At 49.1% G+C, this 72089-nt stretch overlaps 2 protein-coding genes, 1 non-coding gene and 1 pseudogene across 3 annotated transcripts; 2 read left to right on the top strand and 2 right to left on the bottom strand.

Moving 5' to 3' along the window:
- Window positions 1–827, bottom strand: part of LOC109759371 (strigolactones hydrolase CXE15-like) — a 1014-nt pseudogene extending 187 nt beyond the window's left edge.
- Window positions 828–18989: 18162 nt separating this feature from the next.
- On the top strand, window positions 18990–20112 carry LOC141026160 (uncharacterized). Its single transcript, XM_073502141.1, has 2 exons — window positions 18990–19653; window positions 19910–20112. The coding sequence occupies exons 1-2, from the start codon at window positions 18990–18992 to the stop codon at window positions 20110–20112; spliced, it is 867 nt and encodes a 288-aa protein (XP_073358242.1).
- Window positions 20113–30653: 10541 nt separating this feature from the next.
- Window positions 30654–30741, top strand: TRNAS-GCU (transfer RNA serine (anticodon GCU)). The gene has a single exon. It is a non-coding gene; the product is annotated as a tRNA-Ser (tRNA).
- A 1924-nt stretch (window positions 30742–32665) lies between these two features.
- On the bottom strand, window positions 32666–33296 carry LOC109759370 (strigolactones hydrolase CXE15-like). The gene has a single exon (XM_020318197.2). It carries the CDS (start codon window positions 33257–33259, stop codon window positions 32666–32668), a length of 594 nt encoding a protein of 197 aa, XP_020173786.2. The 5' UTR covers window positions 33260–33296.
- Window positions 33297–72089: the final 38793 nt, after the last annotated feature.

Here is a 72089-nt window from a genome sequence, read left to right as displayed (position 1 = left end):
GTCGTGCGCGGCGGCCACCACGAGCATCGGCGGCAGCGCGACACCGTCGAGCGCCGGGCTGTCCGCGCCGAACAGGTTGGCCAGCGGGTGGTCCCTCGTGGACCCAGGCGGCAGCACCAGGCGCCACGCCTGGTCGACCACCGGCAGCGACAGGAACGGGCCCGGCGGGAACTCCACCTCCGACGCCGTCCTCCCCTCCCCTCCGAACAGCGGGCAGAGCATCGCGCACCCGGCGATGCAAACGGGGTCGAGGGGGCCGAGCCGGCCTGACGCGAGGCGGACGGCCGTGTGGTGAACGACGCCTCCGCCGGCTGAGTCCCTGGCGACGAACACCCGGCCGAAGTTCGCCGTCTCCGAGAGCCAGGGGTCGGCACTGTCCTCTGCCGCTGCCGCCTGGGTACGCGACGTTCGCTGCGTCGTCGAGGCCCGCGGGGAAATGGTGCTCGGGGGCGAGGCGGTAGTCTGCAGAGAGCACCACATCCGGGAGCTCGCCGGCGAGGTGGACGCAGCATGCGTGGAAGTTGGGCATGTCGAAGCTGCCAATGCTGTACCCGCCGCCGTGGAAGTAGACGATCACCGGGAGCTTGTTCCCGGAGGAGGAGGCCGCCGCCATCCCGTAGATGCGGAGCATGAGGCCGTGGCTGGCGTCGTACAGGACGTCCTTCCAGTCGACGACGGGCTGGCCGGGCGGCGGTGACGGGATGGGCCGGGAGCGGGTAGCCGTCAGTGAAGCGGATCACCGTGCCGTCGCTGAGGAGCTGCAGGAACGGGGGCACGTCCTCCACGACGTGCGGCGGTTTGGAGGATGCCATGGGAGAGGTGCGGCCGTGCGGTGGCGACGAGGAAGTTGACTGGAGCGGTTCACGTTTTGGCTAGCGATGGTACTGCTCGCAGCTAGTGTGTGTGGTAGGCAGCTGGGAGGCTTCTTTGCTGCGTCGCCATTTTATTTATATACCAACGGAGTGAGCTGTTGAGCATGACATATTTTTCTAGAAACTCGATGAGCACGGATCAAGCCTCGGTTAGCCGGTCTCTGTAGTAGTAATAACATAGATAGATACTGTTGGGAAACCGGGCCACCCGGAGGGGTGGCGGCGGCCGCGTGCAAAACGCACGGGCTGGCCCCTCCCGTTTCCCCCACTTTACGTTAAGTGGGTACTTATCCCTTGACCCCTACGCCTATATAAAGCAACGCGGAGCCATCATTGTAATCCCTGATCATTGATTAATAAAGCTGGTCTCCTCCATCTCTCTGTGTCTATTTTACTTTCACATACTTCGACTACTTCGTCTACGACGCTCGCTCTCGCTCCGCAACCTCGGACCGGACTCGCCGGCAGAGTTGCGGAACACGTTATCAGCACGCTTCGCTCCATCAACTCTCCGTCAAGCCTGCGTCAAGCCTGCATCACGCAGGCTTTCGTCGATCCCGCGGAGGTATAAGATCCGATCCCCATTTTTTTTGCAAAAATGGATTCCTCTCGTTACTACGATTCCGTTTTTGCGATTAGATTATTATTCGGATTTGATCTACCTATGGTGCGGATTTTCCTCCCAAGAACCGAGCGGACGAACACGTCGCCGACCAATGTCGATGTTCTTGGACTACGAGGGACTTGTTGACTGCACTATAGGGAGTCGGTACAGATCGCGACCCAGATGGTCGCGGTACCGCCGCCAATGCACCAGATGTGCCATGCGCCGTCGGAGTTCCGGACGAACACGACGAAGATCCGCATCCCGAGGCCGGCGTCCAGATGACGCCGTACCAAGCACGCCGCGCCGCGTCCTGCTGACGCCGCCTCCGCCGTCTCGATGGCCGGCTCGACGCCGCGCCGTAGTCGCGGTCGTCGCCGTCGCGTGGCGTGGCCGCCGCAGTCGCGCCGGTCGTCGCCCCGGCCGAGCCCGTGCACGGCCGGCTGCCGTCGCCGGGGCTCGAGCTGGCCGCGCCGTGCCCTGCCTCTGGTCGCACCGCGCCGAGCCTCTCGCCGCGCCGGGGCCGAGCCGCGCCGCCGGGCCATGGCCGCGCGCCCCGATGGCCGCCGCGTCCGGCCTCCGCGTGCTGTGGCTGCAGCCGCCGCAGCCGCGTGCCGTGCCGGCCGCCGTCGCCGCGTGCCGGGGGCCGCACCCGCCGCCGCCACGCACCGTGGCCTGCCGCCGCCTCGCGCGCGCTGGCCTGGTCGCGGTCGCCGCGCGCCGTACCCTCGCGTCGCGGCTCGCCGCCGCGCCGTTGACCGCTGGCCCCTTTCCCCCTGTCGTCGCGCCCCGCTGGCCTGCTTGGCTGCCGCCGCCACGGCGTTGCTCGGGCGCTAGGGCAACCCTAGCGTCGCCCCCCTGGTGGGCAGTGCAACGCCCTGGGCCGGCCTGCTGGGCCTGGCTGGACCGGCCCCCTGGTGGGTTTTTCCTAAAAAGAAGGGGGAAGGCGCTGGCTGCTGGGCCTAGATGGGCTGCGCGCCGTGGGGATCCAAACAAAAAAAAGGGTGGCGCCGGCTGCAGCGCGGCGAATTGCGTTTTAGCCCCTGGAGTTTCCTGTTTTTCCGCGTAGTTTATTCCTGCTGTAATATTTCGCGTAGAAACCCCTGGAACTGTCTGTTTTCGTTGAAAATGCGTATTTAGGCTTATAAATGCCTCGGGAATTCAATTTTTGGGCTAGTTTTCACATACTAGAGGCGCTTAACATGCTATCTTTTGTAACATGATATTATTGTATGATTTTACTACTGTAGATTAATTGTTTAGCACTCTTAATCATTTAGTAAGTCATATAATAGCATGTTTTAAATATTGGAACGTCATTTTATTGAATAAGTTTATCAACATCGCTTTGTGCAAAAGATTACCTGCTGTAATCTCATGATTTTTGCATAAATCGCAGATGGCCGGAATTGTCCACAAGGAGTTTCCTGAGTTGGCCCAGACAGGGCTGAACTACCTGTCATGGTCCTCGGACTGCGAGATCTTTCTCGAGGGCAAAACCTTCCTGAGGGCGATCGGTAAGGGGGCCCAGCTGGCCGTCACTGATCCCAAGTTCGAGACTGAGAATGCGCAGGCTGTGCACTTTCTCCGTCATCACCTGTCACCTACTCTGAAAGATGAGTATATGGCTGAGCGCAGTGCTTCTGGCCTTTGGACCGCTCTTAAGCAGCGGTTTGAGCGGCTGAAGTACACTGTGAAGCCACGTGCAGAGGCAGAGTGGATCCGTCTGAGGTTTGCGGACTTCAAGACGGTTGGGGAGTACAATTCGGCTCTGCACCGGATTTGTACGACTCTTCGTTTGTGTGGTACTTAGATTACCGACTCCCAGAAGATTGAGAAAACCCTATCCACTTTCCACCCCGACGCGGTCCAGTCCTCACGGAACTACCGCCAGGGGAACTACACGAGGTATTTGTTGGGAAACCGGGTCATCGTGGGGTGGCGGCGCGCCTCGTGCATGCAGCGCGGGGTATCCCCTCCCGTTTCCCCCACTTTAAGTTAAGTGGGTACTTATCCCTTGACCACCTACCCCCTATATAAAGCAACGAGGAGCCATCATTGTAACACCTGATCATTGATTAATAAAGCTGGTCTCCTCCATCTCTCTGTGTCATTTTACTTTCGACTACTTCGACTACTTTGTCTACGACGCTCGCTCTCGCTCCGCAACCTCGGACCGGACTCGCCGGCGGAGTTGCGGAACACGTTATCAGCACGCTTCGCTCCATCAACTCTCCGTCAAGCCTGCATCACGCAGGCTTTCGTCGATCCCGCGGAGGTATAAAATCCAATCCCCACTTTTTGCAAAAATGGATTCCTCTCCTTACTACGATTCCGTTTTTGCGATTAGATTATTATTCGGATTTGATCTACCTATGGTGCGGATTTTTGTCGGAGTGAATGGCCACGGGTAGCCTAACCGACTACCCCTGGCTCTTCAGAAAATTTACCAGGCCTTTGGGCCTTCAAGCACTCCAAGCATTTGGGCCGCCTTCCCCGGCCGGCTACCACCAAAGCCGACTCTCGGAAGGCGACCCAGCCTCACCGACTCCCCCCCAGGACGACTACGGGGTAGCCGACTCCAAGAAGCCGGCCAAGAAGGACGCCGACTCCTAGGAGCCGGCCAAGACCACAACCACTCCTACATAACGGCGACCTGACGGGGTATGGCCACAGTGCGGCCCACGACCCCCGAAGCCCGAGGCGGGCATGGCTACAGGAGGCCGTACGGGAGGGATGTCTCCCGTGCGGCTCGGCACTGTAGCCACGCTAGCTTCGACGTCATCCACGACCCACTCCTGTACGGCCCAAGGACTGCGGGCCCCTCCAGCCAGAGAGAGGCGTGAAGGCGGCCTGGCTCTTCCTAGTCGGCCAAGAGCATAGCCGGCCTCCAGAAGCCGGCCACTCCCTTCCTCGAAGCAGGAGCCCCATTAAGGAGACAAGACGGGGTGAGGCTACAGTGATAGCCCCCGAGGCGGCCCACTGTAGCCACGCTCACCTCGACAAAGCCCTCATCATCAGAGGCGCGGCTACAGTAAGCAGCCGCCGACAAAACCCTAGGCGGTGGGACCCGCCTGTCGACCAAGTAGCTGGCAGCCGGCGGGACCCAGCAGCCGGCGGGACCCAACAGCCGGCGGAGAAGCCGGCGAGCGTAGACACTGACGGCTGGGACCAGATCCCAGTCGGATTACCATTGTACCCCCGGGGGGTAGGCCTATATAAACCCCCCGGAGCACCCATGCAAAGGGTTCGCTTCGAAGCATAGCACGCACACACACCATAGATAGAGAGAAGCAAGAGCAAGCCTTGTTCTTCTTCTCCCTTGAACCCAACAGCTCTAGGAGCGATTGTAGCTACCCTTTATCGATCTAGTGATCATGCGGAGACCCCGCAGAGCAGGACTAGGGGTGTTATCTCCTCGGAGAGCCCCGAACCTGGGTAAGATCCGCCGGCGTACATGTCTTCGCCTCATCCCGTTTCCAGGCACCGGCGACGTTTTATTGGCTCCACAATGATAAGCCATCCCTTGGCATATGTCGCACCAACCACCCGACATTTGGCGCCCACCGTGGGGCCAGGTGCACCGTCGTCCGGAGACCTGTTCTGGACGGGAACCCTCTTCCTTCCCCACGAGCGCAGCCAGCCTGCTGCGCCCGATGGCGTTTTCCCCGACGCGCTGCAAGGCGTCGACGACGCCTGCGCAGCGAGCCGCCTCGCCGATCTGCTCGGCGAGACTCGCATCTCCGACGAGCCTGCGTCCGATGCAGGCACCGACTACCCCGAGAGCCGCCTCGTCAGCCTCCTCGACCAACTTCACGTCTCCAGCGAGCCTGCCGCGGACATGGAGTCGGTCGGCTCCACCGACCCGATGCTCATCGACTCCGACACCGCGTTGCTCGACGCCTACCCCTCCGACGTGGTGGTCTTCGACGACCCCCTCCCTCGAGCTGACAGCGGCAGCAGCGCTGTCACCGAAGTGCTCGTCATCAGCCACGTCTCCAACTCGGGCTAGAACGCCCGCGACGCTCAGCAAGCGGCGATGCACGACCTCTCCGTCCCCATTCCGGCCGACGCCGACGCCGAGACCCTGGAGGCGCGCCGCCTTGCCCTCATCGCGGAGACCAAGAAGATAGCCTCGATGAGACGCCTCACCGAGGCCCACCAGCGCGAAGTCGACCGCGCCGCCTTCGGGACGCCGCCGCCTAGCGGCCCGAGCCGAGCCGGCTTCGTCCAGAAGCGCGGCGTGGCCGTTGCCAGCATGCTGGGCGCAGATCGCCCCGTCTACGCCACCCCGCTCGAGAATCTGCGAGCCGCTCAGGCGGCTGCAGAGGAGCTCAATGGGCTGGGAGCCGATGAGCTCCCTTACATGACAAGACGGATCCAGCAGCTGATCGACGCGGCTGCAGAACGGCACGAAGCCGGCGCCCGAGCTGATAGCCATCCCCCGCGCCGGGAGCACGCTGCGACGTCCCGCTCGCCGACTGCAAGCGGCGCGCACCAGAAGAAAGACAAGGAGCCGGCTGCCAGCCGCAGCCGGACTCGCATTACCATCGAGCGCGACGCGGATGGCCGCCCTCGAGCTGTAGAGCACCAGGGAAACCTGCCTCCTCCCCCGCCTCGAAGAGAAAGACGCCTCACTCCACCGCCTGTCACCCATCCGACTCTTGGCGACCGACTCGGCCGCCGAGAAGGAGTCGGCGAGAACGACGCCCGCCACAGGATCGACCGCCTGGCTCGATCCTTGGCGTTAGAAGAAGAAGACGATGTCGGCCCGCCATGCTTTGGCCCCCGCATCCGCGACGAGCCCTTTCCCAAAGGGTTCTCGCTCCCCAGAGACACACCCAAGTACAACGGCTCAGTGAAGCCGGAAGATTGGCTCATCGACTACTCCACAGCCGTCAGCATCGCCAACGGCAATCGGCACGTCGCCGTGAAGTATGTCCCTTTGATGCTGCAAGGCACGGCGCGCACATGGCTCAACAGCCTCAAGCCCTACAGCATCAACAGCTGGCTGGACTTCACCGAAGTTTTCGTCCGCAACTTCACCAGCACCTACAAGCGGCCTCCCAAGCCTCGCCAGCTCTCCCTCTGCGTCCAGGGGCCCAACGAGTCGACCCGCGACTACCTCACGCGATGGGCCGAGCTCCGCAACTCCTGCGAGGGAGTGCACGAGGTCCAGGCCATCGAGTATTTCACCGCCGGGTGCCGAGAGGGCACCCTCCTCAAGCACCGACTCCTCTGCGACGAGCCGGCTACCCTCGATGAGTTGCTGATCACCGCCGACAAGTATGCCACTGCCGACTCCTCCATGAAGACCGAGCTCCGAGTGGACGCCTCGGGGAAAGTAGTTGCTCCGGCTCCCAAGACGCCGGCTGGCGACCCTAACCGGCGCCCCTACCAGAACAACCACAAGCGCAAGGGCTCCATGCCGACTTCCTCCAGTCGGCAGGTGGCCACCATTGAAGACGAGCAGCCCGAGGAGCGGCCCGCTCCCAAGAAGAAGGGTGGCCGGCCGCCTTGGCAGCCGTCTTTCTCCTACGAACAAGCACTCGATGCTCCCTGCAAGTTCCACAGCGGCGCGAAGCCGTCCAACCATACGACACGGAAATGCCACTGGCTCACCCGCATCACCAAGGGCGAAGGGATGGTGCCGCCTCCGCCTCCCGGCCCGCCCCCTCCAGCTCCCCAGCAGCCGGCGGCCCGGCCGGCAGTCGGCGCCATCCAAGACGAGTTCCCCGAAGCGCACGACGCCTACGTCGTCTTCACAAGTCAAGTCGACGACAAGCGCAGCCGACGTCGGCAGCACCAAGAAGTAAACGCAGTCGCCTCTAGCACCGCCGAGTTCATGCACTGGTCGGAAAAGCCCATCATCTGGAGCCAGGCCGACCACCCAGAGGTGATGCCTTCGCCTGGCTCCTATGCTATGGTCTTGGACGTCACCCTTGCGACGGAGAGGCGAGCTGCCAGATTTTCCCGCGTCCTCATAGACGGCGGAAGCAGTATCAACATACTGTACCGCGACACCATGGACAAGCTGAACATCAAAGCAAAGCAGCTCACGCCGAGCCGCACCGTCTTCCATGGCATCGTACCCGGCCTATCTTGCTCTCCAATCGGCAAGATCAAAATGGATGTTCTCTTCGGAGACAAAGATCACTTTCGCCGGGAAGCAATATGGTTCGAGGTGGTGGATTTGGAGAGCCCCTACCATGCTCTACTTGGCCGACCTGCTTTGGCCAAGTTCATGGCTGTGCCCCACTATGCCTACCTGAAGATGAAGATGCCGAGCTCGAAGGGGATCATCACGGTAGCCGGCGACTACAAGAAGTCCATCGAGTGTGCCATGGCCAGCAGCCGGCTGGCCGAGTCCCTCGTGGTGGCCGAAGAGAAGAAGATGTTGGAGCGGGTTGTGGCCATGGCCGGCAAGCAGCCGGCCTTGTCCCCCAACCCCAAGGACTGTGATGCGCAGGGCTCCTTCCAGCCTGCGAAAGAGACGAAGAAGATACCTCTGGACCCGGAGCACCCGGAGAGGTTCGTCGTGATTGGGGCGAACTCGGACAGTAAATAGGAAGGCGAGCTCGCCGACTTCCTCCATGAGAATCGAGACATCTTTGCATGGTCCCCAAAGGACATGCCGGGTGTCCCGAAGGATTTCGCCGAGCACAAATTACATGTCCGAGCTGATGCGAAGCCGGTCAAGCAACCCCTCCGCCGACTATCAGAAGAGAAGCGAAGAATCGTGGGAGAAGAGATAGCCCGGCTCCTTGCAGCCGGCTTCATCATGGAAGTGTTCTTTCTAGAATGGCTTGCCAATCCAGTTCTGGTTTTGAAGAAGAATAACAAGTGGCGCATGTGTATAGACTACACGAGTTTGAACAAGGCCTGCCCAAAGGATCCGTTTGCTTTGCCACGGATTGACCAAGTGATAGACTCCACAGCCGGATGCGAGCTGTTAAGTTTTTTGGATGCATACTCAGGGTATCATCAGATCAAGTTGGACCCGGCTGACCGCCTGAAGACTGCCTTCATCACACCCTTTGGAGCTTTCTGCTACCTGACAATGACATTCGGCTTGAGAAACGCCGGTGCCACCTTTCAGCGTTGCATGCAGAAATGTCTCTTGAAACAACTCGGCAGAAATGCCCACGTCTACGTAGACGACATTGTGGTGAAGACAGAGAAGCGCGGTACCTTGCTGGAAGACCTGAAGGAAACATTTGCCAACTTGCGCCGATTCCAGATCAAGCTCAACCCCGAGAAGTGCGTGTTCGGAGTGCCAGCCGGCCAGCTGCTAGGCTTCCTGGTCTCCGAACGCGGCATTGAGTGCAACCCTGTCAAGATCAAAGCCATCGAGAGGATGGAGATTCCCACCAAGCTGCAAGATGTGCAGAAGTTCACTGGCTGCTTAGCCTCCCTGAATCGTTTTATCAGCCGACTAGGAGAGAAGGCCCTCCCCCTGTACCGACTCATGAAGAAGTCCACTCACTTTGAGTGGAATGATCAAGCCGACCAAGCCTTCCATGAGTTGAAGAAAATGTTGACCACTCCGCCTGTCCTGGCTGCGCCGACTGAGAAGGAGCCCATGCTCCTCTACGTCGCCGCGACAAGCCGAGTCGTTAGCACTGTTGTTGTGGTCCAGCGCCCGGAGGAAGGCCGAGCCCAGCTGGTCCAGAGGCCGGTCTACTATCTCAGCGAAGTACTGTCCAGCTCAAAGCAAAACTACCCGCACTACCAGAAGATGTGCTATGGGGTGTACTTCGCTGCCAAGAAATTGAAGCCCTACTTCCAAGAGCACCCCATCACGGTCGTGTGCACTGTCCCGCTCGCCGAGATCATAGGCAGCCGGGATGCATCCGGCCGGGTGGCCAAATGGGCCATTGCCTTGGCGCCCTACACGATCTTCTATCAACCCCGCACCGCCATCAAGTCGCAAGCATTGGCCGACTTCCTCGTCGACTGGGCCGAGACCCAGTACTTACCGCTGGCTCCTGACTCTACCCATTGGCGGATGCACTTTGACGGGTCCAAGATGCGCACCGGCTTGGGAGCCGGCATCGTCCTCACCTCTCCCAAAGGCGACAAGCTCAAGTACACGCTGCAGATCCACTTCGCCGCCTCCAACAACGTGGCCGAGTACGAGGCGCTCGTACATGGGCTCCGGCTAGCCAAAGAACTCGGCATACGCCGGATCCTGTGCTACGGCGACTCAGACTTGGTGGTCCAGCAATCATCTGGCGACTGGGACGCCAAGGACGCAAACATGGCAAGCTACCGTTTCCTCGTCCAGCAGATGAGCGGATACTTCGAAGGGTGCGAGTTCCTTCACGTGCCAAGGGCCGACAACGACCAAGCAGATGCCCTAGCACGGATCGGCTCCACCCGACAAGCCATACCGACTGGCGTCTCCCTCCAGCGCCTCCTCAAGCCATCCATCAAGCCGTCTCCAGAGTCGGATTCCATCTTTGTACCACCTGCGCCAGAAACAGCCGGATCCGGCTCAAGAAATCCCGCAGGCGGCACGGGGACTTCGACGACTGCCCCGGGGACTGACGTAGTCGCACCCGGCCCAGGGACTTCAGAACCCGGCCCGGGGACTGCAGCAGTCGGCCCGGGGACTGCAACGACACAAGAAGCGGTGGTCGACTCCAATGCAACACCCAACCCACCCACCCAAGTCATGGTGGCCACATTAACAGCAGAAGAAGTCACAGCTCCCTCATGGGCCCAGCCCATCCTCAAGTTCCTAGTCAGCAGAGAGCTGCCGGCTGATGAGATCGCAGCAAGACTAGTGCAACGATGAGCCGCAGCATACACAATAATCAATAGGGAGCTTGTGAAGCGCAGCGTCACTGGAGTCTTCCAGCGTTGCGTTGAGCCAGAAAAAGGAGTGGCAATCCTCAAAGACATCCACCAAGGCGAATGCGGCCATCACGCCGCTTCAAGATCCCTCGTGGCCAAGGCTTTCCGCCATGGTTTCTTCTGGCCGACTGCCTTGGAGGATGCTAAAGAAATAGTCAAGAGCTGCAAAGGATCTCAAGTCTTCAGTTCCAAACAACACCTGCCGGCTTCTGCCCTCAAGACCATTCCCCTCACCTGGCCTTTTGCCGTCTGGGGACTGGACATGGTGGGCCCTTTCAAGACAGCCCGCGGTGGCTTGACACATCTACTCGTTGCTGTGGACAAGTTCACAAAGTGGATTGAAGCCAAGCCGATTAAGAAGCTGAACGGGCCGACTGCCGTGACATTCATCACCGACATCACTACTCGGTACGGCGTGCCGCACAGCATCATCACCGACAACGGCAAGAACTTCGCCAAAGGCGCACTGGCACGTTTCTGCACGACACAGGGCATCCGACTGGACCTAGCGTCCGTTGCCCACCCGCAGTCAAACGGCCAGGTCGAGCGAGCAAATGGACTTATCCTCTCCGGCATCAAGCCCCGACTGGTTGTACCACTGGAGCGATCGACCGGCTGCTGGCTCGAAGAGTTGCCGGCTGTCCTCTGGAGTCTGCGCACTACACCCAACAAGTCAACCGGCTTCACTCCATTCTTCCTTGTGTACGGTGCCGAGGCTGTCATCCCAACAGACATCGAGTTCGACTCGCCTCGGATCACCATGTACACGGAGGAGGAAGCCAAAGAAGCAAGAGAAGACGGCGTCGACCTACTGGAAGAAGGCCGGCTGTTAGCCCTCAGCCGGTCCGCCATCTACCAGCAAGGCCTGCGCCGCTACTACAACCGCAAGGTCAAGCCAAGATCCTTCCAAGAGGGCGACCTTGTGCTCCGGCTGATCCAGCGAACAGCCGGCCAGCACAAGCTCTCGGCCCCTTGGGAAGGCCCCTTCGTCGTCAGCAAGGCACTCGGCAACGACTCCTACTACTTGATCGACGCGCAAAAGCCAAGAGCACGCAAGAGAGACGACTCCGGCAAGGAGTCGGAGCGACCATGGAACGCAAACCTCCTAAGACGATTTTACAGCTGAGAAGCAGTATGTATCACGCTACCCCTTTTGTATTAAGTTACAAACCAACAGGCCCCCCGAACAGTACTCGGGGACTGCCTTTTATTTATCTATGGATGACGAGTGTCATATCCATGAATGTATTATTACATTTTGAATTCTTGTCCGGCACCGGGTCCGACTAATCGGCCCGGGGACTGGCCGCCTTGAGCTATATTCTAAGTTCTTCCCGAAGTCAGCAAAGTAGGGCGCCGGCTCCCAAGTCCTCTCTTGTTGAAAGTCGCAGCTCAAAGAACTGACTGTCCGACTAGCAAGAGAGAAGACAGAAAGGACGCCCACACGAAAAACGGCTAAGGAACAACTAACCTATATAGCAAAAAGACGGCCTCCATATATGCCTGCCGGCTGTCACAGCAGCCGGCTGGCCGGCTTCCTAAAAAACTTAGCTTAAGTCCGGGAGAGCTGAAAGTACTTCCCCCTCCCCAACCGGCCAGGCACTCCCCGGCTACAGATTGCAGAGCAACTGTTTGACTAGGGAGGCGACAACCAAGGGAGGGCGGCAAAGGAAAAAAGCAGAAGGACAAAAAGCGAAAGAACAAGGAAAGACCGATTGCATAACTTATATACATAAAGCCGCCCACAGGTCGGCAACAGACTTAAGTTTGAATACACCCAGTGGGTGGAATTGTGCAGACTTAACCAAACATTGTTCAAAAGTAACAAGACAGGAAAACAAAAGAAAGAAGACTAAGGCGCGACTTGGAGGCCGAGCTGGTCGGTGAAGGCAGCTCGCCGGCTGAAGGAGTGGCCGCCTAGCTGGTCCCGGCTTGACCACCTCCCGCGGCAGGAGACGCACTCGCACGCGACATAGTGCTGGAGGCGCGGTCAGGCTGGCCGGCTACTCCACCAGCCGGCTCGGCGTCTTCACCTTCCTCCTCCTCCTCTTCGCCCTCGTCGCTGGAGTCGATCTCCTCCGCCGAGTCCTCGCCGTACGCCGGGTCCAGCCCGAACCAATCTTCCGGCTGGGCGACTCCATTGTCGTCCACCTCGGGGGCGAAGACGTTGGTGTCGGTGTAGTCGGCGATCGCTGAAGCCCGCCGAATGATGGCCGGCCGCGCCGGCTCCAGCTCCGTGTCGGCTTGCTGCCGCCAGGTCGACAGCTGGTCCAGGTTCAGGCCGGGATACCAGGCCTTGACGAACTCCAGCGCCCGCCTGGCGCCGGAGCGAGCCGCTGGCGCCTTCCAAGCCTCGAAGCGGCCGACTGCCACCTCCAGCCAGTCGGCGGTCCGACTGGGGGTGCGAGGGACCACTTGGCCGGGCCAGAGGGCGGCCAAGACCTGAGATCCCGTGCGCTGAAGCCGGCGGAGCAGCCTGTGAGCCGGCTGGATGCGAGCCTGGATCGCCAGGAGCTGTTCTTCTAGCGAGCGGCCGGCGGTTGGCGAGATCTCGAAGCCGGCTTGCCTCTTCGCCTGGCGACGAGCTTCGATGGCCTGGTTGGCAGCAGTTGAGTAGCCAGGGAAGTACTCTGCGCGAAGGAGAAAATAAAAGAAGAGCACCAAAATCAGAAAAACAAGCCGAAGTGGCAGATGGCAAGAAAGGATGAAGGGGTAGACGACTTACCGTCAACCAGGTCCTCAATCTGGCCATAGCCGGAGACCAGAGTCTGCCTGGCCTCTGCCCAGCCGGCCGCCTCCGTCTCGAACTCGGCCTGGAGGGTGGCTTCGCGATCCTGCGCGGCCTTCAGCGCCGCCTGGTGGCCCTCCTCCTGGTCGGCCAACTTCTTGACCAGGCGGTCGCGCTCCTGCACCAAGGCGGCGAGCTCCGCGTCCTTGGCACGAAGAGCAGTCTGGGACTCCCCCAGCTGTGCCCTCAGACTGGCGTTGGCCGCTGCAGAGATAGAAGAAGAAGAAGAGCAATGAGAAATCATCAAGGAAGATCCGAGCCGACTACTCAGCAGTCGGCCCGAATCTCGGGGACTACACCCAGTGGGTGCGCTGACGCGCCCCCACATGAGATAAAGATCAAGTCACATACCTCGGCTTTCAGTGAGATCGGCGGTCTTCTGAGCCAGCTCCCGAGCCTGGGAGTTGAAGGCGGCCGCTCGGAGGTTGTGGTAGTCCTGCAAGACAGACAGAAGACCGAAGTGAGAACAAAAGCAGCAAAAACAAAATCTCCAAGAAGTTCCAAGCCGCCTGCTCAGCAGCCGACTTGGAACTCGGGGACTACACCCAGTGGGTGCGCTGACGCGCCCCCACGAGAGAAATCAAGATCAAGAAAGAACAAGATGAGAATACTAACCCGGATGGCTGCCCGCGTGGCGAGGAATTCGTCGGTGAACTGCCTCAGCGCCGCAGCCGGGTCCGGACGTCTTGTGCGGCGACATTCACCACGGCTGTCCCTCCGCCCGGGGTCCACCCCGAGGTAGCGCTGGCCGCCTCCGCGTCTCGGGCCGACGAGCTGGAGCCCACGGCCGGCTGTGGCTCCGACGCAGCCTTCTGCGGGTCAGACGCGGCCCTCCCTGCACGCCGGCTTGGCGGAACCCGGACCGCCACCTCAGCCCCCGCGGCCGGCTCGCCCTCCGCCGACTGTGCGGGCGCAGGCTCAGGCTGGCAGCCTTGGGTCGCCCTAGTCGGAGGAGTCGGCCCCGGCGCCTCCCCCAAGATGACGACGTCGTCGCCGCTTCCTCCCAGCCCCGGCTGGGAACCGCTGGCTCCCCCTGGCGAGGGATCCACGTCCCCGGGCACCATGGTGCGCAGGGGGGTGACCATCAAGGCCTCCCCTGCCGCCGCTTCGGCCTCAGCCTCTGCCTGGGCCTTGGCTGCGGCCTCGGCGAGCGCCTTCGCCGCCTCCTCCTCCCGAGCTGCCTGCGCGGCGGCTGCCCTCCGTGCCTCCGCCTCCCGCGCTTCCTGCTCCTCCCGCGCCTCCCGCGCGTTCCTTTCCGTCGCCTCCAGGAGGGTGGCGCGGGGATCTACGCGGCTGGTGGTGCTCCCTGAGCCCCCTGGCGACTCGATGATGGAGCCGGCGGCCGCTCGCTCAAGTGATAGCGGAGCTCTGACCATTGAAAAAGAAGACGAAGATTCAAGAACCACCAAAGGAAAGAAAGAAGGACAGTACATGGAAAGAGAGAACTTACGCCGACACAGTCTGCGGCTGCTTCACCACTTTGCGGAAGCGAGCCGCCTTCGCGGCCGCCTCTTCCCGCCTGGTGGCCGCCGCCCCACCCCTGGGCTTCTTCGTCCGGCTACCGAACATGCCCTGGGTGGCGCGACGTTTCTGGCCTCTGCCCCGAGCAGGCTACGCGCCGGAGGAGCCCGCGCCGCGTCCGGATGCCGGCTGGCGATGCGGGACAGCTTCGGCTTCGTCCTCGTCCGGCCAGTCGTCGAAGGTAGCGGTGAACCCGGAGCCGCCTGCTTCGCCGCCGGCTTGGCCGCCGGCCGGCTCGGCGGCATCCTCCATATGGACCGCCCCCAGGTCGGGGTCCTCCTGGTCGTGTTCGGTCCGGTCGGGGACGAAGCGGCGCTCCACGTCTGCCCCGCCAGCCGGCCGGAGCAGAGGACTCTGTCAAAAGAGCAAGCTGACTGAGTTAGAGTCGGCCTAGAGGAACTCGGCGACAAAGCTGAGAGAGAGAGAGAAAAAGAGACGAGGGGAGCGTACTGTAGGCGGAGGATTGGCGCGGCTGTATGGCTCCTTGCCGAATTGCCAGTCTTCAGAAAGCTGGCAGTTGGCGAGGTAATTCACCATGTCGGCGGCGTCGGGCTGCGGCATCTCCTTGGTACACATCCCGCTCGGATCGAGCTGGCCACTCATCTGACAGATCAGATGAGGCCGGCTCTGGAGCGGAAGGACCCGGCGCGTGACGAACGCGGCCAGGAGGTCGGGCCCCGTCAGGCCCTCCGACTGGACCATCACCCGCAGGCGGGCGATGGCGGCGTTTCCTCCCTGCGACAGCGTCACCGCCCGGAAGGACCACTGGGGCAGCCTCCCCGCCGGTGGGCCGGCTACGTAAGCCGGCAGGTTGATGTAGTCGCCCCGTGGAGCGATGTTCCGCACGTAGAAGTACGACTTCTGCCATTTCTTCACCGATTGGATCAGCGTGATGACGGGGAAGGGGTTGTCGGCGCCCGATCTCCGCGACGCGATGAAGGCGCCAGTATGAGCCGGCACGCCTTTGCTGCGCGTACCCAGCTTCGACTGGAAGAACTCCCCCCAGAGCTCAAGGGTGGGGAGGACGCCGAGATAGCCCTCGCATAGGGTGACGAAGGCCGACAGCAGCACCACCGCGTTGGGGGTGAGGTGGTGCGGCTGGAGCTGATAGAATTCCAGCCAGGAGCGGAAGAAGGCGCTCACTGGCAGGCCGAAGCCGCGCAGGAAGTGCGAGCGGAAGACCACCCGCTCGCCATCCCGCGGCGCCGGCCTGATTTCCTTCTCCGGCGCGAGGCGGAACTCCACTTTGTCCGCGCTGGGCAGACGCCGGGTGTCGCGGAGGAAGTCGATGTGGTCGTTATGGACGATGGAGCCATCCCAATCCCCGCCAAGCTTCTCTACGTGGGGAGGCATAGCGGAAGCTATCACGGCGGTGGAGGAGCGTGCGGAGGAAGAGCGTGGCGGCGAGGCGCTGTCGCAAGAACGAGCAAGGCAAGAAGACGGAGGAAGTAGGAGGAGCGTGCGAGGGCCTGCCGCCCTCCACCTCCCCCTACTTATAGCCTCGCGCGGCCGAAGAGGCCGGACGTGGGGGGGAGACGTGGGATTAACTGCGCCCACTCCCCCACGTCTCGCGTTTATTACGCATGAGTGCGAGCCGAAACTGCCGCACGGAACGTGCGGGCGGTTTCGGGATACAAAGGATTCGCGCCTGGGCCGGGGCGCGGACGTGGCGGGCCCCCTCCCTGCGGCGACGTCCCATCACGCGCGTGGGCTGGCAGGCTTTCCGGCCACGTCGCGCGCCAACGGCTCGAGGCGGGCCCGCGGCCTGGTGCACGTCCCTGCGGGTTCCCGCCCCCCGACTCCAGAAGAATTCGACTAAGGCGGCGCGCCTGATCAAGGCCGGCTCCCAGCTGCCGGCTCGTCACGATAGGAAGCTGATCGAGCTTCTTGAACCCTACTCCACCTCGAAGCCCAATCAGCTTCGGGGACTACTGTCGGAGTGAATGGCCACGGGTAGCCTAACCGACTACCCCTGGCTCTTCAGAAAATTTACCAGGCCTTTGGGCCTTCAAGCACTCCAAGCATTTGGGCCGCCTTCCCCGGCCGGCTACCACCAAAGCCGACTCTCGGAAGGCGACCCAGCCTCACCGACTCCCCCCCAGGACGACTACGGGGTAGCCGACTCCAAGAAGCCGGCCAAGAAGGACGCCGACTCCTAGGAGCCGGCCAAGACCACAACCACTCCTACATAACGGCGACCTGACGGGGTATGGCCATAGTGCGGCCCACGACCCCCGAAGCCCGAGGCGGGCATGGCTACAGGAGGCCGTACGGGAGGGATGTCTCCCGTGCGGCTCGGCACTGTAGCCACGCTAGCTTCGACGTCATCCACGACCCACTCCTGTACGGCCCAAGGACTGTGGGCCCCTCCAGCCAGAGAGAGGCGTGAAGGCGGCCTGGCTCTTCCTAGTCGGCCAAGAGCATAGCCGGCCTCCAGAAGCCGGCCACTCCCTTCCTCGAAGCAGGAGCCCCATTAAGGAGACAAGACGGGGTGAGGCTACAGTGATAGCCCCCGAGGCGGCCCACTGTAGCCACGCTCACCTCGACAAAGCCCTCATCATCAGAGGCGCGGCTACAGTAAGCAGCCGCCGACAAAACCCTAGGCGGTGGGACCCGCCTGCCGACCAAGTAGCCGGCAGCCGGCGGGACCCAGCAGCCGGCGGGACCCAGCAGCCGGCGGAGAAGCCGGCGAGCGTAGACACTGACGGCTGGGACCAGATCCCAGTCGGATTACCATTGTACCCCCGGGGGGTAGGCCTATATAAACCCCCCGGAGCACCCATGCAAAGGGTTCGCTTCGAAGCATAGCACGCACACACACCATAGATAGAGAGAAGCAAGAGCAAGCCTTGTTCTTCTTCTCCCTTGAACCCAACAGCTCTAGGAGCGATTGTAGCTACCCTTTATCGATCTAGTGATCATGCGGAGACCCCGCAGAGCAGGACTAGGGGTGTTATCTCCTCGGAGAGCCCCGAACCTGGGTAAGATCCGCCGGCGTGCATGTCTTCGCCTCATCCGGTTTCCAGGCACCGGCGACGTTTTATTGGCTCCCACAATGATAAGCCATCCCTTGGCATATGTCGCACCAACCACCCGACAATTTTCCTCCCCAGAACCGAGCGGACGAACACGTCGCCGACCAATGTGGATGTTCTTGGACCACGAGGGACTTGTTGACTGCACTATAGGGAGTCGGTACAGATCGCGACCCAGATGATCGCGGTACCGCCGCAAAAGCACCAGATGTGCCATGCGCCGTCGGAGTTCCGGACGAACACGACGAAGATCCGCATCCCGAGGCCGGCGTCCAGATGACGCTGTGCTGTCTGCGACCCAGCTGGTCGCGCGCGCCCTCCTGCCGCGTACTCGCGCGCAGCCCACCCGCAGCCGCTGGCACGTGCCCGCTGCACGCCCGCGCCGCCGCGTGCCCAGCTGGCCGCGGCTCCGCTGGTCGCCGCCCGGCTGTAGGTCGCCGCCGCGTTCGCGCCGTGGCCGTGCTGCCCGCCGTGGATGTCGATGTAGCCGCGCGCCGCGCGCCGTGGCCGCGCCGTCCCGTGGCCGTGCCGCGCGCCGTGGCCGCACCGCGCCACTGGCCATCGCCTTGCCCGGCCGTGCCCGCTGCAGGTCGCCGCTCCCGCGAGCGCGCGCGCCTGGCCAGCCCCGGCCGCGCCCGCGTGCGAGCCGCGCCGCGCCACTGGCCATCGCCTCACCAGGCCCCGCCGCGCGAGCTGGCCGGCCCTAGGCTGCCGCCGGCGCGTGCCTTGGCCGCCGTCGGGTGGCGCCAGCCCCCGCCGCGCGAACTGGCCGGTCCCAGGCCGCTGCCGCCCCTGGGCGCTAGGGGAAACCCTAGCGTCGCTGCGGGCAGGAGCCGAGCGCAGCGCCTGGGCCGGCCCGCTGGCTGTTGGGCCGGATGGGCCGCGGCCGTGGGATCCCTCCAATAAAAAAAAAGAGGGGCGCCGGCTTTCGTGTAAAAAATTGCGGTTTAGCCCCTGTAGTTTTCAGTTTTTGCGCGATTTTTATTCCTGCAGCAATATTTCGCGTAGAACCCCCTGGAACTGTCTGTTTTCACTGAAAATGCGTATTTGGGCTTAAAAATACCTCGGGAATTCAATTTTTGGTCTAGTTTTCACATACTAGATGCGCTTAACATGCTATCTTTTGTAACATGATATTATTGTATGATTTTACTACTGTAGATTAATTGTTTAGCACTCTTAATCATTTAGTAAGTCATATAATAGCATGTTTTAAATATTGGAACGTCATTTTATTGAATAAGTTTATCAACATCGCTTTGTGCAAAAGATTACCTGCTGTAATCTCATGATTTTTGCATAAATCGCAGATGGCCGGAATTGTCCACAAGGAGTTTCCTGAGTTGGCCCAGACAGGGCTGAACTACCTGTCATGGTCCTCGGACTGCGAGATCTTTCTCCAGGGCAAAACCCTCCTGAGGGCGATCGGTAAGGGGGCCCAGCTGGCCATCACTGATCCCAAGTTTGAGACTGAGAATGCGCAGGCTCTGCACTTTCTCCGTCATCACCTGTCACCTACTCTGAAAGACGAGTATATGGCTGAGCGCAGTGCTTCTGGCCTTTGGATCGCTCTTAAGCAGCGGTTTGAGCGGCTGAAGTACACTGTGAAGCCACGTGCAGAGGCAGAGTGGATCCGTCTGAGGTTTGCGGACTTCAAGATGGTTGGGGAGTACAATTCGGCTCTGCACCGGATTTGTACGACTCTTCGGTTGTGTGGTACTGAGATTACCGACTCCCAGAAGATTGAGAAAACCCTATGCACTTTCCACCCCGACGCGGTCCAGTCCTCACGGAACTACCGCCAGGGGAACTACACGAGGTATTCAGAGTTGATTGACGTCCTCCAGGTGGCGGAGGCGCAAGACGAGGTTCTCAAAAAGAACTTTGTCGCGCAACCACTTGGGGGGAGTTCTCGCCAGGAGGTGAACGCTCTCAAAGTCCGCAAGCCTCAACAGAAGAAGAGGGGCCGAAAGGGCAAGAAGAAGGGCCCTCACCCCCCGCCCCGGCTAAGCAGAACAAGCCGGGCAAGGGAGGGCAAAGGCCTCAGGACTGCTTCCGTTGTGGCTCGGTGGAGCATTTCTCCCGCCAGTGTCGCACACCACAGGAGGTCGTTGATGCATATAAGGCTCGGAAGGCACGTGAGACGCACCTCGCCTTGGTTCAGGAGGGAGCTCCACCGGCGCCCATGGCGGCACCCGTGATGATTGCTACCCCCCTGCTGCGCCTATAGAGGCGACCCCCGTGGTGCCCATCGCGGCAGCTTTGGCGGTCTCTACCGACGCCCACGTCGCCATGGAGGTTGACCACATGGCCGCCTCGGCGGCGCCGCCACTAGACATTGATGCTGCCTCCAAGATAATTTCTGAGGAGGATCAGCTCACTAGTATGGAGATTGCGGCGGAAGTGAATGGCTTCTTCACCGAGTCCACTTAGCATACCTCTTTGGTTATCATGATTCCGTGCTTTGATACAATAAAAAAATTGAATAAATTCGATTTGGTTGTAAGCTCTATGAGAGCATAAACTTATTCTTTACTTTAGCGATTGGATGACATTTATTCATTTATTCCATTATTTATACATGATAGCATGTTATGTTCTGAGATGTGTGCATTTATTTTTAATGTATTTTTCTTCCTCATTACATTAATTAGATGTCATATTTTAGAACGCGTGTGGCGCCCGAATGGAGGAAACATGCCTTGCCGATAGCGCCACCACTCATACCATTTTACGAGAAACTAAGTACTTTGAGTCCATTAAAAAAATCTCTGGGAAGTATTATGACAATCGCCGGCTGCGGTTCTCACATAGTTGGCTCCGGACGAGCCACTATTATACTCCCCATGGGAACAACTTTGATCATTAATGATGCGTTGTTGTACCCGGAGTTGACTCATACTCTTTTGAGCTTTAGAGACATCCGCGCTAATGGTTTCCATGTTGAGACCGATGATGAAAACGGCAAGGAGTGCCTACTCATCACAAAGCGGGATGCAGGTGGTAAACATGTTATCGAAAGGCTTCCTTCGTTTGACACAGGTCTATACTACACTAAGATAGTAGCACCGCCCGTGTACACTACCCTCAAGACCGTCTTTAGAAGCTCTGAACTCTTCTGCCTCTGGCACGATAGGTTAGGCCACCCCGGACTTAGGATGTTGAGAAATATAATTAACAACTCGCATGGCCATAATGTTAACGTGAAGAACTTCCCGAATCCTGATGATTTCGTGTGCTCCGCATGCGCTAAGGGGAAGTTAGTCATTAGACCATCACCCCTCAGGGTGAGGGATGAAATCCCCGCGTTCTTGGAACGTATCCAAGGGGACATATGCGGTCCAATTCAGCCCCTCACGGGGCCATTTCGGTACTTCATGGTGCTCATTGATGCTTCCTCTAAATGGTCCAATGTTTGCCTGCTGTCAACAAAGAACCATGCCTTTGCAAAATTGATCTCACAGATCATACAAATGCGGAATAATTTCCCGGATTATCGTATAAAGTCTATTCGAATGGACAACGCCGGAGAATTTACTTCAAAGGCGTTCGATGATTATTGCATGGCAATGGGAATCAAAGTTGAGCACTCGGTACCACATGTTCATACACAAAATGGACTTGCCGAGGCATTGATTAAAAGAATTAAATTCATTGCCCGACCGCTCCTTCAGGGTTGTAATTTACCAACTACATGTTGGGGCCACGCGGTGTTACACGCGGCTAATCTCATCAACTTTCGACCGTCGGCCTACAACATCCACTCTCCTGTTCAACTTGCGCAAGGGTCGGCACCGAAAATTTCCCACCTTCGTAGGTTCGGTTGCCAGGTATATGTACCAATACCACCCCCTCAGCGATCGGCGATGGGCCCGCTCCGTAAGTCGGGGATATACGTTGGTTATGAGACTGTGTCCATAATCAGGTATCTGGACCCCATGATAGGAGACTGTCACACGGCTCGTTTTGCTGATTGCATTTTTGACGAGGATCTTTTCCCGACTTTAGGGGGAGAGAATCAACCCCTTGATGCTAAAAGTCGAGAAATCATGTGGCAAGCCACGGGGATCCACGCTCATGACCCGCGCACTGCTGAGACTGAGAGAGAAGTCCAAAAGATAATAGATTTGCAGTCTTTAGCAAATCAACTGCCCGACCACTTTAGTGACTTAAAGACTGTGACAAAATCGCATGTGCACGCGCCAATGCACCGGAAAGGGTTGAAATACCGAAGAAAAATGATGGTATGCCCGCTCCCGTCCAAAGGCCTAAAAGGACGAGAAATCCGGCTTCTCAAATCCCAAGTACTCGGGGACGCCCGACGAAAAAGGATAAGATAGATTTATCACAGCCTGTCGCCAAAGTACCCCAAATTGAAACGGGGAGCCAGTCGAGACCTGGCAAAAGTACGGAAAATTCAGTGCACGAAATTCCGGACTTAAACTTTCCCATAGGGGAAACACCCAGCGGAGATGTGAGCGCACACATCGGCGCGGGAAATCTAAAGGACCTTGCTCCCATAATGGGAAATTTGGTAGAGCAAGTGTTTGCGCCTGATGCGCTCCATGACGAAATGGCCAGAAATTATATTTATACGGGGGAGTCCCTGAACCGAGCAACGGTGATTGTCGACATCAACTTTGCTACGAAAATTGCCTCAATCATAGATCTTGACCCTGAGCCTAACACGCTCGCTGATTGCAAGAAAAGGTCGGATTGGAAAGATTGGCAGCAGGCAATTACTGCCGAATTATTATCTCTCAACAAAAGGAAGGTGTTCGGACCAGTTTGTCGAACTCCTCCCCACATTCGCCCTGTTGGCCATAGGTGGGTTTTTGTTCGAAAGAGAGATGAAAATAATAAGGTAGTACGGTACAAAGCAAGGCTCGTTGCTCAAGGGTTCACTCAACGACCAGGTGTCGATTTTGAGGAGACTTATTCCCCAGTCATGGATGGAGTTACCTTTAGATACTTGATCTCGATGGCAGTAAACATGGGCTTGAAAATGAAACTAATGGATGTTGTCACTGCTTACCTATATGGTAACTTGGATTCGAACATATACATGAAGGTTCCAGAAGGTATCCCTGTTCCGAACCATGATAGAGCAAATAGGGGTCTATACAGTGTTCAACTTCAAAAGGCACTGTACGGACCCAGACAGTCCGGTAGAATGTGGTACAATCGCTTAAGTGATTTCCTTCATGAGAAGGGCTACACGAGCAATAAAGATTGCCCATGTGTTTTTATACGGCGATCCCAAGATGGATTCTGTATAATCTCGGTGTACGTGGACGATTTAAACATAATCGGTACACCTGAGGATATTGAGGAAGCGAGTTCCTACCTGATGTCGGAATTCGAGATGAAGGATTTGGGTAAAACCAAGTTCTGTCTAGGTCTGCAACTTGAACATTCCCCTGATGGGATTCTAGTGCACCAGTCGGCCTACACCCAGAAGGTGTTGGAGAGATTTGGATTTGATAAGGCATATCCTTCTAAGACCCCGATGGTCGGAAGATCTTTACAGCCAGACAAGGACCCGTTCAGGCCAAAGGAAGAGGGGGAGGAAACTCTGGGACCAGAGGTTCCTTACCCGAGTGCAGTTGGAGCACTCATGTACCTCGCAAATTGTACACGGCCAGACATTGCTTTCGCCGTCAGTTTGCTTGCTCGGTATAGTTCTGAACCTACCAAAAGACATTGGAAAGGTGTCAAGAACGTCTTCCGTTACCTGCAAGGGACCAAAGATCTTGGTCTATTTTATAAGAGGAATCAAGACCTATCTATTATAGGCTATGCCGATGCTGGGTACCTGTCGGACCCGCATGATTGCAAATCGCAGACTGGATATGTTTTCCTTTGTGGTGGAACTGCGTTTTCCTGGAAATCGTCCAAGCAAACACTTGTGTCGACTTCCACGAACCACTCAGAAATCATGGCACTATTCAAAGCGTCAAAAGAGTGTGTATCGCTTCGGCGGATGATCGGCCACATTCAGCAGACATGTGGGCTGAACACCGTACAAACCCCTACCATTATCTATGAAGATAATGCTGCTTGTGTTGCACAAGACCAGATGGGTTATGTGAAGAGTAACCTCACAAAGCATATTAGTCCCAAGTTCTTCTATGCACATGAGATGCAACAGTTGAACGAGGTGAGAGTTTTGCATACTAAGTCCTGTGACAATCTTGCTGATATGTTCACTAAATCATTACCGGCATCAACCTTGGAGAGGTGTGTGCGTGGAATCGGTATGATGAGACTTAGAGAGATGCAAGGTTCAGGGGGAGAAACTTCACAAATTCGTCGTTAGAATCTCGATCCTGGTGATCGAGTACTCAACTTGATGGTTAAGTGGATTGTACTCTTTTTCCCTTGAGTGAGTTTTCCTGATGTTTCTCACACGAGGTTTTTGACGAGGCAATTCGTGCAATACAACAACGTATACTGTGTGCTCTTTATCCATATTTTTCCCACTGGGTTTTTCGGAGTTTTGAGGCATGGATATACGGATAATTACCCAAGGGGGAGTGTTGGGAAACCGGGTCATCGTGGGGTGGCGGCGCGCCTCGTGCGTGCAGCGCGGGGTATCCCCTCCCGTTTCCCCCAATTTACGTTAAGTGGGTACTTATCCCTTGACCACCTACCCCCTATATAAAGCAACGAGGAGCCATCATTGTAACACCTGATCATTGATTAATAAAGCTGGCCTCCTCCATCTCTCTGTGTCATTTTACTTTCGACTACTTCGACTACTTCGTCTACGACGCTCGCTCTCGCTCCGCAACCTCGGACCGGACTCACCGGCGGAGTTGCGGAACAATATTCAGAGTTGATTGACGTCCTCCAGGTGGCGGAGGCGCAAGACGAGGTTCTCAAAAAGAACTTTGTCGCGCAACCACTTGGGGGGAGTTCTCGCCAGGAGGTGAACGCTCTCAAAGTCCGCAAGCCTCAACAGAAGAAGAGGGGCCGGAAGGGCAAGAAGAAGGGCCCTCACCCCCCCGCCCCGGCTAAGCAGAACAAGCCGGGCAAGGGAGGGCAAAGGCCTCAGGACTGCTTCCGTTGTGGCTCGGTGGAGCATTTCTCCCGCCAGTGCCGCGCACCACAGGAGGTCGTTGATGCATATAAGGCTCGGAAGGCGCGTGAGACGCACCTCGCCTTGGTTCAGGAGGGAGCTCCACCGGCGCCCATGGCGGCACCCGTGATGATTGCTACTCCCCCTGCTGCGCCTATAGAGGCGACCCCCGTGGTGCCCATCGCGGCAGCTTTGGCGGTCTGTACCGACGCCCACGTCGCCATGGAGGTTGACCACATGGCCGCCTCGGCGGCGCCGCCACTAGACATTGATGCTGCCTCCAAGATAATTTCTGAGGAGGATCAGCTCACTAGTATGGAGATTGCGGCGGAAGTGAATGGCTTCTTCACCGAGTCCACTTAGCATACCTTTTTGGTTATCATGATTCCGTGCTTTGATACAATAAAAATTGAATAAATTCGATTTGGTTGTAAGCTCTATGAGAGCATAAACTTATTCTTTACTTTGGCGATTGGATGACATTTATTCATTTATTCCATTATTTATACATGATAGCATGTTATGTTCTGAGATGTGTGCATTTATTTTTAATGTATTTTCTTCCTCATTACATTAATTAGATGTCATATTTTAGAACGCGTGTGGCGCCCGAATGGAGGAAACGTGCCTTGCCGATAGCGCCACCACTCATACCATTTTACGAGAAACTAAGTATTTTGAGTCCATTAAAAAATCTCCGGGAAGTATTATGACAATCGCCGGCTGCGGTTCTCACATAGTTGGCTCCGGACGAGCCACTATTATACTCCCCATGGGAACAACTTTGATCATTAATTATGCGTTGTTGTACCCGGAGTCGACTCGTACTCTATTGAGCTTTAGAGACATCCGCGCTAATGGTTTCCATGTTGAGACCGATAATGAAAACGGCAAGGAGTGCCTACTCATCACAAAGCGGGATGTAGGTGGTAAACATGTTATCGAAAGGCTTCCTTCGTTTGACACAGGGCTATACTGCACTAAGATAGTAGCACCGCCCGTGTACACTACCCTCAAGACCGTCTTTAGAAGCTCTGAACTCTTCTGCCTCTGGCACGATAGGTTAGGCCACCCCGGACTTAGGATGATGAGAAATATAATTAACAACTCGCATGGCCATAATGTTAACGTGAAGAACTTCCCGAATCCTGATGATTTCGTGTGCTCCGCATGCGCTAAGGGGAAGTTAGTCATTAGGCCATCGCCCCTCAAGGTGAGGGATGAAATCCCCGCGTTCTTGGAACGTATCCAAGGGGACATATGCGGTCCAATTCAGCCCCTCACGGGGCCGTTTCGGTACTTCATGGTGCTCATTGATGCTTCCTCTAAATGGTCCAATGTTTGCCTGCTGTCAACAAGGAACCATGCCTTTGCAAAATTGATCTCACAGATCATCCAAATGCGGAATAATTTCCCGGATTATCGTATAAAGTCTATTCGAATGGACAACGCCGGAGAATTTACTTCAAAGGCGTTCGATGATTATTGCATGGCAATGGGAATCAAAGTTGAGCACTCGGTACCACATGTTCATACACAAAATGGACTTGCCGAGGCATTGATTAAGAGAATTAGATTCATTGCCCGACCGCTCCTTCAGGGTTGTAATTTACCAACTACATGTTGGGGCCACGCGGTGTTACACGCGGCTAATCTCATCAACTTTCGACCGTCGGCCTACAACATCCACTCTCCTGTTCAACTTGCGCAAGGGTCGGCACCGAAAATTTCCCACCTTCGTAGGTTCGGTTGCCAGGTATATGTACCAATACCACCCCCTCAGCGATCGGCGATGGGCCCGCTCTGTAAGTCGGGGATATACGTTGGTTATGAGACTGTGTCCATAATCAGGTATCTGGACCCCATGATAGGAGACTGTCACACGGCTCGTTTTGCTGATTGCATTTTTGACAAGGATCTTTTCCCGACTTTAGGGGGAGAGAATCAACCCCTTGATGCTAAAAGTCGAGAAATCACGTGGCAAGCCACGGGGATCCACGCTCATGACCCGCGCACTGCTGAGACTGAGAGAGAAGTCCAAAAGATAATAGATTTGCAGTCTTTAGCAAATCAACTGCCCGACCACTTTAGTGACTTAAAGACTGTGACAAAATCGCATGTGCACGCGCGCAATGCACCGGAAAGGGTTGAAATACCGAAGAAAAATGATGGTATGCCCGCTCCCGTCCAAAGGCCTAAAAGGACGAGAAATCCGGCTTTTCAAATCCCAAGTACTCGGGGACGCCCGGCGAAAAAGGATAAGATAGATTTATCACAGCCTGTCGCCAAAGTACCCCAAATTGAAACGGGGAGCCAGTCGAGACCTGGCACAAGTACGGAAAATTCAGTGCACGAAATTCCGGACTTAAACTTTCCCATAGGGGAAACACCCAGCGGAGATGTGAGCGCACACATCGGCGCGGGAAATCTAAAGGACCTTGCTCCCATAATGGGAAATTTGGTAGAGCAAGTGTTTGCGCCTGATGCGCTCCATGATGAAATGGCCATAAATTATATTTATACGGGGGAGTCCCTGAACCAAGCAACGGTGATTGTCGACATCAACTTTGCTACGAAAATTGCCTCAATCATAGATCTTGACCCTGAGCCTAACACGCTCGCTGATTGCAAGAAAAGGTCGGATTGGAAAGATTGGCAGCAGGCAATTACTGCCGAATTATTATCTCTCAACAAAAGGAAGGTGTTCGGACCAGTTTGTCGAACTCCTCCCCACATTCGCCCTGTTGGCCATAGGTGGGTTTTTGTTCGAAAGAGAGATGAAAATAATAAGGTAGTACGGTACAAAGCAAGGCTCGTTGCTCAAGGGTTCACTCAACGACCAGGTGTCGATTTTGAGGAGACTTATTCCCCAGTCATGGATGCAGTTACCTTTAGATACTTGATCTCGATGGCAGTAAACATGGGCTTGAAAATGAAACTAATGGATGTTGTCACTGCTTACCTATATGGTAACTTGGATTCGAACATATACATGAAGGTTCCAGAAGGTATCCCTGTTCCGAACCATGATAGAGCAAATAGGGGTCTATACAGTGTTCAACTTCAAAAGGCACTGTACGGACTCAGACAGTCTGGTAGAATGTGGTACAATCGCTTAAGTGATTTCCTTCATGAGAAGGGCTACACGAGCAATAAAGATTGCCCATGTGTTTTTATACGGCGATCCCAAGATGGATTCTGTATAATCTCGGTGTACGTGGACGATTTAAACATAATCGGTACACCTGAGGATATTGAGGAAGCAAGTTCCTACCTGATGTCGGAATTCGAGATGAAGGATTTGGGTAAAACCAAGTTCTGTCTAGGTCTGCAACTTGAACATTCCCCTGATGGGATTCTAGTGCACCAGTCGGCCTACACCCAGAAGGTGTTGGAGAGATTTGGATTTGATAAGGCATATCCTTCTAAGACCCCGATGGTCGGAAGATCTTTACAGCCAGACAAGGACCCGTTCGGGCCAAAGAAAGAGGGGGAGGAAACTCTGGGACCAAAGGTTCCTTACCTGAGTGCAGTTGGAGCACTCATGTACCTCGCAAATTGTACACGGCCAGACATTGCTTTCGCCGTCAGTTTGCTTGCTCGGTACAGTTCTAAACCTACCAAAGGACATTGGAAAGGTGTCAAGGACGTCTTCCGTTACCTGCAAGGGGCCAAAGATCTTGGTCTATTTTATAAGAGGAATCAAGACCTATCTATTATAGGCTATGCCGATGCTGGGTACCTGTCGGACCCGCATGATTGCAAATCGCAGACTGGATATGTTTTCCTTTGTGGTGGAACTGCGTTTTCCTGGAAATCGTCCAAGCAAACACTTGTGTCGACTTCCACGAACCACTCGGAAATCATGGCACTATTCGAAGCGTCAAAAGAGTGTGTATCGCTTCGGCGGATGATCGGCCACATTCAGCAGACATGTGGGCTGAACACCGTACAAACCCCTACCATTATCTATGAAGATAATGCTGCTTGTGTTGCACAAGTCCAGATGGGTTATGTGAAGAGTAACCTCACAAAGCATATTAGTCCCAAGTTCTTCTATGCACATGAGCTGCAACAGTTGAACGAGGTGAGAGTTTTGCATACTAAGTCCTGTGACAATCTTGCTGATATGTTCACTAAATCATTACCGGCATCAACCTTAGAGAGGTGTGTGCGTGGAATCGGTATGATGAGACTTAGAGAGATGCAAGGTTCAGTGGGAGAAACTTCACAAACTCGTCGCTAAAATCCCAATCCTGATGATCGAGTACTCAACTTGATGGTTGAGTGGATTGTACTCTTTTTCCCTTGAGTGAGTTTTCCTGATGTTTCTCACACGAGGTTTTTGACGAGGCAATTCATGCAATACAACAACGTATACTGTGTGCTCTTTCTCCACATTTTTTCCCACTGGGTTTTTCGGAGTTTTGAGGCATGGATATACGGATAATTACCCAAGAGGGAGTGTTGGGAAACCGGGCCACCCGGAGGGGTGGCGGCGGCCGCGTGCAAAACGCACGGGCTGGCCCCTCCCGTTTCCCCCACTTTACGTTAAGTGGGTACTTATCCCTTGACCCCTACCCCCTATATAAAGCAACGGGGAGCCATCATTGTAATCCCTGATCATTGATTAATAAAGCTGGTCTCCTCCATCTCTCTGTGTCATTTTACTTTCGCATACTTCGACTACTTCGACTACTTCGTCTACGGTGCTCGCTCTCGCTCCGCAACCTCGGACCGGACTCGCCGGCGGAGTTGCGGAACAGATACATGGATGATGGTTCATTAACATAGATAACACGATGGTTAAGCAACATAGGTAACTTGGTAGATATACATGGATGATGGATGGTTCAATAAGATGAATAACATAGATGGGCATAACTCAGCTGCAACCAGCGCAAGACAGCTGACATATGTAGATCGATAAAAGACTTGGACCAAGACAGACAAATCAATCTTCTCAGTTGGATTCATGCTGCAGTTTCCTTCACAGAGGGACCAAGCGCCTGGCCTGCCCCTCGTAGTCATACGGGGAGTCGCTGTACTTGACGAATGTGATAGTGGGGTCTCGCTTCTTCTTCACCTCTTCCCACATTGCCCTGCCCTCTTCCCGGATGTCGGCCATGTTGGTGAAGTAGTCCCTGTCCACCTCCACGTAGCCCTTCTCAAACAACTCGTCCCGGACCTTGGCCTGGAACTGCGTGAAGTGGTTGTGTATGCTCTGGGAACGGAGAGCGCCTTCCCTGTTCCCTGTACGCCTGCCTTTGGTCCTCCAGCCACTCCTCCGTCACGCCCAGGTACTCCGCCATGTTGTCGTCCTGGAGGTAGGAGGGCATGTCTGGGTAGTCGGGCTTCTCTACCGGCATGGCCAGGATGAAACTGACGTACTCGTCGGGAAGCTGCATCTTGCCGGTTGGACCAGCAGGCGGGTCGGATTCAGGGGCACACTGGACGTCCGTCTGGATCTTGTCGATCCCCGAAGCTGGCTTCTCGCCCTTCACCTTCTTCTCGGTGGCGCACGTCTCCGCCATGGCTTTGTCCATCTTCGACTCCTTGACCACGCACCGATCACAGAACAACTTCGCCGGAAGCCCACCGGAACCCTCCTCGACTCGCCGAGAGATTTGATTCTCCGGTTGATTTGGGGATTTGGGGACGCGGCTGCGTGTGTTGGGTAGGAGGAGGAGGAGGGGGCGGTGGCTCGATCTATATATGTGGCAATACAGGAGCCAAACCCTAGATGTGTATGGCAACGAGCCGGACTCGGGCCCAACTCACTCACGGACCTGGATGGACGTGGACCTTTTGAAAGAACAAAGGGTTTTTTTTCAACCGTTATTTCTTATTTCTTGCCTATATCATATCAGGGAAACCTTTCGCTTTGGAACATGGAGAGATGGCTGAGCGGACTAAAGCGGCGGATTGCTAATCCGTTGTATAATTTTTTTGTACCGAGGGTTCGAATCCCTCTCTTTCCGCTCCCTTGGATTATTTGGGACTTTCGAATTGGAAAGAATTCTGACCCCCGGATTTTCTGATAGATAAATATACGAAACAAATCCAATAAGAAAAAAAATGGACCGGGCCAGACTCCAGCTCTTTTCTGGTTCCTTTAGAAACTTAATAGTCTCACCTAAAAAAACTTATTAGTCAGTTCAAAAAAATATCCCTCACTTATTCAACTCCCGCAGCAATAAATGCAGCACCCTCTTTCATTGGACTTAAATGGTGCATGTAGAATAAGATGCATGCACTTGACCACTAATTTTCTCTCATGCATAGAACGCGGCATGGGATTCAATGCTTTTTAAATTAATTGGACTCAATGTGAGCCTAATATAATGAAAATCTGAAAAATTTGAGATGATCCCTTTAAATCGGAAAGGAGAGAGGGTATTAAGAAAGCAAACGTATTATTTCCTTTTTATAAAAAGAAAACATATTCTTTCCTAACGCACTCAGAAAGACGTGGACAACAAGACAAAATACCACCTAATGATCCAGCCCACCTAATTAAATATAATTGTCAACATAACAATTAACCCTCACCTGTGTACATTTAGCAGTTTACCACATCGGACGGAACTTATACAAAAAATAGGCATAATTAAGGGCAATTAACATGTTTTCCCCTGTCACAGGCGTCGCCCCAGCATATTGCGATGGCCACGAGAATCCCCTCAGCACCGGCGTCCACATTCACCGAGACGTCCTCGGGGTCATCCGCCGGGTCCGCTCCCTTAGCTCCCCGACCTTTGAAGTCCAAAGCGCATACCACTTGCAGCAGCATCCCCTTATTCCACCTCACGATCGAGGAATGCCGGGAAGAGGAGGCAGAGGGAGATGTGTGACGCCCCCGATTCAATCGTACACTAATCATACACGTAAATGTGTACGATCAAGACTAGGGACTAACGGGAAGGTATCACAACACAACTCTAGACACAAATTAAAGTCATACAAGCTTCATATTACAAGCCAGGGGGCGCGAGGGCTCGAATACATAAGCTCAATAATAAACCAGTCAGCGGAAGCAACAATATCTGAGTACAAACATAAGTTAAACGAGTTTGTCTTAAGAAGCCTAGCACAAAAGTAGCAACGGGCGAAAAGGCAAGGCCTCCTGCCTGGGAGCCTCCTATCTGCCCCTGGTCGTCGGCGGCCTGCACGTAGGAGTAGCCACCCTCGGGGTAGTAGTAGTCGTCGATGGCGGTGGCAGCTGGCTCCGGGGCTACGTCAACTGATCACAGCAACCGGGCATAAAAGGGGAAAAGAGGTAGCAAAGCAATCATGAGTACTCATTCAAAGTACTCACAAGACTTATATCAGATCTACACTACATATGTATCAGTATAAATAAGGGGTAGTATCTGTGGACTAGACTATAGAATGCTGGAATAAGAGAGGAGAAGCTAGTCCTATCGAAGACTACGCTTCTGGCAGCCTCCATCTTGAAGCAGTAGAAGAGAGAAGATGGTATAGTAACAAGTGTCATCGTATAGCATAATCTACCCGAAGATCCTCTCCCCATCATCATGTGAGAGAGCGATCACCGAGATGTATCTGGAACTCATCTGGGTGTGTTTTATTAAGTATCCGGTTCTAGTTGTAAGAGGTCGGAATACAACTCCAAGTCGTCCTGTTATCGTGGACACGGCTATTCGAATAGATCAACTTCCCTGCAGGGGTGCACCACATTGCCCAACATGCTCGATCACTCTGGCCGGACACACTTTCCTGGGTCATACCCGGCCTTGGTAGATCAACACTTTGTAGCCCTACCTAGGCTCAACAGAGAGACCAGCACGCTGGTCTACATCCTAAGCACACAGGGGTCTTGGGCTCATCGCTCTTTGCACTCCTGCACGTTGCGAACGCGGGCGGTGAACAGACCTAGCCCCCTTATACAAGCGCATGCTTAACCAGTCCAACCCGGCGCGTGCCACTCAGTCGCTGACGTCTAGAGAGCTTCGGTTGATACATACGACACCGAGTGACCATAACTGTTCCTGCGTGGTGGTTAGTGCGTATAAGCCAACGACCACCGGCACTGTCCTCTGCCGCCGCCGCCTGGGCGCGCACCCAGGACACGACGTTCGCCGCATCGTCGAGGCCCTCGAGGAAAGGGTGCTCGGGGGCGAGGCGGTAGTGTGCAGAGAGCACAACAGCCGGGAGCTCGCTGGCGAGGCGGACGCAGCACACGTGGAAGTTGGGCATGTCGAAGCTGCCAATGCTGTACCCACCGTCGTGGAAGTAGACGATCACCGGGAGCTTGTTCCCGGAGGAGGAGGCTGCCGTCGTCCTGTAGATGCGGAGCTTGAGGCCGTAGCTAGCGTCGTAGAGGACGTCCATCCAGTCGACAACGGGCTGGCCGGGCGGCAGTGACGGGATGGGGAGCGGGTAGCAGTCAGTGAAGCGGATCACCGTGCCGTCGCTGAGGAGCTGCAGGAACGGGGGCACGTCCTCCGCGACGTGCGGCGGCGAGGAGGATGCCATGGGAGAGGTGCGGTCGTGTGGTGGCGACGAGGAAGTTGACTGGAGCGGTTCACGTTTTGGCTAGCGATGATGGTACGGCTCGCAGTTAGTGTGTGTGTGGTAGGCAGCTGGGAGACTCTTTGCTGCGTCGCCATTTTTATTTCCTAAACGCTTGTTAGTGCAGCTGCGCTATTTGGTTACAGCGAGCGCACCCGTTCAAGCCGTCCGATTCCAGTATTCTTAATGCGTTTCAAAAGACGAGATCTGACAAAAGAGAAAAAGCACCTGGTCGGTTGGTCCCCTCGCGTCTTCACGTTTCCCTCTGTCCCTCTATTCAGCAAGATCCCATGTGCATGCATTTATTTGGAGCTTAATTTTTTTCTAAAATCCGTAACTTTTGACTCAAGCGTCGAATTTCAAATTCGTTTTCACCATTGTGTTTGTCGTAATGAGTTCTTCAAAACTAGATCCTATATGGGTACGTTTCGTCAAACTTTTTTTAAAGCAACTTTGGATGCTGCGGAGGCAACTTTAGTGTTATAAGAAAGCAACTTCTTATTAGTATGCGTCGTATGATCACCTATCAACAAAAATCACTTTGAAGTTGACTACCATGACTACCAAGTTAACTAGCTTCACCCTTTCAGTTTTCTACCATAACTAGCAAGTAGTCTATCATAACTAGCTTCACCTCTAAGTTCATAGTATTGTAGGCAACTTAGTTTCCAAGGTAGGGTAATAGTATCCTAAGGTGGCTACCATGACTAGCTAGTAGCTTAACATCATCCTTAGTTTCATATAACTTAGTTTCATATATAGGCGACTTTGGACCTAAGTTGCTAACGCTACTGAGCGTGCACTTGTTGGCTAGCCAAGTCGCGGGTGTTAGATGAGAAGTTGCATAGGGGGTAATGACAAGTTTCATACGTGAACAGATTAGACAATTGCCCACAAACCTATGCAAGTTCTTAATTTTCGGTCAAGTAGCCTGCGAAAATCATTAAATCTTCAGATATAATGATGGAAAACACACATGAGTTGGCTAGCCAGGTCGCAACGAGCTCTTGAAAACTAAACCCTATATGGATATGTTTCTTTGATTTTTTTTTCAAAAGCAACTTTGATGGTAGATGAGGCAACTTTAGTGCTAAAAAGAAGCAACTTCAGTCCTAAAACTAACTAATTAGCAACAATAAGCAACTAGCTAATAATACAGACCAACTTCGAAACAGAGGTAGATAATATCACATCACTTCCTTCAACAAGAGGCAACTTTAGTGCTAAAAGCAAGCAACTTCACTACACTTTGTGTCCTAGTTATTTTTGTCTAACATTCTCCTAACTTCATCATTGGTAATTCTAAGTTGCATATTGTTCATGCTCGTATGTCGTCGTTGTTTCTAAATTGCCTATAATACTATGATGTCGTCTACCGATGATGTTCTTGTGTCTGCTATCGCCAGTTATGGTAGACAACATGATGTCACATCTTGGCCACTTCAGAGTGTTTGTAGGTAACTTAGAAAAATAATGATAAAAAACTTCATAATATTGTAGACAACTATTTTTGCAAAGTTAGGCAACTAAGAAGCAATTGTAGGCAACTAATTACAAATAGCAGGCAACTAGGCATCAATATAGGTAATTTATAGCATTTATAGGCAATTGAACATCAACAGTAGGCAACTAAGCATCAACAATAGGCAACTGAGCAGCCATGATAGGCAAGTTGGGATAATGTTAGCAAAACTCATAGATACACATAGTGCAATGAAGTTGCTTTATATGTAACACTAAAGATGCCTAATGTTTTGTATGTTTTTCTTGTTTTTGCACAAACCAAGCTAATAGTCAATCCAACTAGGCCAAAAAGAAGAAGTCGCTTCCCTATAGCACTACAGTTGCCTCCATTGCATCCAAAGTTGCCTGGAAAAATGTTTGACGAAACATACTCATATGAGATCTAGTTTTGAAGAGCTCTTCGTCAGAAACCTAACGGTGAAAACGGAACTGGATTTTGATGCTTGAATCATAAGTTATGGCTTTTACAACTTTTGAAACCCCCAAATAGATGCACGTGGGGACATGATTTAGGCTGATTCAATTGGCAGCCATGTGTGCTAAGTGATGTGGCGAAATAATTTCTTTTTCTAGCGTAGACAGTTGTTCACAAGGACATGCACTTACTATATACGGCAGTGCGCTCCAAACAACAAACGAGCGCAGCGACGCTCCCTAGCCACGTCTTTATTTATATACCAACGGAGTGAGCTAATTGAGCATGCCATATTTTTCTAGAAACTTGATGAGCACGGATGCAGCCTCAGTTAGCCGGTCTCTGTTGGCTTCCTGCTGATTTCGTCTCTGTTTCCCCTACCAAAATTATCCACCTGCCTTTTAGAAAACGGCGATTTCGTGTGAAGAACTATTGTTTTGATTCAACCAAGTGAGGTGAAAAGAGCATGAACAAGAACATGCTGGGTTTTTCCCCAAAAAATAGAGCGCATGCTAGTTAAATTGTTAAAGATATATAAAGGCTGATTTCGTTCGTCACAATTATTCTGTGCGAAGAAATATTAATCTTTTGCTAATCATCAAGCGGCTGAGAATTATTGATGCGTCGGTCGATTTCGGCTTTGCCCCGCACACGAGGCGGGCCGGCCATGGACTCCACAGCGAGTGTGAGCCGTGAGTGAGCAAGGGCAAGCGCTCGCGTGGCGTCGATGGCAGGAGTGTCTCCGAGGGTTGACTATTCGGTCGAGGGTGAAGGGTTATCATCAGCGCTCCAAAAACCGAGGGCGGGGACGTTCGAAGGATGGCAGGGGCAGCGGCAACACGGTGGTGAGCAGCGGTTAAGGGAAGGGCAGGGAGATGAGGCAAGCGCGATAGCATCATAGGTCGTGGGAGGCGGGAGCTGGCGATTAGGCTGACGTTGTCGGTGAAGCAGGGAGGAAGAAAAAGAACGATATAATATCGGCAGGTTCCAAAATTCAATTGACGCCAAAAAAATCAGGCACCTAACCAATAGACGGTACTAAATTCATTACATGTGTAGCAGCAGTGTTGCAGAAAAGCGATTTGAAGCAAGCTTCGAACCGGTTTAAGTTCCAACTTAAAAAATATCTCTCCATCTGAACAAGCCTATTGTTTTGATTCAAAGGGTTGGTCAGGCTGACATGTTAAAACTTAACTGAGAAGGGGGTTAAAATAGGCAAATAAAGAACAATGTGATTACCATCCTTCGTCGGAAATAATTTATGGGATATCGAGGGTTTTGTTTGAGGTAGTCCTCCCACTGTAAGAAATCCGGCATCTCTTCCGCAATCCAGAGTTTGACATCTCGGCTAGGAGCTGCCATGGGATTGAGCATTTTCTTCCTCCATCCTCCTTTGCAAAGCTGCAAGGATGAGTTCGCCATCGTTGGATGAAGACATCGACGAATCTATGAGCATATACGAAACGAATCCACATCCACTCATTGTGTTGTGGGAGACGAGAGGTGAATTCATGAGTGCTGAGAGATAGGTGGGAGAGTTGGTATGTATAAGCATGTAATATAGCCGTTGGAAGATAGTTGTTGGAAAACTAGCCACTAAAAATATAGTTGTTTGAAAAGTAGTTGTCAGCATTATAACTGTTGCAACTACAAACTGTTTGAATTATAATTGTTGAATTGGTAGTTACAAGATGTGTTGAAATAAATGAGTGAAAATATAGAAAATATGTTGAAAAACCGGTTGTATATAAGAAGAAATCTTTTTAGACCATTGCTTATATGGATATATGGAAAACCTAATATACACATGCTGCTGGAGATGTTCATCATTGATGACTACCCCATATCTCGTGATGATCGGACATGGTTTAGTTGATTTGGATCACGTATCATTTAGATGACTTGAGAGATGTCTACCTAAGTGGGAGTTCTTAAGTAATTTGATTAATTGAACTTAATTTATCATGAACTTAGTCCTCATAGTATTTGCATATCTATGTTGTAAATCAATAGCTCGCGATATAGCTCCTATATATTTTTGATATGTTCCTAGAGAAAATTTGAAAGATGATAGTAGCAATGATGCGAACCGGGTCCGTGATTTGAGGATTATCCTTGTTGCTGCATAGAAGAATTATGTCCTTGTGCACCGCTAGGTGACAAACCTGTTGCAGGAGCAGATACAGACGTTATGAACGTTTTGTAAGCTCGATATGATGACTACTTGATAGTTTAGTGTGCCATACTTTATGCCTTAGAACCGAGACTTCAAAAATGTTTTGAACGCCACGGAGCATATGAGATGTTCTAAGAGCTGAAATTGGTATTTCAGACTCATGCCCGTGTCGAGAGGTATGATACCTCTGACAAGTACTTTGCCTACAAGGTGGAGGAGAATAACTCAACTAGTGAGCATTGCTACCTCTTGAGCTTGAGTTGGTTTTTCCCTTGAAGAGGAAAGGGTGATGCAGCAGAGTAGCGTAAGTATTTCCCTCAGTTTTTGAGAACCAAGGTATCAGTCCAGTAGGAGGTTACACACAAGTCGCCTTATACCTGCACAAACAAATAAGAACCTTGCAACCAACGCGATAAAGGGGTTGTCAATCCCTTCACGGCCACTTGCAAAAGTGAGATCTGATAGAGATAATAAGATAATTATTTTTGGTATTTTTATGATATAGATTGAAAGTAAAGATTGCAAAGTAAAAATAGATTGGAAACTTATATGATGGAAAATAGACCCGGGGGCCATAGGTTTCACTAGTGGCTTCTCTCAAGATAGCATAAGTATTACGGTGGGTGAAAAAATTACTGTCGAGCAATTGATAGAAAAGTGCATAATTATGAGAATATCTAGGCATGATCATGTATATAGGCATCACGTCCGCGACAAGTAGACCGAAATGATTCTGCATCTACTACTATTACTCCACACATCGACCGCTATCCAGCATGCATCTAGAGTATTAAGTTCACAAGAACAGAGTAACGCATTAGGCAAGATGACATGATGTAGAGGGATAAACTCAAGCAATATGATATAAACCCCATCTTTTTATCCTCGATGGCAACAATACAATATGTGCCTTGCTGCCCCTGCTGTCACTGGGAAAGGACACCGCAAGATTGAACCCAAAGCTAAGCACTTCTCCCATTGCAAGAAAGATCAATCTAGTAGGCCAAACCAAACTGATAATTCGAAGAGACTTGCAAAGATAAGCTATCATACATAAAAGAATTCAGAGAAGATTCAAATATTGTTCATATATAATCTTGATCATTAACCCACAATTCATCGGATCTCGACAAACACACCGCAAAAAGAATTACATCGAATAGATCTCCAAGAGAATCAAGGAGAACTTTGTATTGAGATCCAAAGAGAGAGAAGAAGCCATCTAGCTAATAACTATGGACTCGAAGGTCTGTGGTAAACTACTCACATATCATCGGAGAGGCTATGGTGTTGATGCAGAGCGCCGAAAAAGACCCCAAGATGGGATCTCACGGGTACAGAAGGTTGCAGCGGTGGAAATAGGGTTTCGTGGTGCTCTCAGATGTTTTCGGGGTATATGGGTATATATAGGAGGAAGAAGTAGGTCGGTGGAGCTGCGAGGGGCCCACGAGGGTGGGGGGCGCGCCCAGGGGCAGGCGCGCCTCCCTGCCTCGTGGCCTCCTTGCTTCTTTCTTGACGTCCACTCCAAGTCTCCTGGATCACGTTTGTTCCAAAAATAACTCTCCCGAAGGTTTCATTCCGTCTGGACTCCGTTTGATATTCCTTTTCTGTGAAACACTGAAATAGGCAAAAAAACAGCAATTTGCACTGGGCCTCCGGTTAATAGGTTAGTCCCAAAAATAATATAAAAGTGCTCAGTAAAGCCCATTAAACATCCAAAACAGATAATATAATAGCATGGAACAATAAAAAATTATAGATACGTTGGAGACGTATCAAGCATCCCAAGCTTAATTCCTGCTCGTCCTCGAGTAGATAAATGATAAAAACAGAATTTTTGATGTGGAATGCTACCTAGCATATTTCTCAATGTATTCTTCTTTATTGTGGCATGAATGTTCAGATCCGAAAGATTCAAGAAAAAAGTTTAATATTGACATAAAAATAATAATACTTCAAGCATACTAACAAAGCAATCATGTTTTCTCAAAATAACATGGCCAAAGAAAGTTATCCCTACAAAATCATATAGTCTGGCTATGCTCTATGTTCATCACACAAAGTATTTAAATCATGCACAACCCCGATGACAAGCAAAGCAATTGTTTCATACTTTTGATGTTTTCAAACTTTTTCAATCTTCACGCAATACATGAGCGTGAGTCATGGACATAGCACTATATGTGGAATAGAATGTTGGTTGTGGAGAAGACAAAAAGGAGAAGATAGTCTCACATCAACTAGGCGTATCAACGGGCTATGGAGATGCCCATTAATAGATATCAATGTGAGTGAGTAGGGATTGCCATGCAACAGATGCACTAGAGCTATAAGTGTAGAAAGCTCAACAAAAGAAACTAAGTGGGTGTGCATCCAACTCGCTTGCTCACGAAGACCTAGGGCATTTTGAGGAAGCCCATCATTGGAATATACAAGCCAAGTTCTATAATGTAAAATTCCCACTAGTATATGAAAGTGACAACATAGGAGACTCTCTATCATGAAGATCATGGTGCTACTTTGAAGAACAAGTGTGGCAAAGGATAGTAACATTGTCCCTTCTCTCCTTTTCTCTCATTTTTTTATTTTTTTTCTTTGGGCCTTTTTCTCTCTTTTTTATGGCCTCCTTTTTTTTGTCCGGAGTCTCATCCCGACTTGTGGGGGAATCATAGTCTCCATCATCCTTTCCTCACTTGGGACAATGCTCTAATAATGATGATCATCACACTTTTATTTACTTACAACTCAAAAATTACAACTCAATACTTAGAACAAAATATGACTCTATATGAATGCCTCCGGCGGTGTACCGGGATATGCAATGAATCAAGAGTGACATGTATGAAAGAATTATGAATGGTGGCTTTGCCACAAATACGATGTCCACTACATGATCATGCAAAGCAATATGACAATGATGAAGCGTGTCATAATAAACGGAACGGTGGTAAGTTGCATGGCAATATATCTTGGAATGGCTATGGAAATGCGATAATAGGTAGGTATGGTGGCTGTTTTGAGGAAGGTATATGGTGGGTGTATGATACCGGCGAAAGGTGCGCGGTATTAGAGAGGCTAGGAATGGTGGAAGGGTGAGAGTGCGTATAATCCATGGACTCAACATTAGTCATAAAGAACTCACATACTTATTGCAAAAATCTATTAGTTATCGAAACAAAGTACTACGCACATGCTCCTAGGGGGATATATTGGTAGGAAAAGACCATCGCTCGTCCCCGACCGCCACTCATAAGGAAGACAATCAATAAATAAATCATGCTCCGACTTCATCACATAACGGTTCACCATACGTGCATGCTACGGGAATCACAAACTTTAGAACAAGTATTTCTTAAAGTCACAACTACTCAACTAGCATGACTCTAATATCATCATCTTCATATCTCAAAACAATCATCAAGTATCAAACTTCTCATAATATTCAATGCACTTTATATGATAGTTTTTTTATTATATCCATCTTGGATGTTCATCATATTAGGACTAATTTTATAGCCAAAGCAAACTAACATGCTGTTCTAAAAGACTCTCAAAATAATATAAGTGAAGCATGAGAGATCAATAATTTCTATAAAATAAAACCACCACCGTGCTCTAAAAGATATAAGTGAAGCACTAGAGCAAAATTATCTAGCTCAAAAGATATAAGTGAAGCACATAGAGTATTCTAATAAATTCCGATTCATGTGTGTCTCTCCCAAAAGGTGTGTACGGCAAGGATGATTGTGGTAAACTAAAAAGCAAAGACTCAAATCATACAAGACGCTCCAAGCAAAACACATATCATGTGGTGAATAAAAATATAGCCTCAAGTACAGTTACCGATGGACGAAGACGAAAGAGGGGATGCCTTCCGGGGCATCCCCAATCTTAGGCTTTTGGTTGTCCTTGAATTTTACCTTGGGGTGCCTTGGGCATCCCCAAGCTTAGGCTCTTGCAACTCCTTATTCCATAATCCATCAAATCTTTACCCAAAACTTGAAAACTTCACAACACAAAACTCAACAGAAAAATCTCATGAGCTCCGTTAGCGAAAGAAAACAAACCACCACCATAAGGTACTGTAATGAACTCATTATTTATTTATATTGGTGTTAAACCTACTGTATTCCAGCTTCTCTATGGTTTATACCCGCCGATACTAGCCATAGATTCATCAAAATAAGCAAACAACACACGAAAAACAGAATCTGTCAAAAACAGAACAATCTGTCGTAATCTGTATCAAACGTATACTTTCTGTAACTCAAAAATTCTACCATAATAGGAAGACCTAGATAATTTTTTTATTGATATACTGCAATTGGAATCAGTATTTTATCATGTTCTGGTGATTTTTAACAATTATTTTCGTGAGCAGAAAGTTTCTGATTTTTTTCAGCAAGATCAAATAACTATCATCCAAGAAGATCCTATAGGTTTTACTTGGCACAAACACTAATTAAAACATAAAACACATCTAAACAGAGGCTAGATGAATTGTTTATTACTAAACAGAACCAAAAAGCAAGAAACAAAAATAAAATTTGGTTGCCTCCCAACAAGCGCTATCGTTTAACGCCCCTAGCTAGGCATAAAAGCAAGGATAGATCTAGGTATTATCATCTTTGGTATGCAATCCGTAAGTGGCTCTAATAATTGATTCATAAGGTAATTTTATTTTCTTTCTAGGAAAGTGTTCCATGCATTTCCTTAACGGAAATTGGAATCTAATATTTCCTTCTTTCATATCAATAATTGCACCGATTGTTCTAAGGAAAGGTCTACCAAGAATAATAGGACATGTAGGATTGCAATCTATATCGAGAACAATGAAATCTACGGGCACATAATTCCTATTTGCAACAATAAGAACAACATTAATTCTTCCCATAGGTTTCTTAATGGTGGAATCCGCAAGGTGCAAGTTTAAAGAACAATCATCAAATTCACGGAAACCTAACACATCACACAAATTTTTTGGAATTGTGGAAACACTAGCACCCAAATCACATAAAGCATAGCATTAGTGTTAAACCTAAATAAATGTTATTTGGTGTTTGCGTTGAGCATGAATATGATTTGATCATGTTTATTGCAATACAGTTATTCATTTAAGGAGAATAATTGTTGTTCTGTTTACATGAATAAAACCTTCTATGGTCATACACCCAATGAAAATGGTTCGTTGGATCTCGATCGTAGTGATACACATATTCATAATATTGAAGCCAAAAGATGAAAAGTTAATAATGATAGTGCAACTTATTTGTGGCACTGCCGTTTAGGTCATATTGGTGTAAAGCGCATGAAGAAAATTCATGCCGATGGGCTTTTGGAATCACTTGATTATGAATCATTTTGATGCTTGCGAACCGTGCCACATGGGCAAGATGACTAAGACTCCGTTCTCCGGAACAATGGAGTGAGCAACTGACTTATTGGAAATAATACATACTGATGTATGCGGTCCGATGAGTGTTAAGGCTCATGGCAGGTATCATTATTTTCTGACCTTCACAGATGATTTGAGCAGATATGGGTATATCTACTTGATAAAACACAAGTCTGAAACATTTGAAAAGTTCAAAGAATTTCAGAGTGAAGTGGAGAATCATCGTAACAAGAAAATAAAAGTTTCTACGATATGATCGCAGAGGTAAAATAATTGAGTTACGAGTTTGGCCTTCAGTTAAAACAATGTGAAATAGTTTCACTACTCAAGCCACCTAGAACACCACAGTGTAATGGTGTGTCCGAACGTCGTAACCGTACTTTATTAGATATGGTGCGATCTATGATGTCTCTTACCGATCTACCACTATCGTTTTGGGGTTATGCATTAGAGACAGCTACATTCACGTTAAATAGGGCACCATGTAAATCCGTGGAGATGACATCGTATGAACTGTGGTTTGGCGAGAAACCTAAGCTGTCGTTTCTTAAAGTTTGGGACTGCGATGCTTATGTGAAAAGGTATCAACATGATAAGCTCGAACCCAAATCGGAGAAGTAAATCTTCATAGGATACCCAAAAGAAACTGTTGTCTACACCTTCTATCACAGATCCGAAGGAAAGATATTCGTTGCTGAGAATGGATCCTTTCTAGAGAAGTAGCTTCTCTCGAAAGAAGTGAGTGGGAGGAAAGTAGAACTTGATGAGGTAATTGTACCTTCTCTCAAAGTGAAAAGTAGCTCATCACTGAAATCAGTTCCAGTGATGCCTACACGAATTAGTGAGGAAGTTAATGATGATGATCATGAAACTTCAGATCAAGTTTCTACCGAACCTCATATGTCAACCAGAGTAAGATCCGCACCAGAGTGGTAAGGTAATCCTGTTCTGGAAGTCATTTTACTAGACCATGACGAACCTGCGAACTATGAGGAAGTGATGATGAGCCCAGATTCTGCGAAATGGTTTGAGGCCATGAAATTTGAGATAGGATCCATGTATGAGAACAAAGTATGGACTTTGATTGACTTGCCCGATGATCGGTGAGCCATTAAGAATAAATGGATCTTCAAGAGGAAGACGGATGTTGATAGTAGTGTTACTATCTACAAAGCTCGAATTGTCGCAAAAGGTTTTTGAGAAGTTCAAGGTGTTGTCTACGATGAGATTTTCTCACTCGTGTCGATGCTTAAGTTTGCCCCAATCATGTTAGCAATTGCCGCATTTTATGAAATCTGGCAAATGGATAACAAAACCGCAATCCTTAATGGATTTATTAAAAACGAGTTGTATATGATGCAACCAGAAGGTTTTGTCAATCCTAAAGGTGCTAATAAAATGTTCAAGCTCCAACGATCTATCTATGGACTGGTGCAAGCATCTCGAAATTGGAATATACGCTTTGATGAGTTGATCAAAGCATATAGTTTTATACAGACTTGCGGTGAAGCCTGTATTTACAAGAAAGTGAGTGGGAGCACTACAGCCTTTCTGATAAGTATACGTGAATGACATATTGTTGATCGGAAATGATGTAGAATTTTTCTGGAAAGCATAAAACGAGTGTTTGAAAGGAGTTTTTCAAAGAAAGACCTCGATGAAGCTGCTTACACATTGAGCATCAAGATCTATAGAGATAGATCAAGAACGCTTGATAAGTTTTTTCAATGAGTACATACCTTGACAAGTTTTTGAAGTAGTTCAAAATGGAACAGTCAAAGAAAGAGTTCTTGCCTGTGTTGCAAGGTGTGAAGTTGAGTAAGACTCAAAACCCGACCACGACAGAAGATAGAGAGAGAGTGAAAGTCATTCCCTATGCCTCAGCCATAGGTTCCATAAAGTATGCCATGCTGTGTACCAGACCTATTGTATACCCTGCCTTGAGTTTGGCAAGGGAGTACAATAGTGATCTAGGAGTAGATCACTGGACATTGGTCAAAATTATCCTTAGTGGAATAAGGATATGTTTCTCAGTTATGGAGGTGACAAAAAGGTTCATCATAAAGGGTTACGTCGATGCAAGTTTTAGCACTGATCTGGATGACTCTAAATCTCAATCTGGATACATATTGAAAGTGGGAGCAATTAGCTAGAGTAGCTCCGTGCAGAGCATTATTGACATCGAAATTTGGCAGACCCGTTGACTAAACTTCTCTCACAAGCAAAACATAATCACACCTTAGTACTATTTGGGTGTTAAATCACATGGCGATGTGAACTAGATTATTGACTCTAGTAAACCCTTTGGGTGTTGGTCACATGACGATGTGAACTATGGATATTAATCACATGGTGATGTGAACTATTGGTGTTAAATCACATGGCGATGTGAACTAGATTATTGACTCTAGTGCAATTGGGAGATTGAAGAAATATGCCCTAGAGGCAATAATAAAGTTATTATTTAGTTCCTTATTTCATGATAAATGTTTATTATTCATGCTAGAATTGTATTAACCGGAAACATAATACATGTGTGAATACATAGACAAACAGAGTGTCACTAGTATGCCTCTACTTGACTAGCTCGTTGATCAAAGATGGTTAAGTTTCCTAACCATAGACATGAGTTGTCATTTGATAAACGGGATCACATCGTTAGGAGAATGATGTGATTGACTTGACCCATTCCGTTAGCTTAGCACTTGATCGTTTTATTTTACTACTAGTGCTTTCTTCATGACTTATACATGTTCCTATGACTATGAGATTATGCAAATCCCGATTACCGGAAGAACACTTTGTGTGCTACCAAACATCACAACATAACTGGGTGATTATAAAGGTGCTCTACAGGTGTCTCCAATGGTACTTGTTGAGTTGGCATAGATCAAGATTAGGATTTGTCACTCCGATTGTCGAAGTGGTATCTCTGGGCCCTCTCGGTAATGCACATCACTATAAGCCTTGCAAGCAATGTGACTAATGAGTTAGTTGCGGGATGATGCATTACGGAACGAGTAAAGAGACTTGCCGGTAACGAGATTGAGCTAGGTATTGAGATACCGACGATCGAATCTCGGGCAAGTAACATACCGATGATAAAGGGAACAACGTATGTTGTTATGCGGTTTGACCGATAAAGATCTTCGTAGAATATGTAGGAGCCAATATGAGCATCCAGGTTCCGCTATTGGTTATTGACCGGAGACGTGTCTCGGTCATGTCTACATAGTTCTCGAACCCGTAGGGTCCGCACGCTTAATGTTCGGTGACGATTTGTACTATGAGTTTATGTATTTTGATGTACTGAAGGTAGTTCGGAGTCCCGGATGAGATCGGGGACATGACGAGGACTCTCTAAATGGTTGAGACGTAAAGATCGATATATTGGACGACTATATTCGGTCTTCGGAAAGGTTCCGAGTGATTCGGGTATTTTTCGGAGTATCGGAGAGTTACAAGAATTCGCCGGGGAGTATATGAGCCTTATTGGGCTTTAGGGCAAAGAGAGAGGGGAGTCTGCGCCCCCCCCCAAGGCTTAGTCCGAGTTGGACTAGGGGAGGGGCGGCGCCCCCTCCTTCCTTCTCTTCTCTTTTCCCTTTCCTTCTCTCCTACTCCTACTACTTGGAAGGGCTCCTAGTTCTACTAGGAAAGGGGGAATCCTACTCCCGGTGGGAGTAGGACTCCCCTAGGGCATGCCATAGAGAGGGCCGACCCTCCCCCTCCTCCACTCCTTTATATACGGGGAGGGGGGCACCCCTTGGAGACACAACAATTGATCATTGATCTTTTAGCCGTGTGCGGTGCCCCCCTCCACCATTGTCGGATCTGGGGTTCCGGCAAAACCCTTAAGGTTCAAACTCTGGGGTGCGTGCGAAGTTCTTTCCCTCCTACTGATCTACGCCCTAGCTCGCTAATATCTCGCGGACGAACTCGACGAACTAGCAACACAAAGACACAAGATTTATACTAGTTCGGGCCACTGTTGTGGTGTAATACCCTACTCCAGTGTGTGGTGGTGGATTGCCTCTTGGGCTGATGAAGAACAGTACAAGGGGAAGAACAGCCTCCTGAGGTTGAGGTGTTCTTGTGTTCGGTGTGGCTAAGGGTTGGCTCTCGATCAGATGAGATCAAGTTGCCTTCTTTGGTGGTGGCTAGTTCTACTCATATAGGCCCTAGTCCTCTCCCCAAATATTGAGCGGGAAGGGAGCCAACACCAGCGGCCAATTTGAAAGGGAACAGCTAGTACAAGCTATCCTGACAAAAGCGGTCTTCATCTGCAAAAGGCCCTGGGGTGACGCCGTCTTGGGCTCCATGGTGACCTCCGTCCTGGCGTCCTGCTGGTCTTGGTCTCGTTGCACTGATATGGAAACCTTTGCCTGATGCCTCGGTACTCTGCGCCTGCGCTTGCCCTCTTGGCACCAAAGGGGAAACAAGGACGCTGCGCGCGCTGGCGCCCGCCTGGTGTCGATCGTCATGGCTCACATCATGAGAGCCTTGCGAAGTTTGCCCCGCCTTGATATCTCCACTCCTCGTGAGCCTGCCTGGAGAGGCCGCTCCTGAGGAGGTCTTGCGTCGTCCCCCTCGCGAGGCTTGGCCCCTCATGAGGGTCTTGAATGCTTTGTTGATGAAGATGGGCCGTACATGCCTGCTAGCATAGCCACGCCGTGGGCCACAGGCAGGCAAGTCTAGGGACCCCCGTTCCCAGAACGCCGACAGTAGCCCCCGGGCCCAAGGTGCGCTCGGGCTTGGCTTCGGGGTGAAGCCAAAGGTCAAGTACGGAGCTCCGCGGGCCCCAAAAGCCTGCGGCCTTGGTTGACGCGTGTCGGTTGATTGGACGTGGGAGTCTCCACTTCCCCATGCTGCCTCGGCAACTGCTCGATTTGACAAGTCCCTGCGACATGCAAGTAAAATCATCATTACCTGTGATCGTGGGAGGCGCCGGTTGGCCTTCTTCCGCTATAAATGGGGAGGGGGCGGAGCCCCCATCGCCCATCTCTTCTCGGTTCACTCGCTTCTTCCTCCTTGCTCCACTGCTAGCAGCAATGGCGCCCATCTGAAGGTTCTCCGCTGAAGAGAAAGGAAAGGCCCCCCGCGATGATCCAGGGCCGCTTCCGCCGAAGAAGAGGCCGGTTCACCGCCGCGACGAAGCAGCAATGCAGGTGGTGACGAGGCCTTGGTGCGAGCGGCCTCCTCCAGGGTATCCGCTACCCTTGTACGCCCGAGACGAGGGCTCAGGAGGGCAGAGCGACGAGCGGCGCCGCCCGCGCCGCGCCCGTGGTCACCGCGCCATGGCGACACACGCTGTCGCCCCTGGAATCCACGCTCCGGATTCTTCATGCGAGCTCGTGCTATGGGCGCCGATGCCCCCAAGCTCTTGGATCCGCTTCCCGCGGTTCTTCTCCGACGTGATGCCGCCGAGGGGGCCTCTTGAGCTCTGGCTACAGCATGCCGACTGCGATGCTCCGGCGACCGGAGCAGAGATCGAAGCGGTCCCCACCGGCAAGATCTTCATGACCCGCGGCTGGGGCGAGGTTGCACGGGTCTGCCATGCGGAAGGCGCCCTCGCGATCCACTTTGAGTTCGACGGCGCCACCACGCTCTTCTTCAAGGTCTTCGACGCGAAGGGCCGCCGCCTGGAGTGTTGCCCTGGAGGGGAGTGCCAGGCTGACGCGCGCTCCGCTCATGGCTAATCCAGCGGCAACAGCCCCTGGGAGTCTAGCGATTCTCCTGAGCTTTACGAGACTCCGGAGACGAGCGACGATAGCTATGTGCCCCCGAGCTCTCGCCAGGCTCGGAGCAGGGCCGCGACGTCCAGCCGCCGCCGCCGCTGATCTGGATGGGGTCGGCGCCGGCCTCACGTGGCCCACTGTTGATGATGGCGTCCGCCACGGGAGGGTGTAGATAGGATTCCTCTTAGTTCTCATTTTTGTTCCCTGCGAAGAATCATGAAGTACCCCGTGGGGGTGTGTAAAGGGTCTGTAATGTCTTTTGCGCATATCTTCCATGTTATAAAAATTTGCGAACGCATGTCCTGTTAAGGCTCGGTCTCCCCTTTCCATCCTCGCGATAGCTTGTTGCTCTACGCTGACAGGTCCCGGTCCCCAGGTAGGCTGCAGCCGTTGCTGGTATGCCAGGTCGCGTGCCGTGGTCAAGGCCAGGAGGTGAGCGGCCCGAGGTCCAGTAAGAGCCCACGAGGCGCAATGCTCAGGAGGTCCCCCTTAGCGCTCAAGCAGCTATGGTAAGGTAGGAAAGGGATGCGACGTGGCCGCAACAGGGATGCGGCGAGCATAACGCCTAGGTTCCAACAACTTAGTCGTTCCGAGCTCGTGACTTATCTTGGTAGTTCGGGGTCAATTCTCGGCGCTGCGCCAGACCTGTGCGCAATCATCCGCAACGTAGCTAGGTTAGGTCCGTACGGGTCCTCCCCCTTCCAATGTTTTCCTTCGTGCTCTACGTCCTCAGGTCCCGGCCCTCGAGCGAGCTCAGCCGCCGCTGGTATGCCAGGTCGCGATGCCGTGGTCAAAGCCAGGGGGTGAGGGCTGGAGAGCCAGTAAGAGCTCCTGAGTCGCGATGCTCAGGAGCCCCCCTTTTAACGTGCAAGCGGATTACTTGGAAGAGGTGGGAGCTTGCGGTGCCGCCTGGTGCTATCCTCGTGATATTCCTGGTTCTGTCGACGAAGGAGAGTTGGTGCAGCTGAAGGTGTGCCGCGAAGGGGTAGCTCCTCAAGAGCCACCGGGGCCCTGAGCCTCGGGAGGCTCTGGGGGCTCAGGTGGTTCCTTGAGTACCGTCTCCATCTCTGCCAAGACGGCGTGGTGCCTGGCCTCCTGAGCTGCCAGGACACGCCGCAGGTTGCGCTGATAGGCTGACGACACGCTCGGCAGGCCGAAAGGCATGCGAACGTAGCTGTGTGGTGGACCCTCACAATGGCCCACGCGCGAAGGCCAGAAAAGCTCCTGAGATGCGGCCCTGTTGAGCCCTGGAACGTTGATGCAGGCCTTGGGCTCCATGGTGACCTCCGTCCTGGCGTCCTGCTGGTCTTGGTCTCGTTGCACTGATATGGAAACCTTTGCCTGATGCCTCGGTACTCCGTGTCTGCGCTTGCCCCCTTGGCACCAAAGAGGAAACAAGGACGCTGCGCGCGCTGGCGCCCGCCTAGCGCCCGCCTGGTGTCGATCGTCATGGCTCATGTCATGAGAGCCTCGCGAAGTTTGCCCCACCTTGATATCTCCGCTCCTCGTGAGCCTGCCTGGAGAGGCCGCTCCTGAGGAGGTCTTGCGTCGTCCCCCTCGCGAGGCTTGGCCCCTCACGAGGGTCTTGAATGCTTTGTTGATGAAGATGGGCCGTACTGGCCTGCTAGCATAGCCACGCCGTGGGCCGCAGGCAGGCAAGTCTGGGGACCCCCGTTCCCAGAACGCCGACAACCATAATCCACCTCGGTCATATCGTAGCGGTGCTTAGGAAAAGCCCTGCGTCGGTAGCATCATCATCACCGTCATCATGCTGTCGTGCTGACGGAACTCTCCCTCGAAGTCTGCTGGATCGGAGTTCGTGGGACGTCATCGAGCTGAACGTGTGCTGAACTCGGAGGTGCCGTGCATTCGACACTTGGATCGGTCGGATCGTGAAGATGTATGACTACATCAACCGCGTTGTTCTAACGCTTCCGCTTTCGGTCTACGAGGGTACGTGGACACACTCTCCCCTCTCGTTGCTATGCATCACCATGATCTTGCGTGTGCGTAGGATTTTTTTTGAAATTACTACGTTCCCCAACTGTGGCATCCGAGCTAGGTTTATGCTAGATGTTATATGCACGAGTAGAACACAAGTGAGTTGTGGGCGATAAAAGTCATACTGCTTACCAGCATGTCATACTTTGGTTCGGTGGTATTGTTGGATGAAGCGGCCCATACCGACATTACGCGTACGCTTACGCGAGACTGGTTCTACCGACGTGCTTTGCACACAGGTGGCTGGCGGGTGTCAGTTTCTCCAACTTTAGTTGAACCGAGTGTGGCTACGCCCGGTCCTTGAGAAGGTTAAAATAGCACTAACTTGACGAACTATCATTGTGGTTTTGATGCGTAGGTAAGAACGGTTCTTGCTCAACCCATAGCAGCCACGTAAAACTTGCAACAACAAAGTAGAGGGCGTCTAACTTGTTTTTGCAGGGCATGTTGTGATGTGATATGGTCTAGACATGATGCTATATTTTATTGTATGAGATGATCATGTTTTGTAACGGAGTTATCGGCAACTGGCAGGAGCCATATGGTTGTGGCTTTATTGTATGCAATGCAATCGCCCTGTAATTGCTTTACTTTATCACTAAGCGATAGCGATAGTCGTAGAAGCAATAGTTGGCGAGACGACAACGATGCTACGATGGAGATCAAGGTGTCGCGCCGGTGACGATGGTGATCATGACGGTGCTTCGGAGATGGAGATCACAAGCACAAGATGATGATGGCCATATCATATCACTTATATTGATTGCATGTGATTTTTATCCTTTATGCATCTTATTTTGCTTTGATTGACGGTAGCATTATAAGATGATCTCTCACTAAATTTCAAGGTAAAAGTGTTCTCCCTGAGTATGCACAGTTGCCAAAGTTCGTCGTGCCGAGACACCACGTGATGATCGGGTGTGATAAGCTCAACGTTCATCTACAACTGGTGCAAGCCAGTTTTGCACACGCAGAATACTCGGGTTAAACTTGACGAGCCTAGCATATGCAGATATGTCCTCGGAACATTGAAGACCGAAAGGTCGAGCGTGAATCATATAGAAGATATGATCAACATAGTGATGTTCACCATTGAAAACTACTCCATCTCACGTGATGATCGGACATGGTTTAGTTGATATGGATCACGTGATCACTTAGATGATTAGAGGGATGTCTATCTAAGTGGGAGTTCTTAAGTAATATGATTAATTCAACTTTAATTTATCATGAACTTAGTCCTGGTAGTATTAGCATATCTATGTTGTAGATCAATAGCTCGCGTTTAGCTCCCCTATTTTATTTTTGCTATGTTCCTAGAGAAAACTAAGTTGAAAGATGTTAGTAGCAATAATGCGGATTGGATCCGTGTTCTGAGGATTATCCTCATTGCTGCACAGAAGAATTATGTCCTTGATGCACCGCTAGGTGAAAGACCGATTACAGGAGCAAATGCAGACATTATGAACGTTTGGCAAGCTCGATATGATGACTACTTGATAGTTTAGTGCACCATGCTTTACGGCTTAGAATCGGGGCTTCAAAGACGTTTTTGAAACGCCACGGAGCATATGAGATGTTCCAAGAGTTGAAACTGGTATTTCATACTCATGCCCGTGTCGAGAGGTATGAGACCTCTGACAGTACTTTGTCTACAAGATGGAGGAGAATAGCTCAACCAGTGAGCATGTGCTCAGATTGTCTGGGTACTACAATTGCTTGAATCAAGTGGGAGTTAATCTTCCAGATAAGATAGTAATTGACGAAGTTCTCTAGTCATTATCACCAAGTTACTAGAACTTCGTGATGAACTATAATATGCAAGGGATGACGAAAACAATTCCCAAGCTCTTCGCGATGCTAAAATCGGCGAAGGTAGAAATCAATAAAAACATCAAGTATTGATGGTTGACAAGATCACTAGTTTCAAGGAAAAGGGCAAAGGGAAGAAGGGAAACTTCAAGAAGAACGGCAAGCAAGTTGCTGCTCAAGTGAAGAAGCCCAAGTCTGGACCTAAGCCTGAAACTAAGTGCTTCTACTGCAAAGGGACTGGTCACTGGAAGCGGAACTGCCCCAAGTATTTGGCGGATAAGAAGGATGGCAAAGTGAACAATGCTATATTTGATATACATGTTATTGAAGTGTACTTTACTAGTGTTTATAGCAACCCCTCAGTATTTGATACTGGTTCAGTTGCTAAGAGTAGTAACTCGAAACGGGAGTTGCAGAATGAACAGAGACTAGTTAAGGGTGAAGTGACGATGTGTGTTGGAAGTGGTTCCAAGATTGATATGATCATCATCGCACACACCCTATACTTTCAGGATTAGTGTTAAACCTAAATAAATGTTATTTAATGTTTGCGTTGAGCGTGAATATGATTTGATCATGTTTATTGCAATACGGTTATTCATTAAGTTAGAGAATAATTGTTGTTCTGTTTACATGAATAAAACCTTCTATGGTCATACACCCAATGAAAATGGTTCGTTGGATCTCGATCGTAGTGATACACATATTCATAATATTGAAGCCAAAAGATGCAAAGTTAATAATGATAGTGCAACTTATTTGTGGCACTGCCGTTTAGGTCATATTGGTGTAAAGCGCATGAAGAAAATCCATGCCGATGGGCTTTTGGAATCACTTGATTATGAATCATTTTGATGCTTGCGAACCATGCCTCATGGGCAAGATGACTAAGACTCCGTTCTCTGGAACAATGGAGCGAGCAACTGACTTATTGGAAATAATACATACTGATGTATGCGGTCTGATGAGTGTTAAGGCTCACGGCAAGTATCATTATTTTCTGACCTTCACAGATGATTTGAGCAGATATGGGTATATCTACTTGATAAAACACAAGTCTGAAACATTTGAAAAGTTCAAAGAATTTTAGAGTGAAGTGGAGAATCATCGTAACAAGAAAATAAAAGTTTCTACGATATGATCGCAGAGGTAAAATATTTGAGTTACGAGTTTGGCCTTCAGTTAAAACAATGTGAAATAGTTTCACTACTCACACCACCTAGAACACCACAGTGTAATGGTGTGTCCGAACGTCGTAACCGTACTTTATTAGATATGGTGCGATCTATGATGTCTCTTACCGATCTACCACTATCGTTTTGGGGTTATGCATTAGAGACAGCTACATTCACGTTAAATAGGGCACCATGTAAATCCGTGGAGATGACATCGTAGGAACTGTGGTTTGGCGAGAAACCTAAGTTGTCGTTTCTTAAAGTTTGGGACTGCGATGCTTATGTGAAAAGGTTTCAACATGATAAGCTCGAACCCAAATCGGAGAAGTAAATCTTCATAGGATACCCAAAAGAAACTATTAGCTACACCTTCTATCACAGATCCGAAGGAAAGATATTCGTTGCTGAGAATGGATCCTTTCTAGAGAAGTAGCTTCTCTCGAAAGAAGTGAGTGGGAGGAAAGTAGAACTTGATGAGGTAATTTTACCTTCTCTCAAATTGAAAAGTAGCTCATCACTGAAATCAGTTCCAGTGATGCCTACACGAATTAGTGAGGAAGTTAATGATGATGATCATGAAACTTCAGATCAAGTTTCTACCAAACCTCGTAGGTCAACCAGAGTAAGATCCGCACCAGAGTGGTAAGGTAATCCTGTTCTGGAAGTCATGTTACTAGACCATGACGAACCTGCAAACTATGAGGAAGCGATGATGAGCCCAGATTCCGTGAAATGGTTTGAGGCCATGAAATCTGAGATAGGATCCATGTATGAGAACAAAGTATGGACTTTGATTGACTTGACCGATGATCGGTGAGCCATTAAGAATAGATGGATCTTCAAGAGGAAGACGGATGTTGATAGTAGTGTTACTATCTACAAAGTTCAAGGTGTTGTCTACGATGAGATTTTCTCACTCGTATCGATGCTTAAGTCTGTCCGAATCATGTTAGCAATTGCCGTATTTTATGAAATCTGGCAAATGGATAACAAAACTGCAATCCTTAATGGATTTATAAAAGAAGAGTTGTATATGATGCAACCAGAAGGTTTTGTCAATCCTAAAGGTGCTAATAATATTATGCAAGTTCCAGCGATCCATCTATGGACTGGTGCAAGCATCTCGGAGTTGGAATATATGCTTTGATGAGTTGATCAAAGCATATAGTTTTATATAGACTTGCGGTGAAGCCTGTATTTACAAGAAAGTGAGTGGGAGCACTACAACCTTTCTGATAAGTATATGTGAATGACATATTGTTGATCGGAAATGATGTAGAATTTTTCTGGAAAGCATAAAAGGAGTGTTTGTAAGGAGTTTTTCAAGGAAAGACCTCGATGAAGCTGCTTACACATTGAGCATCAAGATCTATAGAGATAGATCAAGAACGCTTGATAAGTTTTTTCAATGAGTACATACCTTGACAAGTTTTTGAAGTAGTTCAAAATGGAACAGTCAAAGAAAGAGTTCTTGCCTGTGTTGCAAGGTGTGAAGTTGAGTAAGACTCAAAACCCGACCACGACAGAAGATAGAGAGAGAGTGAAAGTCATTCCCTATGCCTCAGCCATAGGTTCTATAAACTATGCCATGCTGTGTACCAGACCTATTGTATACCCTGCCCTGAGTTTGGCAAGGGAGTACAATAGTGATCTAGGAGTAGATCACTGGACATTGGTCAAAATTATCCTTAGTGGAATAAGGATATGTTTCTCGGTTATGGAGGTGACAAAAAGGTTCGTCGTAAAGCGTTACGTCGATGCAAGTTTTGGCATTGATCCGGATGACTCTAAATCTCAATCTGGATACATATTGAAAGTGGGAGCAATTAGCTAGAGTAGCTCCGTGCAGAGCATTGTTGACATAGAAATTTGCAAAATACATACGGATCTGAATTTGGCAGACCCGTTGACTAAACTTCTCTCACAAGCAACACATAATCACACCTTAGTACTCTTTGGGTGTTAAATCACATGGCGATGTGAACTAGATTATTGACTCTAGTAAACCCTTTGGGTGTTGGTCACATGAAGATGTGAACTATGGATATTAATCACATGGTGATGTGAACTATTGGTGTTAAATCACATGGCGATGTGAACTAGATTATTGACTCTAGTGCAAGTGGGAAACTGAAGGAAATATGCCCTAGAGGCAATAATAAAGTTATTATTTATTTCCTTATTTCATGATAAATGTTTATTATTCATGCTAGAATTGTATTAACCGGAAACATAATACATGTGTGAATACATAGACAAACAGAGTGTCACTAGTATGCCTCTACTTGACTAGCTCGTTGATCAAAGATGGTTAAGTTTCCTAACCATAGACATGAGTTGTCATTTGAAAAACAGGATCACATCATTAGGAGAATGATGTGATTGACTTGACCCATTCCGTTAGCTTATCACTTGATCATTTTAGTTTATTGCTATTGCTTTCTTCATGACTTATACATGTTCCTATGACTATGAGATTATGCAACTCCTGATTACCGGAAGAACACTTTGTGTGCTACCAAACGTCACAACGTAACTGGGTGATTATAAAGGTGCTCTACAGGTCTCTCCGATGGTATTTGTTGAGTTGGCATAGATCAAGATTAGGATTTGTCACTCCGATTGTCGGAGAGGTATCTCTGGGCCCTCTTGGTAATGCACATCACTATAAGCCTTGCAACCAATGTGACTAATGAGTTAGTTGCGGGATGATGCATTACGGAACGAGTAAAGAGACTTGCCGGTAACGAGATTGAGCTAGGTATTGAGATACCGACGATCGAATCTCGGGCAAGTAATATACCGATGACAAAGGGAACAACATATGTTGTTATGCGGTTTGATCGATAAAGATCTTCGTAGAATATGTATGAGCCAATATGAGCATCCAGGTTCCTCTATTGGTTATTGACCGGAGACGTGTCTCGGTTATGTCTACATAGTTCTCGAACCCGTAGGGTCCGCACGCTTAACGTTCGGTGACGATTTGTATTATGAGTTATGTGTTTTGATGTACCGAAGGTAGTTCGGAGTCCTGGATGAGAACGGGGACATGACGAGGTGTCTCGAAATGGTCGAGACGTAAAGATCGATATATTGGACGACTATATTCGGACTTCGGAAAGGTTCCGAGTGATTCGGGTATTTGTCGGAGTACCGGAGAGTTACGGGAATTCGCCGGGGAGTAGATGGGCCTTATTGGGCTTTAGGGGAAAGAGAGAGGGGAGGCTGCGCCCCCCCAAGGCTTAGTCCGAATTGGACTAGGGGGAGGGGCGGCGCCCCCTCCTCCCTTCTCTTCTCTTTTCCCTTTCCTTCTCTCCTACTCCTACTACTTGGAAGGGCTCCTAGTTCTACTAGGAAAAGGGGAATCCTACTCCCGGTGGGAGTAGGACTCCCCTAGGGCGCGCCATAGAGAGGGCCGACCCTCCCCCTCCTCCACTCCTTTATATACGGGGAGGGGGGCACCCCTTGGAGACACAACAATTGATCATTGATCTTTTAGCCGTGTGCGGTGCCCCTCTCCACCATAATCCACCTCGGTCATATCGTAGCGGTGCTTAGGCGAAGCCCTGCGTCGGTAGCATCATCATCATCGTCATCACGCCGTCGTGTTGACGGATCTCTCCCTCGAAGCTCTGCTGGATCGGAGTTCGTGGGACGTCATCGAGCTGAACGTGTGCTGAACTCAGAGGTGCCGTGCGTTCGGTACTTGGATCGGTCGGATCGTGAAGACGTACGACTACATCAACCGCGTTGTTCTAACGCTTCCGCTTTCGATCTACGAGGGTACGTGTACACACTCTCCCCTCTCGTTGCTATGCATCACCATGATCTTGCGTGTGCGTAGGAATTTTTCTGAAATTACTACGTTCCCCAATAGAGAGACTCATTGATATCATGCTTAGGTGGAATAGATCTAAGTTTCAAAGAATCAACATCAAGAGAAATTCTATCCATGTTCCTAGCCAATTCATCAATCTTAGGCAGTTTTTTCTTCAAGCAAAGCATTGAAATTCTTTTGAGAAATCATAAATTCTTTAACACTAGTCTCAAAATCAGAGGTCATCTTATTAAAATTTCCATAAGAGTTGTTGTAGGAATTACCATAATTATTAGAGGAATTACTAGGATACGGCCTAGGATTAAAATTTCCTCCATAAGCGTTGTTACCAGAATTGTTCCTATCAACAAAATTCACATCCATAGATTCATTATTATTCTCGATCAAAGTAGACAAAGGCATATCATTAGGATCAATAGGAGCACTCTTATTAGCAAACTACTTCATAGGGGCGCGCCTCCCTGCCTCGCGGCCTCCTCGCTTCTTTCTTGACGTCCACTCCAAGTCTCCTGGATCACGTTTGTTCCAAAAATAACTCTCCCGAAGGTTTCATTCCGTTTGGACTCCGTTTGATATTCTTTTTCTGCGAAACACTGAAATAGGCAAAAAAACAGCAATTTGCATTGGGCCTCCGGTTAATAGGTTAGTCCCAAAAATAATATAAAAGTGCTTAGTAAAGCCCATTAAACATCCAAAACAGATAATATAATAGCATGGAACAATCAAAAATTATAGATACGTTGGAGACGTATCAAGCATGCGCTCAGAATGTCTGGGTACTACAATCACTTGAATCAAGTGGGAGTTAATCTTCCAGATAAGATAGTGATTGACAGAGTTCTCTAGTCACTATCATCAAGCTACTAGAAACTTCGTGATGAACTATAATATGCAAGGGATGACGAAAAAGATTCCCGAGCTCTTCGCGATGCTGAAATCAGCGAAGGTAGAAATCAAGAAAGAGCATCAAGTGTTGATGGTTAACAAGACCACTAGTTTCAAGAAAAGGGGCAAAGGAAAACAAAGGGAACTTCAAAAAGAATGACAAGCAAGTTGCCACTCCCGTGAAAAGCCCAAAGCTGGACCTATGCCTGAAACTAAGTGCTTCTACTGCAAATGGAATGATCACTGGAAGCGGAACTACCCCAAATACTTGGCAGATAAGAAGGATGACAAAGTGAACAAAGGTATATTTGATATACATGTTATTGATGTGTACTTTACTAGTGTTTATAGTAACCCTAGGGTATTTGATACCGGTTTAGTTGCTAACATTAGTAACTCAAAACAGGAGTTGCAAAATGTACAAAGACTAGTTAAGGGCGAGGTAACAATGTGTGTTGGAAGTGATTCCAAGGTTGATAAGATCACCATCGCACACTCCCTCTATCTTCGGGATTAGTGTTGGACCTAAATAAATGTTATTTGGTGTTTGCGTTGAGCATGAATATGATTGGATCATGTTTATTGCGATACAATTATTTATTTAAGTAAGAGAATAATTGTTGTTCTATTTACATGAATAAAACCTTCTATGGTCTTACATCCAATGTAAATGGTTTACTGAATCTCGATCGCAGTGATACACATATTCATAATATTGATGCCAAAAGATGCAAAGTTGATAATGATAGTGCAACATATTTGTGGCACTGCCGTTTAGGTCATATTGGTGTAAAGCGCATGAAGAAACTCCATACAGATGGATTTTTGGAATCACTTGATTATGAATCATTTGATACTTGCGAACCATGCCTCATGGGCAAGATGACTAAAACTCCGTTCTCCGGAACAATGGAGCGAGCCAATGACTTATTGGAAATAATACAAACTGATGTATGTGGTCCGATGGGTGTTGAGGCACGCGGCGGGTATCGTTATTTTCTGACTTTCACAGATGATTTGAGCAGATATGGGTATATCTATGTAATGAAACACAAAGTCTGAAACATTTGAAAAGTTCAATGAATTTCAGAGTGAAGTGGAGAATCATCGTAACAAGAAAATAAAGTTTCCACGATCTGGTCGCGGAGGTGAATATTTGAGTTATGAGTTTGGCCTTCATTTAAAACAATGTGGAATAGTTTCACAACTCACGCCATCTGGAACACCACAACGTAATGGTGTGTCCGAACGTCATAACCGTACTTTATTAGATATGGTGTGATCTATGATGTCTCTTACCGATTTATCACTATCGTTTTGGGGTTATGCATTAGAGACAGCTGCATTCATGTTAAATATGGCACCATCTAAATCCGTTGAGACGACACCGTATGAACTATGGTTTGGCAAGAAATCTAAGTTGTCGTTTCTTAAAATTTTGGGGTTGCGACACTTATGTCAAAAGGTTTCAGCCTGATAAGCTCGAACCCAAATTGGAGAAGTGCATCTTCATAGGATACCCTAAGGAAACAATTGGGTATACCTTCTACCACATATCCGAAGGCAAGATCTTTGTTGCCGAGAATGAAACCTTTCTAGAGAAGGAGTTTTCTCGAAAGAAGTGAGTAGGAGGAAAGTAGAACTTGATGAGGTAATTGTACCGTCTCTCGAATGAGAAAGTGCACATCAGTGAAATCCGTTCCCGTGATGCCTACACCAACTAGAGAGGAAGCTAATGATGATGATCATGAAACTTCGGATCAAGTTACTACTGGACCTCATAGGTCGAACAGAGCACGTTCCGCACTAGAGTGGTACGGTAATCCTGTCCTGGAAGTCATGTTATTATACCATGGCGAACCTACGAACTATGAAGAAGCTATGGTGAGCCCAGATTCCGACAGATGGCTCGAGGCCATGAAATCTGAGATAGGATCCTTGTATGAGAACAAATTGTGGACTTTGGTGGACTTGCCCAATGATCGGCAAGCCACTGAGAATAAATGGATCTTCAAGAGGAAGACGGACACTGATGGTAGTGTTAGTATCTACAAAGCTCAACTTGTCGCAAAAGGTTTTTGACAAGTTCAAGGTGTTGACTATGATGAGATTTTCTCACTCATAGCGATGCTTAAGTCTGTCTGAATCATGTTAGCAATTGCCGCATTTTATGAAATCTGACAAATGGATGTCAAAACTGCATTCCTTCATGGATTTCTTAAAGAAGAGTTGTATATGATGCAACCAGAAGATTTTGTCGTTCCTAAAGGTGCTAACAAAGTGTGCAAGCTCCGGCAATCCATCTATGGACTGGTGCAAGCATCTCGGAGTTGGAATATACACTTTGATGAGGTGATCAAAGCATATGGTTTTATACAGACTTACGGTGAATGGGAGCTCTGTAGCATTCCTGATATTATATGTAGATGACATATTGTTGATTGCAAATGATATAAAATTTCTAGAAAGCATAAAAGGATACTTGAATAAGAATCTTTCAATGAAAGACCTCAGTGAAGCTGCTTATATATTAGGCATTAAGATCTATAAAGATAGATCAAGACGCTTGATAAAAAATTTCAATGAGTACATACCTTGACAAGATTTTGAAGGGGTTCAAAATGGATCAGTCGTAGAAGGAGTTCTTGCCTGTATTGTAATGTGTGAAGTTGAGTAAGACTCAAAGCCCGACCACGACATAAGATAGAGAGAGAATGAAAGTCATTCCCTATGCCTGAGCCATAGGTTCTATAAAGTATGCCATGCTGTGTACCAGACCTATTGTATACCCTACCCTGAGTTTGGCAAGGGAGTACAATAGTGATCTAGGAGTAGATCACTGGACATTGGTCAAAATTATCCTTAGTGGAATAAGGATATGTTTCTCGGTTATGGAGGTGACAAAAAGGTTCGTCGTAAAGGGTTACGTCGATGCAAGTTTTGGCATTGATCCGGATGACTCTAAATCTCAATCTGGATACATATTGAAAGTGGGAGCAATTAGCTAGAGTAGCTCCGTGCAGAGCATTGTTGACATAGAAATTTGCAAAATACATACGGATCTGAATGTTGCAGACCCGTTGACTAAACTTCTCTCACAAGCAAAACATGATCACACCTTAGTACTCTTTGGGTGTTAATCACATAGCGATCTGAACTAGAATATTGACTCTAGTGCAAGTTGGAGACTGAAGGAAATATGCCCTAGAGGCAATAATAAAGTTGTTATTTTATATTTTCTTATATCATGATAAATGTTTATTATTCATGCTAGAATTGTATTGATCGGAAACCCAAATACATGTGTGAATACATAGACAAACACCGTGTCCCTAGTGAGCCTCTACTTGACTAGCTCGTTGATCAAAGATGGTTAAGGTTTCCTAACCATGGACATGAGTTGTCATTTGATAACGGGATCATATCATTAGGAGAATGATGTATGGACATGACCCATCCGTTAGCTTAGCATATCACTACAGGAAACAGCTACTTTGCCGTCTGCCATGGCGGACGGCAAAGGCTCGAAAGGCGGACGGCAAAGACCTTTGCCGTCAGCCGCGGACGGCAAAAGGCTCCGGCAAAGAAGGCTACGGTAAACAGCTTCTTTGCCGTCTGCTTCCTGGCGGCGGACGGCAAAGGCTCTTTGCCGTCTGCGGCGGACGGCAAAGAGGGCGGACGGCAATATTTGCGCTGTCAGTCCGTTAAGTGGCTAACGGCAGACCTTTGCCGTCCGCCGCAGACGGCAAAGAGCCTTTGGTCTTTGCCGTCCGCCTTATGATGTCATCTACACGTCACTAGATGCCAGGTTCTTTGCCGTCTGCCACTGTAGGCAAACTGCAGGTTCTTTGCCGTCCGCCACGGACGGCAAAGTCTTTGCCGTCTGCCACTGTAGGCAAACTGACCAAATGGGTCAGCTCCCAGGAAGCACAGTTGGCTGCCACGTGGCTTCTTTGCCGTCTGCGGCGGATGGCAAAGAGCTCTTTGCCGTCCGCTTTTTTGCCTCTTTGCCGTCTGCTAGCGGACGGCAAAGAGGTGGCCCGTTAAGTTTCTCAAAAACGGGCGGGGGGTGGGGGCCACCTCACTCTTTGCCGTCCGCCAGCGGACGGCAAAGATTCTTTGCCGTCAGCTGGCCGACGGCAAAGAGCTTCTTTGCCGTCTGCTTTTGGGTAGCTGATGGCAAAGAGCTGGCAGACGGCAAAGAGCTTCTTTGCCGTCAGCTAGCAGACGGCAAAGAGCTGGCAGATGGCAAATTAGCTGATTCCAGTAGTGTATTGATCGTTCAGTTTTATTGCTATTGCTTTCTTCATGTGAAATACATATTCCTTCGACTATGAGATTGTGCAACTCCTGGATACCGGAGGAATACCTTGTGTGCTATCAAACGTCACAACGTAACTGGGTGATTATAAAGATGCTCTACGGGTATCTCCGAAGGTGTTTGTTGGGTTGGCATAGATCGAGATTAGGATTTATCACTCCGAGTATCGGAGAGGTATCTCTGGGCCCTCTCGGTAATGCACATCATAAGAAGCCTTGCTTGCAAAGTGACTAAAGATTTAGTTACAAGATGATGTATTACAGAATGAGTAAAGAGACTTGCCGTTAACGAGATTGAACTAGGTATGTGGATACCGACGATCGAATCTCGGGCAAGTAACATACCGATGGACAAAGGGAATAACGTATGTTGTCATAATGGTTCGACCGATAAAGATCTTCGTAGAATATGTAGGAACCAATATGAGCATCCAGGTTCCGCTATTGGTTATTGATCGGAGAGGTGTCTCAGTCATGTCTACATAGTTCTTGAACCCGTAGGGTTCGCACGCTTAACGTTCGATGACGATTTAGTATTATATGAGTTATATGATTTGGTGAACGAATGTTGTTAGGAGTCCCGGATGAGATCACGGACATGACGATGAGTCTCGAAATGGTCGAGAGGTAAAGATTGATATATATGATGATAGTATTCGGACACCGAAAGTGTTCCGTATAGTATCGGGTATTTATCGGAGTACCGGGGGGGGGGGGTTACTGGAACCCGCAGGGGGGGAGATATGGGCAATATGGGCCATAAGAGGGGAGCACACCAGCCCACAAGGGGTGGCGCGCCACCATAGGCAGGAGGCCGAATTGGAGAAGGAACAAGGGGGTTCGACCCCCTTCCTTTCTCCCTTCCCCCTTCCCTTTTCTCTCCGGCAAAAAAGGAAGGGGGGAGGCCGAATTGGAGGAGGCCCCCAAGTAGGATTCCTCCTACTTGGGGCGCACCCTTGCTACTCCCCTCCCCCTCCCACATATATATACGTGGGGAGGGGGCGCCTAGAACACACAACAACAATCGTTAGCCGTGTGCGGCGCCCCCCCCCCCCCCTCCACAGTTTACACCCCCGGTCATAGTTTTTCGGTGCTTAGGCGAAGCCCTGCAAGAATCACTTCACCATCACCATAATCATGTCGTCATGCTGACGGAACTCATGTACATCCTCGACACCTTGCTGAATCAAGAAGGGGAGGGACGTCATCGCGCTGAACGTGTGCAGAACTCGGAGGTGTCGTACATTCGGTACTCGATCGGTGGAGCGTGAAGAAAGTTCGACTACATTAATCGCGTTGTGAAACGCTTCCGCTTACGGTCTACGAGGGTACGTAGACACATTCTCCCCCTCTCATTGCTATGCATCTCCTAGATAGATCTTGCGTGACCGTAGGATTTTTTTTGAAATTGCATGCTACATTTCCCAACAGTTCTTGTATGTTGCACATAAGTATTTACCAAGATTTTGAGTGTATTCATTCCACATTGCACTTTGGCAAATCTGACTTGTATCCTTGAGACTCTTCTTGGTGTCAGGGATCCTGTTCCACACATTCTTCAAGCACATACACTGTGTGTGACCCCGCGGGGTGTGCATTTTGAAGCAATGGTCCTCAAGTGTTTGGATTCTGAGGATTAGAGTCCATGACTTACCTTATCCTCTGTTATTGTTGACGCAACAATACGATTGGTGACTTAACATCAAACAAAGCTTCAACACTTAATGATACAAAATATGATTGGTAGAAGCTTCATAATTTATGAAAAAACATTAATGTTCTCACATGGAAACAACAACATAATATATCAAAATAATCCAGTCCATGTTATGAACAATGAAAATTGGTAGAAGGGTATCATTAAAGTGAACAGTATGACTGTTAAGTCTGGAAGGTAAGAAAATCTAGAAAGCAACACCCAACATAGTACTTCAATGGATGCGCACCCACAAAATTTTATCAACCTATCCAATGAATTGCATGATTAGATTTGTCCATGTAGGATCCTAATAAGGGTTAACAACCATTGGGCCACTCAGATGTCTTGTATTTTTCTAGAATACATGTATGATAGACCGATGCAGAGCTACATTTCGAGAAAATTACTTCAACGAGGAAAATAAATGTGAACAAGATTTTGTCCTTGCAAATCTAATGCATCATTTTTTGGCAAACCTAACAGGAAATATATTGTTAGCTTGCCTACCCAACCAATGCATCAATTTTTTTGGCAAGCTAATCAACCAAGTAGCCCAAGTAGATAGCATTTCTACGGGCCATCGAAGTTAACAATACATAAGAAACTTTCATGTTTAGAGTTCATACCAAAAACACAAATTCTCTGTTGCATCATTTTGAGCTTCACACAGGGATCAAAATGGGGACCCACTAACAGAAAGGAGTATTCTCTAAACTCTACAAACAAGATGTTCATCGGCTAGTCCTCATGACGTATGCAGTCAAACATAAATAATAACACACATAGTTTCGTAAATTTATCTTGGTAGCTTCATCAAGTAAGCATCCCAAAGATTAATTGTTATCTACTTAAATGTTATCTTTGCAAAAGTGGAACTGGAACTACAAGAACAACACTACATGGCTGGCTATTGTAGCAGCTGTAAAGCTTCCATTTTAGAGTTTTAGCAAAGATATGCCAGGGATATATAACATAACTAGAGAGTGGCCACTTTCCTATACATCTAGTAAAGATATACCAGGGATATAATATCATCATTTTCATTTATAAATAGGCACTCTGATATATTGGCAAATAAAACTATAATTCAGAGCTCCCTCTATACCCCGTGCCCCTGCCAACAACCCTAAGACCGTATCTTACTACACCAACTACCGTACCATACCTATACTAGACCGTATATGCTACTGTCTCCTTTTCTTGTTGCTCGGTGACACCCTGGCCGAGGGAAACAATTATAACTAAGTGGAAATCTGACTAAATCTGCGATGTGGGACTAAAGTTCCCAGGTACAATACAACTTACCCGTAGCAACCGGTAGGCGTCTGCTCCCGCTCCACTGAGAGTCCTACTTTTGCCCGCCATCCCGACACTTGCTTCCTGCATGGGGAATGGCAACAACACGCTGATGTGCGACCCCCCTCTCGCTCCTCCTCCTTCTCCCATGATGGCTGCTCGCGGTTGCCTCATTCCCACTCACGGGCCTCGACTCGAAGTGATCCTACACTCGCGGGAGGGCGCGACAATACTGGAAGGAAGGAGACAGGAAGGAATGCAGGGGAGAGGCTGCACTTTGACGAGGGGTTTGGGGGAGGAGATGACCAGAGTGAGATTTACACACCTCACTTCAGAAGTGTACTCATTGTGGCCAACTTCTATTTGGCGCCCTCAACGCTAGTTATAAGCTTACCAACAAACCAGCTAACACCCCTCTCCGTCCTAGGCTCGACCCTTCTAATTTTGATTTCCCTTTCTTAAAATTCAAAAATTGTGCATGAGTTAAGATTCAAACTCCAAGTCTCTTAGTTTATTTTCTGACATCAATAACCACGCGGGACAGATCACCTGTTGTACCTACTTCTACTTCTTTTTTCTACTTGCCGTGCACATTTCTGGTTCCGGTTCTGCAGTGTTTTTTCTTTTGGTTTTTTCATGCACAATTTTTGGTTGGTTTTTTTATTTTTGTTTCAGTTTCTTCATGAACTTTCTTTTGAATTTGTTCACATTTTTCTAATTGTCAACTTTTTAAAAATTCATGAAACATTTTTTTAATCCGCAAACTTTTTGCAAATTGTGAACATTTTCCAAACTTGTGAACTTTTTTCAAATTAATGATCTTTTAAAATTTGAATTCGGAATCAATTTTCAAATTCTCAAACATTATTTTAACACTCGTGAACTTTTTCGATTTTGTGATTTCTGTTTGTAAATCCATGAAGTTTTCCTTAAATTTGTGAACCTTCTCCAAATTTCATGATCTTTTTCCCAAATTATGAAAAAAAACATTTTTGTGAACTTTTTCCGAATAACGAATTCTTTTCAAGTCTTGAACTTTTTTCAAATTCGTGAAGTTTTTTCAAGGTCATGAACCTTTTTGAATTTATGACCCGTTTTCAAAACCTGTGATTTATTTCAATATCAATGATTATTTTTCAAATTAGCGAACTTTTTTCACATTAGCAATCTGTTTTTCAAAATCTATCAACATTTTTCATTTTTTAAGAACTCTTTCAAGAAACTTTATTTTTTTAATTTATGAACTTGTTTTCAAATGTCGTGAACTTTTCCAAATTTCACGAACTTTTTTCAAATCCGTGAACTTTTCTCAAATTCGCAATCTTTTTTTTTATTTTGGCAAACATTTTACATTTTTATGTACCTTTTAAAATTCACAATATTTTTCCAAATTCACAAGTTTTCTCAAATGGATGATTTTTTTTAAAATCAGTAAACTTTTTTGATTTCACAATTATTTTCAACTGTATTAAAGCCAGCTGGTTTTTTTTCCTACCAGACCAGCAACGCAAAAAACAAAAATGAAAACTAACAGGCGAACCGTGCGGCCGAACGAGCGAGAGCGGGCGAAGCAAGCGAGAAGCATGAGCGAAGTTGGGCCGCGGGTACCTCTCCTTGCCTGTGTTCCATTTTTTTGAGGGGTTCCACCACTTTATTTCAAGAAATTATAGTGTCTATTACAGGAAAAACAATCTGGTGTGGTGTTCAACCAAGTATATCGACCAGCAGGCTGCTGCCTTCGCAAGATTATGAGCTTCATTATTGGACTCCCTTCCTGCATGTATCACTTCAACTAGCTGGAATTGTCGCTGTCTTGCTCGTTTGTCTCTAATAATCATCGCTGACTGTCCCAGATAATCATCCACAAGATGTTTCACAGTAGATGTGCAATCCGTAGCAATTCTAACTCGTTTCCAACCCTACGGCCCAGTTCCTCTTGCGGACGGCCCAGGTTACACGTCAAGTTCGGCCCGCTGTGTACCCAATCGCGCTCCCGTGAACGAGACGGACACGGACCGCGAAACCCTCCCATGTCTCTCTCTGACCACCGGCGAAACCCCGCGGCCGCCCAGATCCCCGTCGCGCAGCTTGCCACTGCGTTCGACGAGGGAGCCGGTGTAAGGCTCAAATTACCAGGAACTCTAGATCATGGCGAGCTCTTGTATTATCTGAGGAAATTTTGAGGAAATTTGAGGATACAAGTGGTGGATCGTGAGCCAAGAGACCCCGAGTTCCGTACGTAGTCTAGGGTTCTAACTAAAGCTAAGATTATGCCAATATTCTTCTTGGTCTCGCCCCTCCTCTCGCGTGCCTTATAAGCTACAGTCCATGCGGACAACACTGTTACAGTTCACAACGGTTACAGACAGAAATAACAGTACTTCAGGGTGAAACGGTGAGGATCCATCCGAGCCGTTGAACTGTCTTGATGCATCTTGGCCGTTGGTTATCTGAATCTCTTGTGTCTGACTTCACTTCTTCAGTATGCTCGTGGCTTGGGTCCTGACAATGCAGCCGCCATGACGATCGCCTTGTCCTCGAGGCGAAAAAGCTTGTGACCTGGAAAAGTCTTGTTCAGAAAGGCTGCGTCCTCCCAAGTTGCATCATCTGGAGCCAAACTTTCCCATTGTACCAAGCATTGCCCCACTGGTGCTTTGTTTCTCTGTATGATGCGACGATCCAGCACTACAACCGGAATGGTCTTGACGTACCCTTCTGAAGTAACCAGGGGCACATGAGGAAGAGGAACAGCTTGGTGACCAATATGCTTCTTCAGTTGACTGATGTGGAACACTGGATGAATGTTTGTGCCCTCTGGCAGGTCCAGCTTGTAAGCTACCTCTCCCACTCGTTCCAGAATTTTATACGGCCCATAAAACTTTGATCGTAGCTTGAGTGAACCTATCAGACCAAAAGCATTTTGCCTGTATGGCTGAATTTTTAGAAACACCCTGTCTCATACTTCCAACTGTCAGTCAGTCCTGTTCCTGTCTGCAAAGTGCTTAATTCTGCTTTGTGCATGCTCCAGATTGGCTTTCAGACGCTGCATCATGTGTTCTCGCTCTGAAATGGTTAGTTTTGCTTCTGGAGTCAGTAGCTGATCTGTAGCAAACTCTCCAATCTGTGGAGGTTTGTACCCATAGAGTGCCTGAAAGGGAGTGCACTTGAGAGAGGAATGATAGCTGGAGTTATACCACAGTTCTGCCAGCGGCAACCAATTTAACCATTTCTTTGGTTCTTGGAAACCATGCCCCTGAGATATGCTTCTAAACATTGGTTGACTCGCTCGGTTTGGCCATCTGTTTGTGGGTGTGATGCTGTACTGAACCCGATCTTCACTCCAAAAGCATGGAAAAGTTCTTGGTACAGAGCACTGGTGAAGATGGAGTCTCTGTCAGACACAATGCAAATAGGTAACCCATGCAACTTAATTACATTGTCCATTAGTGCCTGGAAGACTGTTTGCACTATGTAGGGATGAGCCAATGGGATGAAATGAGAATATTTGGTTAGTCTGTCCACAACTACCAGAATGACTTCTTTGCCCTGGGAATTTCGTAGAGCAGTGATAAAGTCCATTGTTATGTGGGACCAAGCCATATCAGGCACAGGCAATGGTTGGAGAAGTCCAGGAGGGTGTATATGTTCCACCTTGTTCAACTGGCACACAGGGCACTGGCTGACAAACTGTGCAATGTCTTTCTTCATGTTGGGCCAGTAAAATACCTTTTTAATTCTGTAGTATGTTGCTTTAGTGCCTGAATGCCCTCCTATAGCAGAAGAGTGAAAGGTTTGCAACAATTGCTGTCTGAATGGTGTGCTGGCACCCACATAAATTCTGCTGTTATATTTCAGTAAGCCATTGTGAGTGTAAAATTTAGGACTTGGGCCAACATCTGCAGCAACTTTTTGCAAGATCTTATTAGTATCTATATCTCCTTGATAACTTTTCATCACATCTTCAGTCCAGGCTGGAATCACAGTAGTGATGCTGTTGCAGTGCATTTGAAGTAAGCTATCTCTTCTGGAAAGGGCATCTGCTACTGTATTTTCCTGGCCCTTTTTGTATTCAATGGAATAATCATATTCCAACAGTTTAAGTAGCAGTTTGTGCTGAATTCCTTCAGTTAACCTCTGAGTAGTCATGTATTTCAGAGATTGTTGGTCTGTCTTTATGATCAGTTTGTGTCCCCAAACATAGTGTCTCCATTTTTTTAGAGCTTCCAGAATTGCCATGGCTTCTTTTTCATAGATAGACTGAGCTGCAGACTTTGGGCCTAGGCTCTTGCTTAAATAAGCAATAGGTCTCCCTTTTTGCATAAGCACTGCCCCAATTCCTTTTGCACATGCATCAGCTTCAATTTTAAAAGGAACAGAGAAATCTGGCATAGCTAAGACAGGACAAGAAGTCATTGTGTGCTTGAGAATTTGAAAAGCCTTGCTTTGTTCAGGTCCCCATTGAAATGCATCTTTTTTGAGCATATCATGCAGTGGTCTGCAAATCTGTCCATAATTTTTCACAAACCTTCTGTAGTATCCAGTCAGACCTAGAAAACCTATGAGTTTAGTTACATTTGCAGGTTCTGGCCATTCTAGAACTGACTTTATCTTGTCAGGATCAGTAGCTACTCCTTTGTCAGAGATGATGTGACCTAAATATGCAAATTTGTCTGTGTCCAAAATGCATTTGGACTGCTTCACATACAACTCATGTTTTCTCAATATAGTGAAAGTGCTCTCCAAGTGCTTGTAATGTTTTTCCAGAGACTTGTTGAAAACTAACATATCGTCAAAAAAGACCAAAATGCATTTCTCCTTCTCTTCTTCATTTATCTCATCACACACTGTATTCATGAGACCTTGGAAAGTACCTGGTCCGCAAGCCAGTCCAAATGGTACTACTGTATATTCATAATGGCCCATGTGTGTCCTGAAAGCAGTTTTTGGAATATCCTCTACGGCCATTCTGATTTGATGATACCCAGACCTCAGATCCAATTTAGAGAACACTTTTGCTCCATGCAGTTCGTCTAATAGATCTTCAATAATTGGCATAGGAAATTTGTTTTTTATAGTTATGGCATTTAGCTCCCTGTAGTCCACACACAACCTCCATCCACCATCTTTTTCCTGGCCATAATTGCAGGTGAGGAGAAAGGACTAAAACTTTCTTGAATCTCTCCTTTCTTAATCATTTGTTTGATGATCTCCTCCATGGCTGCTTTCTGATAGTGTGGCACTCTATAGGGCCTTAAGTTGGGAGGTTTTGCTCCTTCCTGTAAGATGATCTTGTGGTCACAAGTCTTTGTTGGAGGAAGTGAGTTGGACTCTGCAAAAATGTCTGAGAATTTCTGCAGGTTGTAATGCCACTGGAGGTGGTGAGGGAATTTTGTTGTTCTCTGTTTGCACTTCATTTATTTGTAGTATATATCCCATAACACCTTTCTGTAGTAGTTTTTCCATTCTAGCTGCTGACAGCAGACAATGCTTTTTAGGTATAGAATGGTCAAATAGTGTCACTGGCTAGCCCTGTTTTGTGACTACCAGCAATCTTTCCACTAAGTCCAAACAGATAGGACTGTATTGGTAAATCCAATCTGCCCCTAAAATGATGTCATAAGATTGTAAATCCAATACTTTGAAACTACTACAGAAAGTATGTCCTTGGATCTTAAAATCCATTTGTGGGACCTTTGACAGTGAGAATAATTTTCCCCCACCAGCAACAGTTACTTTCCTGGGTTGTATTGGTTGCTGATGACAATTGCTCTTTATCACAAACTCTTTGCTGATAAAGGTGTCAAACGATCCACTGTAAAATAGAGCTGTAGCTTTCTTTCCTGCAATCTCTATGATCAATGATAATGTATTTGGTCCAGGAGTGCCTTCTGCAGCATGTACTGAGATATGCATTGCTCGAGCAGGTGTTTCTACAGTATTGTTGTTCTTTTCCTTGTCAGGTGTGTTTGGAGCAGTGTGATAAGCTTGTTCTGCAACTGCATTTTCTTCTGCATTGTCATTGTCCTCATCTTCATCCAGTTCTTGCAGAATATGGAGAGTTTTTCCAATTATGCACTTATGTTGTCTTGTCCATGGTTCTCTATAGTACCAGCAGGCTCTGGCATCCTTTGGAAAGGGAACAGTGTACTTTTCTTGAGGAGGTACTTGCACTTGTAGTGGAGCTGATTGGTTCTTATAAGAAGGGGAGTAGGTTCTGGATCTGTAAGCTGGAGGACTTTGAACCTTCCTAGCAGCTGCAACCTTCTCATATACTTTTGCATACCAATAAGCTTCTATAATACTAGTAGGTTTCTGTCCACAAACCTCATGTTTGATATCACTTCTTAAACCTCCAATGAAACAACTGAGTAAGAAATTTTCTTGCAAACAGGGGTGATCTCTCTTAACTAGAGCTACACACTGTTCAAAACTGTCAATGTAATGGGCAACTGTATTTGTCTGCTGTATGTTTTTTAACAATTCCACAGCTTCATGGACAAAGGCTTCTGAGAACCTGTCA

Source organism: Aegilops tauschii, chromosome 6, assembly GCF_002575655.3.
Source record: "Aegilops tauschii subsp. strangulata cultivar AL8/78 chromosome 6, Aet v6.0, whole genome shotgun sequence".
Classification (NCBI taxonomy): Eukaryota; Viridiplantae; Streptophyta; class Magnoliopsida; order Poales; family Poaceae; genus Aegilops; species Aegilops tauschii.
This window is presented reverse-complemented; position numbering and strand designations above follow the sequence as displayed.

What these genes read in the sequence shown, in the direction of transcription:
- LOC141026160 (XM_073502141.1), top strand. Translation starts at nt 18,990, where the DNA reads ATGGCCGGAATTGTCCACAAGGAGTTTCCTGAGTTGGCCCAGACAGGG. An exon ending in GAAGAAGAGGGGCCGAAAGG is followed by an intron (nt 19,654 to 19,909) that starts GCAAGAAGAAGG and finishes CTGCGCCTATAG; the next exon opens with AGGCGACCCCCGTGGTGCCC.
- LOC109759370 (XM_020318197.2), bottom strand. Translation starts at nt 33,259, where the DNA reads ATGGCATCCTCCTCGCCGCCGCACGTCGCGGAGGACGTGCCCCCGTTC.